The 60948-nt window shown below is 38.5% G+C and overlaps 2 protein-coding genes, 1 long non-coding RNA gene and 1 pseudogene across 6 annotated transcripts; 1 reads left to right on the top strand and 3 right to left on the bottom strand.

The window, feature by feature from the left end:
- Window positions 1–243: 243 nt before the first annotated feature.
- LOC135732730 (serine protease FAM111A-like) lies at window positions 244–13096 on the bottom strand. Its single transcript, XM_065250999.2, has 4 exons — window positions 13026–13096; window positions 12253–12297; window positions 2075–2137; window positions 244–1976 (listed from the first exon to the last, which is right to left on the bottom strand). Exons 1-4 carry the CDS (start codon window positions 13032–13034, stop codon window positions 252–254), a joined length of 1842 nt encoding a protein of 613 aa, XP_065107071.1. The 5' UTR covers window positions 13035–13096; the 3' UTR covers window positions 244–251.
- Window positions 13097–23836: 10740 nt separating this feature from the next.
- On the bottom strand, window positions 23837–29835 carry LOC135732733 (serine protease FAM111A-like; annotated as a pseudogene).
- A 3174-nt stretch (window positions 29836–33009) lies between these two features.
- LOC135732159 (serine protease FAM111A-like) lies at window positions 33010–35780 on the bottom strand. 4 transcript variants are annotated; one of them, XM_065250055.2, is made up of 3 exons: window positions 35685–35780; window positions 35401–35438; window positions 33010–34901 (listed from the first exon to the last, which is right to left on the bottom strand). In XM_065250055.2, the coding sequence occupies exons 2-3, from the start codon at window positions 35422–35424 to the stop codon at window positions 33099–33101; spliced, it is 1827 nt and encodes a 608-aa protein (XP_065106127.1). In that variant the 5' UTR covers window positions 35425–35438; window positions 35685–35780; the 3' UTR covers window positions 33010–33098. The 4 variants fall into 4 exon arrangements, with proteins under 4 accessions (XP_065106127.1, XP_065106126.1, XP_065106124.1 ...); XM_065250054.2 differs by having other exon boundaries at window positions 33010–34904; window positions 35685–35777; XM_065250052.2 differs by lacking the exon at window positions 35685–35780 and having other exon boundaries at window positions 33010–34904; window positions 35401–35591.
- Window positions 35781–47090: 11310 nt separating this feature from the next.
- LOC135732160 (uncharacterized) lies at window positions 47091–47764 on the top strand. The gene is made up of 4 exons (XR_010526718.2): window positions 47091–47144; window positions 47242–47335; window positions 47428–47546; window positions 47630–47764. It is a non-coding gene; the product is annotated as an uncharacterized lncRNA (long non-coding RNA).
- The last annotated feature ends 13184 nt before the right edge of the window (window positions 47765–60948 follow it).

The following is a 60948-nucleotide window of genomic DNA, read 5'->3' as shown; positions in this document are numbered from 1 at the left end:
TACGTCACAATGTTTACCAACTGTAAAAGGGTCTACTCTTATCATCATAAATATCACAGTTCAAACATAAATTATGCAAATAAAAGTTGTGTTCTCTATTCAGTTTTGTCTGGTGCAACCCTGGACCAATAAAGGTACTAAATAATTTATCTCACATAAACAGAGATTTTGCAGTATTTCCTCTCTAGGATTCACATATGAATTGCTTGAATCTTGTATCTCTTGACTGTGAGAATCTGATGTTCTGCCGTCTACATATCGCTTATATCACTACGATCCTCTAAGATTTTTAAGATGTAGTTTCTTTTGCTCTCCTCCATGTTCTCCATGTTCTCCACCTGTATTTTGATGTTTTCCAGGATGGGCTTCAGAGAATAAGCGTATTCTAGCACTCTTTGTTTTTTGCCAAATATATCTTTATGATTAAAACCCCCGGTGTGGATACCAATCAGATAGCAGTGTTCATCAAAAACTGGGGAACCAGAAGATCCATTGAAGAAACAAGTGTGATAAGGAATCTGATTTTCTTCCACTTCCTTTAAACATTGTTGTGTAATGACTTGGAAGAAACCTGTGGGCTCTTTTTCAATGATGAAACAGGGGTCCACTTTCTTCACCCCTTCACCCGGATGGCCCACGATGCAGATCTGACTACCAGCACGAGGAGGGGCAAAGCTGTGACAATCAAGCAATTTAGGAAGGTCAGTAGGTGGATCATTGTTCATTTCAAGAAGGGCATAGTCAAGATGTCTATCCTCACTGTTTTTTCCCAAAGCATAGGCAACAATGTTATTGACTTCCACGTCCAATGGTATTTTTGGGTGGTGTTCTTCAAAATTAAACACAGCTCTTACCTCTTTTCGGAGTCTAAATAGATAAGGTTGATTCTGAGTGCAACTAGCAAAGGGCTCAATCACATGTGCGTTAGTTAGGATAAATCTGCCGAATAGTAAGAATCCAGTTCCTTCAGGATTACTCTCCACTAGAATCTGACATACAGAGTCTGAAAGCTTTGCAAGCCTCTTCACTTGCCTCACTTTCAAGAAATTTTCAACACTTTTAGCAAATTCTTCTTTGAAGAATTTCTGCACCTCAGATTTGTTCTTGAGGTTCTCTCGCTCCTGTAGCTTTTCTAGTAAACCTTTAAACTGATCACGCAGAATTCCCAGAATCTCTTCAGAGTTTGGAATGACTTTAGGCGCAGGCGGTTTGGCTGAAGCTCCTGTGGACTCTCCTTCATTTTTATTTTGTTTTATTTCTTGCTCAGTGTTAACAGGGTTCTGGCTGGTACCAACATCCTCACCCACCTGAGCATCTAACGCTTCATCAGGTACAGTTTTGACTTGAGAAGTCAGATCATCTTGACTATCTGGCTGTATGGCATTACTGAGAACAACTACTTTGAACTTCTTTTGGTTAAGGTGTTTAACAGGGTGTGACATTTCATGCCTGCATTCTGTAATATTCTCAAATAGTCCACAGTGTTTCATGAATATGTCATCAATGAATCTCCCATCACGCTTAAGAGCTTTTTTCAATGTGTCTTCTTTGTGTGCATAAACACAAACACACTCAACTTTGCCTCTCAGAGCTTCGCTTTTAAGTAAGAGATTCACTTTCTCTCCTCCTCTTTTTTCAATGTAGAAAGTGACAAACATGTCAGGGTTACTGCGTGATGGATGTTGCCCTCTTTCCGTAATATTTTGTTGCTCAGAAGCATCTCCATCATTTTTAATAAAGGTTACATTTATAATCTCATTATTTTCAATAAGACAGCAGGGGAAATCTGTTTTCACAGCGGCTTCTAGGTTTTCTTTTGATCTTTTAATAAGTACAGCTTTGTCTCTGTTTTTTACTTTTTCATTCTTAAAGATCTGTATTGTATTCAGAGCATCTAGCACAGTCATGGAATCATCACAAGTCACTACATATTTATTTTTTTTTAAACAAAACTGGAATGTTTTCTCTTCTGCTTCCTGTTAAATGAAAACAATTAAGTGAACACCAATGAAGAAATCTTTGCCATGTATGTAAATGATTCATTATTAATACACAGTAGTGTTGGGTGATCAACCTGCTGCAGATCTTTTGCAGGGCCTTCTTCAACTTCCTTCTTAGGAAATGTATCAGTCCTTTCCTGGAAAAATGTTAGCATTAACGTTAAATTGTAGTTAATATTGCTTCTCTCTTAAATATTGATATTTGAACACATTTCAATTTCAAAAAGATGACACTTACAACAAGTATTATTGCCATTTCTGCTCTTTAGACTAAACCGCAATAACAACTAACAGTATGATATATTTGGCTATTACTATGCATTTGTATTAGAGAATTTGGCAGATGATGCATGGTGCAGTCAGTTTAGATAATTGCGTATGTGTATATTCCAACAAAGGGCAAAATGTATTTGTTGTTGTCTGTAAGAGATAATAATGTTGTATCCGTTTCAAGCTGGAGTGAAAAAGCGGAACCATGGCAGAGACAGGGGAGCAAACCTCTTCGAGAATTATTTCAGCATTTTCACGTGATACTGATATTCTTTGATAATGACATTTTGTGTGTGAGCACGTCGTGTCTCTCCCAATGAGAAATGTTGAGAAATGTTCAACTTCTGCCGCGAGCAATGGCAATGAACCAATGCCGACGGATCCACAATTCATTTCGGCAACGCATGACGTCACCAGTGTTGGGCAAGTTACTTCCAAAGTGTAATACATTATATATTACAAATTACTGTCATTTGAAAGTAATTAGTTACATTACAATATTACTGACTCTGAACTGTAATGAGTTACACTACTTTTGCGTTACTTTTGAGTTACTTTCATCAAAATAACAGAAGTATGACTAGGCATTATAAAATGTTAAAATGCAGTTTATTGATGCTTATAAATCTAGAAGTTATGTGTTGGCCCTCGAGCTTTGAATAGGCACAGTGAAAAAACAGTAACAATGACTGTCAGAGTCATAAACATGGACAAATGATCTGGTAAAAGTCTGGTAAATTATGGTACACATACCAAACACAATAAAGCTAGAGCCCACTATAATGCAACCTATAGACTAATAACATGGCAAGACACGCAACCTCTTTTCATTTCTATTCTTTAATTCACTTTTAATTCAGATTCACAGCACAAACCTGGCATGCATTGGGTTGACACAACTTATCAAAAGTGCTATTGGAGGATCAGGCCTCAAGGAATACAGCTCATTTCAGTACAATATAAGGATTACATGTAGGTTAACATATAATTGCTTAATACAACACAGACAAACAGAGGAACACTGCTTTTTGCCAAACATTCATTGCATATAGGCTCCCATACAAAGGCTGGTAAAAACTTTAAACAGTGATGTTTAAATATACTATTTAAATAACCATGTTTAAGTCTACATTAATGTTATGTTGTAGTTTAGGTTGCTGTTTGTAATAAAACTTTAGATAGCATAGGAATAGCCTAGCAATCTATTATGCATATGGACTGTAACCATAGCAACGTTAGCTTACCTTGTCATTGCTGGTGTGGTGAAATGGATTTTACTGGCAAGATTTTTAAAAGTCTCTTTACTTCTGAGGTTCAAGCAGCACGGGAGACCGATAGAAACTTTCTGTTGCTTTAACTTCGTGCTCTCATTCGCAGAATTTTGCGTGTGCGGCGCTACCGGACCTGATTGCGACCACTTTAGTCAATGCTTATACAGCCGCGGACTTTAAGAAACGCGTCAAATACAAAATTAAAGTAAAAATGAACATGCTGCATACAGCACCTGGAAACAGACATACGCTGCGTCCAAAACCGCCTACTTCCATACTATATAGTAGGCAAAGAGTACGAGAAGTAGGGCTTTTCGCCTACTATATAGTATGGAAGTATGCTGTTTGGGACGCAGCCATTACTATTTTACCCGCAGCTTTTTCCTGTGTGGATGCTGGTCACGCGCATTGGTCAAAAATAAAAAAATTAAAATAACACGTCTATTTTTGAAATGCATTGTTGTAACGCGCTCGTTACTAAGACTGTAACGAGTAAAATATTACCAAAATTTTATTAGTAATGCGTTATATTACTGCGTTACAGCAAAACTAATATATTACTGTAATATATTATATTTTGTAATGCGTTACTCCCAACACTGGACGTCACCCATTAAAAGTGAATGAGAAGCGTCAACGACCGTGTGAATGTACCGTTACGGTGCATTCACACGCGGCGTTAAGGGTTAACGCTTGACGGAAGGCTTGTCTGAAGCGTGTTCAACATCATCACCGTGGCCGCAACATATGATCCGGTCTTCCATAAAGTAATTGGCTGGCTCTGCCTATTTGCATATGGCAATCTGATTGGCTGACGCACACGTTGCCGCTGTTGTGGCAAAAAGTCTTAGCTTGAATCTTCATAAGAAAAATACTCAGGAGACAAAGGTTCCAGGTGCCAAACAAAAATTACTTTATTTGCTCGAGCCAAAGTGATACAATCAACACCCCTCATAGAGGTGCTCAAAGATCATCTGCCCTCCCAACATCTGACTCCATTTTTATACAGTAAGATCAAACACTTCTTATCTGAGATGACGTATACTCTTCTAATTGGTCTCGGTCTGCCACAATTAATTTTATTTGTTTGATGTAGCAAAAGTGCAGCTGAATCCTTCCTCGTATCTAAAATGATATATTCAGCTTATTGGTTCTCATGGCCTTGGCCTAGCTTGCACAGATACCTTATTGTTAACGTAGCGAAGTACAGCTGGACGAATTCTCTAATCTAAAATGACGTACTCTTGTTTATTGGTTGTTCCGACGTTGTTTCTCAAAATAATCGTGGCAAGAACAATCGGGGTATAGTGGCAGGATCGCACCTGGTCTCTTTTAATTAGGAAACTGAGAAAACGAAAGTTAACTAATCTGAAATGACGTCCTCTTGTTTATCGGTCGTTTCGACCTTTTCTCATAAAACAAAAGTTTTACTGGGTGTCTTATAGCCTTGTGTAAAAGCAATAGGCCTTAGGCCTAATATAATATTAATACAGTATATGATCAGTAATATACCCAACAAAAACTACTATACCGCCTAAAACGTTGTTGAAATGTTCAACTTCTGCGGCAAGCAATGGCACTGACACAGTGCTGATGGATCCACAATTCAGTTCGGCAACGCGTGATGTCACCCATTAAAAGTGAATGGGAAGCGTTAACACTTACGGCCCGTGTGAATGTACCGTAAGGGTTGTGCTTGTGCCTATTGATGATAGTATCATGTATCGACGATCGTCGTCAGACATATCGCCAATAGCAGGCTTTCATGATGATAGTTGGCGATGGTTAGTATTATTGTCATCATAGTTTCACATTAACATGCACATTGCGTGTTTTTACCATAGACTGTAAAAAAATATGGATGTAGTGTCCATGAAGTCACCCATTGGTTTGTGAAGATTGTTTTTGAATCTTAAAGCGTCATAAAACACTAACCAACACTTTTTTTAGATGTTAACAAAGTAAGTTGTGTTGCACATTATAGAAGACAATGTTAGTATCTGTTAATTTTAACATTAGGAGAAAAATAGTTAATTTTTAGCTTTTATGTGATATTTTGTCTTTTGGGTTATACTCCATATCGTGTAAACGTCACGGGCTGTGACGTGGCAAATTACTGTAGTGCATCGTAACCGTCAGTGTCTCATTATAATTTATAAGATAGCGTGTTCTTATCCAATCCAAAGTTTTGCTTGTGTGTGTGTGTGTGTGTGTGTGTGTGTGTGTGTGTGTGTGCGCGCGTGAATGTGCAGCCAGGTTAGCTGGGGGAGGGGTGTCTGGGGCTCAGGGTAATCACACATGGATATGGTTCTGAAGTAAATGTGTAAAATATAAAAAATTTTTAAATCAGTGGTTCCCCAGGGGGGCCGCGAGATGGTGCCAGGGGGGCCCCAGTTTTATGACATTTTATAAAGTACATTAATTTATCATAAATTCTGTGTAATTAAACCTAAAAAAAAATAAGGCTACCAACCAACAGCACTACTTTCTATAACTTAATATGTTTTGTTTAATTAAAATGTTAAATTTTAGAACAGTTTTTGCCATAAATTTTCTTTGGCGAAAGAATGCACCGTACACAAGGGGGGCCGCCAGCAGGAAAAGTTTGAGAACCACTGGTTTAAATATTTCTGTAATACTGCTAATCTTAGTAAATCTTAGCTTATATCAGTTGCCCTGCCCACTCAGCGCCATTCTTCTCACAACGTCCACACCCATTTATGTAGCATTTTTCAAAATGACGGTGGTTTCATGACGCTTTAAAGTAGGCTTTGCCTGCCGTCGCCATCTAGGCCACGCGTCACCGCGAATCACTTGTGGAAAATGGGTAAAGAGGCGGGACATGGAGGAAGCTGAGGTGGCTGGTTGCTGAAACCATGCATGTGATTGGTCAATGCACTTCGTGGAACTGTAATCATGTATGTATGCCTGAGGAAAATCTTGTGATTGAAACGTTGCAATAAATATTTTAATCTTTTGCAAGTTAATAGTGTGGGGGATACCCTTTATTTTTATGTAAGTACAAAAATCTAAAAATTCTCAAATCAAGAAGCATTTTCTTGATGAGCAAAATCTCCCAAGAAAAATAAATCTAGCTTTTATACAAAAATATACCATTTAATTTGATTTGTGCTTAAAACAAGCAAAATAGGGTTATAAAATGTTTCTTAATTTTTTTTTATTATTGTTTTGTAAAGTAAACTTATTTCAAGATTTCTTTACTTACCCCATTTTCATAAGTAATTTTGCTCATCAAGAAAAACGCGTGCGCGGCAGGCGGCAAAAAACCGCAAGGCGCTCGGCGCGCATAAACAGCGCGCAAACGCGCCCTGCCCATAGAATATCATTCAAAAAAGGCGCCTGCAACTGCCATAAATGCTTTTGGTGTGACTGGCCCCTTAGTGTTATTACTTTTGATGTTCTGCTTTCATTTGAATAAACTGTTTGCACGGTTACACTTTCTTAATTATGTTGTATTCTAAATACATTGATGTAGCATGCAAATTTAAATTATATTGTGTTGTTAATTTGACATTGTCAGTTTGTCTTTGTGATATAATCTGTCTAAGGTTAGATGTTGTGTACATTAGATAAGATTATGGGGGCATAATTTTAAAATCTGCTCAGGGCCCCCAAAAAGCTAGGGCCGGCCCTGGTGTGATCATTTTATTTGCAGATGTACAGTCCGATCTTTCTGGTCACTTCCACATTCTGTTACTGCATTCACACAAAACACTTCCAATTCACACTCAGTGACTGCATTCACTTAGCGGTCCTTTACTGGCACAACAACGTGCATAACGATTATTTTTACCACAATCACATGTTTTTTTGATACTTTTCATCAGTTACTCTGCCCCTCTCCTTTGGCACTGTCTTTTCTCACAGGTGTCTGATATTTCTTTACAGTACAGCTCTCATTTAACAGTTCTTTAGTTTGTGTCTTTACAGTTTCTGCTTTCTCCAAATCCTGTTCCCTAAGCCAGTGGTTCCCAAACTTTTTCAGCATGTGGCCCCCATTGTGTTCAGTGCATTTTTTCGCGGCCGCCCAAAAGAAAATTTATGACAATTTTTAAATATGTAATATTTTAATTAAACAAAACATATAAAATTATACCTAGTAGTGTTGTTGGTTAGTTGGCTTATTTTTAGGTTTAATTACACAGAATTCATGATAAATGAATGTATTTCAAAAAACGGCCCCCAGTTTGAAAACCACTGCCCTAAGCTATTGTTCTCTCAGTCCGCACACATTTCACTTTTATTAAGGAATTTGTCAATTCTCAAACTCACACATTTTACTTCTGTCTCTCAATTCTGTTACACATTGATCAATGGTCACTCCACTTTTCTGCATGCACGTATCGAATCGATGCCTCTTGTATGTAACATTCCTCTTTGGAATACAAAATGCTTCAAATTGATCCATTATTGACTGCAATCGCAAACTCTTTCCTTCATCAAAAGCAAAGTTATTATATACTTTATTGCTTCCTCGCCAACTACATGAAGAGACAATAGTCCCTTTCACACATAAAGTCTTTACTGGTAATTTACTGGTAAATTGCAGTTAACATGTCATGTGTGAACAGAACCTTTCCGGTAAATCAGTGCTCCCAATTTACCAGTAAGACAGGTTGTAAGATTACCAGTAATTTACCGGTAAGCGCTATGTGTGAACGAAAAATATAGGATTACCGGCATTTAGAAAGGACGACGTCAGACTGCGCTGACAGCTCGGGCCAATCAGAAAGTTTTTTTATACAGATGACGCGTTTACCCCCGCACTGTTTATGTTCGTTTCCACAGACATGCTGCTTAAAATTCGAGCACACCTGAAGTTAACATCCACATGTCTTCACCAAAGTTGTTTAAAACAGCTTACCATCTATTTGCCATATTGCCGACGTCCTTAGCACACCATCTGTGAAGCCTAATGTCCACACGCAGGTTCCGTTTGACGCCGCCTAACGTAATTTGTTTTGTCACGAGCAACTTCGATACCGTTTGCCACAGACGTGAAAACAACAGAATACGGACCGTGGATATTAAGTCATAACCCGCCATTGTTTACAAATACGACACGGACAGAGCTCGCCGGCCGCGCGCCACAGGTAACTTCCGCTTTCTCTCCGAGTTTACCGGTATTTTGATACTGATGTGTGAATGATGTCTTACTGGTAAAAAGACGGAACGTCACTGCATGTGTGAACAGCACATTTTTGTATTTACTGGTAAATTAATTCTGGTAAATTTATGGTAATTTACTAGAACTACTGTGTGAAAGAGGCTATTGACACTTTCATTTTTTCTGCTTTACAATCTCAAATATAAATTACAAAATAAATCTTTGCTGAAATCTTCTACATTTCCAGCAACATTACTGGACAGTTGAAGTTTTGGAGGTGGCTGCAGTCTTTCCACCCTCTGCATTTATAATTCACACGTGCACATGCTTGAATTGAATTGAATTGAAATTTATTTGACAGAATTTCATAAAAATTTATAAAATAACAATTATCCCATACACTTAAAAAAAACTGCAGAGGATATAGACACAAAAAAGCCTAAGGCTTATTTCCATTGTGGTCCTCGCTGTAAATAAAGCATACAGGCAATTAGCATGAATAATGCAAAACCCACAGATGACAGAGACTACAAACGTTTCTCCTAAGTCCACTTTACATCATATACAATAACACTGCAAACATTAACACATTTGTCATACAGTATCTTCCATCAACCACTTTTTCAATACCCTTTTAAAATGCTTCAGCTCTGTTATGTTCTTTATAGATGTAGACAGTTTATTCCATGCCATAGCACTAGTATATAAAAACGAATTTTTCCCTACTAAACTTTTAAATCCACAAGGAGATATGTTAAAATCCCTGCCCCTAGTATTGTATAGATGTTGGGTTCTCACCATATTATAATAATTCACTAAATATTTTGGAACCATATTGTTTAAAATTTTACGCGACATACCCAATTTTAAAAATATCACTCTTTATTTATGTGTGTACGCGGGTGCATTTTTAGGATTGTTCTGACTAATTTGTTTTGAGACTTTTGTAATTTATTTTTCCATCTCTGTGAACAACTACTTTTCTTCTCAACTTTCATAATCCATCTTGTCTTCCACAAGTCTTCCACACATTCCTTTCAAAAATCACTTCTGACTGCATGTTCTGATTTTCTTTATTAAATAAAACAACTTAACATTTGAAAGGCACTCTAAAAAATGCTGGGTTAAAATTAACCCAGAAAATGTTTATATGTGACCCAACAATGGACTAAAACAACCCAGCATTTTGGGTTAAAATAACCCAGCATTTTTAGGGTGCAATGTGGGTTTCTTTATTTACAGCTTTCACTGTGGTGTGCTGCCACCATGCCAAACACTACACCAGCGGTTCTCAAAGTTTGTCCAAATCTGAATTCTCATCATTTTCATAGGTCCGGAAAAACTGGTTATTACAAAAAATGTCACGCATGGTAATAACTTGTAATAACTATGTAAGTAATTTGTTTATATAATAAGTAGTTTGGCATCATCCATCAGATGCATAAACTGTGGCAAAAAAGGTGTGTTTGGTAGATGGAGACACTGACCTAAATTAGGGGTGCACCTATAAATTGGCAGATGATGCTTGCTATGCTTCTCATGAATTACGATAAAAATGCTGCTACATTCAAAAGCCAGAGGGCACTCTCATGCAGAAACTCAATATGCACTGCAGACAAACCAACATACACACGCAGCTATAGACCCTTTTACAACGCACGTGATCAAATAGCCTGCGCGCGCATCTTGGCAATGGAAGTGGTGTTATTCCCCAGTGGTTCTAATGTCTTAGCAACTCAGAAAGTTGATCAAAATGGTTTCCCAGCATCGGAACTAGGGATGCACCGATACCGATACTGGTATCGGCCTCGATACCACATTAAAGTACTCATACTCGTTAAAAGTCCCCTGATACCGGGGATTGATACCACGGTCTGAGAAATGTCTATGTTTGAGCGGTGTGTAAGGGGTTAATGCCTCATGTTGTCCAAAGAGGCAGAGTTTACAACAAACTGGAAAACTAGTCCTTTGTTTTATTGTTAAATTATATGACTAAAGCTGTTACTTGTAAATTTAAATCATGTTTTTTTATTAAGTACTCCGTATCGGCAAGTACTGAAATGCAAGTACTCGTACTCGTATTCCAAAAAAGTGGTATAATGCATCCCTAATCAAAACGTCTGGTTGTTGCGTTTGGTTGCACTATAATATACTAATATACGTATATATGTATCTGACCTGGTAGCTGTGTTGAAAATGTTGATAAAGTCAACTTTTTAAAATAACTTTCTCTGTCTGTATTGCTTCACTGCTTATTATTGCGTTGTCAAGATGTGTGCGCATACGCTGCCACGTCATCATTGTGTACAAACAGTAAAATAGGCCAATGACACGCAGCTCCAGGAAATGTCTTAAGGATGTATTTATATTTTTTGTTCTGCAAACCTTTTCAGTTATTTTCATGATAATAAAGAATGTGTAATGATTATGTTTGACAAGTGTTGCTTTTTTGAATGCATGTTTTAAACCACTCAACAGTGATTTCAGATTGATAAGGACATACTGATTAAAAGCCATAGTACATGAAATAGCTTTGAATAATATCTGGATGTGATGGCTACAGCGTCGCACAGGAAATTTTTAAATAACTTGTTTTATTTTCAGACCAGGAATACTCTTAAAAAGAAAAGATGGAAGAATAGTCAGGATGGCAAAGATTCGGCCTTTCATCACCTCTAGAAAGATCAAAGATGATCTAAGAAAGCCTATTTATCATATACAAGGGAACATGAAGAGATTATGTTGCCATTTGCCAAAGAGGAAATGTCAGTAAAATTGGTGTTTCAACAAGACAACAACCCCAAACACACAAATAAGAGGGCAAAGTCTTGGTTCCAGACAAAAAGGATTGAGGTTATGGAGTGGCCAGCTCAATCTGCTGATCTCCACCCCATTGAAAACTTCTGGGGTGACATAAAAATGCAGTTTCTGATGCAAAACCTAAAGATTGACAGGAACTGTGGATCCTGGGCTGAAATATCTGTTTCTAGGTGCTAGAAGTTGGTTGACTTGATTTGACACAGATGTGCAGCAGTTATCAACAACATTGCTTATGCAACTAAATATTAGTCATTCAATAGTTTAAAGTGAAGTTAAAAAGACATTTAATATTCTTTGCTTCCCTTTAAAAGAACAAGACAGACTTGATAATTTTGTTAACGCTTTAATTTGGAATTGAATGTGTAATGTTTTCAATACATTTGAAATAAGGAAATAAAATCTATTTATAACATTTCTGCACTTTTTCACTTTTATTAGTATATTGCTATTTAAATTTTTAACACAACTGTAGCTTAACACCAAGTCTCGCTATAGTTTTGTATCAAATGACAATTTCTTCTGCTCAGCCTTTATAGAGATCGCCAATCAAACTTCTTAAGGTGTTTATTGGCAGACAAAGACAGGCGCCCGATCAATCAGAGCACCCCTACCTGACATGAGAGAGATCTAGTGAACTGGATCTAAAGTTGGATCTGTAATGTCTAACCATTTTTGACATAGCCGTAGTTGGATCTATCATTAGATAATAAAACTTACTGACATTTATGTCTATTATACTGTAAATAAAATATTGTGACCTTACCTGATTACTGCTACTAGCTTGTGGCACATCTTCAGTTTTAATGTCCTTGAAAATAATGATTTAATACAATTATAATAAAATGTAAAAAAACCCCACAAAACCCCAAAGTTTACATAAGCTTGAACACTTTAAATCAATTTTTTATTTTTCACATAAGCGATGCTTTGGACATGCTTTTGAACATCTATTAAAACATAACACATAACTTAACATAACAAGTAGGCTATTATTAGACAAGCTAAAGTGCATCATTGCATTATCTGATTGTGACAGTGCTGTTACAGCGATGGTATTTATGAAACAGATGTATAACAAAAAAAGACTTGCAAAATATGTTTATGCAACTACAGTAAATCTATTGTTTACCTCTAAAATGTATCAGATCATTTTACCAAAACGTTTATACTGTGTTACTATAATTAAACATGTATGTTTTACTGTATGAAGATAATTAAAAAAGACTACTTTAACATTTAGTATTTCTAAATAATGAGCATTTCATTGTCCTCTTTAGAGAACAGTAGATGTAGCTCAGGTCATGTGCTGAAACTACAAAGTTTAAAAATCTTACATGCCATATAAATCAATCATTTATTTATTACATTATAGAAGAAATTATATTTTCAATAAAACACAGATGATGCACTATTTTAAAAAAAATACATTACATTTAGGCATTTAAAGCCAGACATTTTTAGAGACACAGATAAAAAAATAAGTAGCCTTTGTTAAGCATTTGTTAATATAATGATGAATGAAGGAATGGAAATTACCTTGCTCATGGTAAATTTTGGGTGGTGCAGGAGAACTTCTAAATATGAGGCTGCTTCTACAGTAATTTCAAACTCTCTGGTTTCTGGCCCTATATACTGTAGTACAATAAGTCCACACCCTGTTTATAGAAGTAGCCTACGCCTATTTCAAATTGTTACAAAGAGAATTGTAAAGCTTTTAATCCTAAACCTAACCCCAACTCCAGGCAAGAATAGTTTTAAAAGTGGAAGAAAAACATTTAGAAACCAATACATAAAAGTACACCCAAACCCCAAATGACAATGATTTAAAAAAAGAAAAAAAAAGCGAAAACAATAGGTTAAAAGACGTGAAAAAAAGAGAAAGAAAGTCGTGCCACGGACACGAAACTATTTATAGAAATTCGTGCTGAGTGACACAGAAAAGACATTTGTGCTCAAGGCACAAAAAAGCAGAATTTCTTGCCATGGACAAGAAAAAAACTATAATTTATAACTAGATATTAAAGTTTGAGGACAAACTTTATGTTGGCTTGAAAAAGCGTAGCCTGAACATTTAAAATGGTTTGACAGAAGTTTATTTTAGTAGGCTATCTGGCTGTTAGCATGATTAGCATGAAGTTAGCATGATTAGCATGAAGCTAGCATGAAGCTAACATGATTAACATGAAGCTAACATGATTAGCATGAAGCTAGCATAATGCTAGCATGATTAGCATGAAGCTAGCATGAAGCTAACATGATTAGCATGAAGCTAGAATGAAGCTAACATTTATTCCATTGCTAGGGTACTAAGTTTGGTTGCTAGGGAGAAAATTGGCATCCCATAATGATCAACCTTCAAGCCACAAGTAAAACGGTCCAACCCCGTGTCTCTATGATGTTCTGAAGTGGAGATATAAGGCTTTGTTTATTCCGTTGCTAGGGTACTAAGTTTGGTTGCTAAGGAGAAAATTGGCATCCCATAATGATCAACCTTCAAGCCACAAGTAAAACGGTCCAACCCCCGTGTCTCTTTGATGTTCTGAAGCGGAGATATAAGGCTTTGTTTATTCCGTTGCTAGGGTACTAAGTTTGGTTGCTAGGGAGAAAATTGGCATCCCATAATGATCAACCTTCAAGCCACAAGTAAAACGGTCCAACCCCCGTGTCTCTATGATGTTCTGATGCTGAGATATAAGGCTTTGTTTATTCCGTTGCTAGGGTACTAAGTTTGGTTGCTAGGGAGAAAATTGGCATCCCATAATGATCAACCTTCAAGCCACAAGTAAAACGGTCCAACCCCCGTGTCTCTATGATGTTCTGAAGCGGAGATATAAGGCTTTGTTTATTCCGTTGCTAGGGTACTAAGTTTGGTTGCTAGGGAGAAAATTGGCATCCCATAATGATCAACCTTCAAGCCACAAGTAAAACGGTCCAACCCCCATGTCTCTATGATGTTCTGAAGCGGAGATATAAGGCTTTGTTTATTCCGTTGCTAGGGTACTAAGTTTGGTTGCTAGGGAGAAAATTGGCATCCCATAATGATCAACCTTCAAGCCATAAGTAAAACGGTCCAACCCCCGTGTCTCTATGATGTTCGGAAGCGGAGATATAAGGCTTTGTTTATTCCGTTGCTAGGGTACTAAGTTTGGTTGCTAGGGAGAAAATTGGCATCCCATAATGATCAACCTTCAAGCCACAAGTAAAACGGTCAAACCCCCGTGTCTCTATGATGTTCTGAAGCGGAGATATAAGGCTTTGTTTATTCCGTTGCTAGGGTACTAAGTTTGGTTGCTAGGAAGAAAATTGGCATCCCATAATGATCAACCTTCAAGCCACAAGTAAAACGGTCCAACCCCCGTGTCTCTATGATGTTCTGAAGCGGAGATATAAGGCTTTGTTTATTCCGTTGCTAGGGTACTAAGTTTGGTTGCTAGGGAGAAAATTGGCATCCCATAATGATCAACCTTCAAGCCACAAGTAAAACGGTCAAACCCCCGTGTCTCTATGATGTTCTGAAGCGGAGATATAAGGCTTTGTTTATTCCGTTGCTAGGGTACTAAGTTTGGTTGCTAGGGAGAAAATTGGCATCCCATAATGATCAACCTTCAAGCCACAAGTAAAACGGTCCAACCCCCATGTCTCTATGATGTTCTGAAGCGGAGATATAAGGCTTTGTTTATTCCGTTGCTAGGGTACTAAGTTTGGTTGCTAGGGAGGAAATTGGCATCCCATAATAATCAACCTTCAAGCCACAAGTAAAACGGTCCAACCCCCGTGTCTCTATGATGTTCTGAAGCGGAGATATAAGGCTTTGTTATTCCGTTGCTAGGGTACTAAGTTTGGTTGCTAGGGAGAAAATTGGCATCCCATAATGATCAACCTTCAAGCCATAAGTAAAACGGTCCAACCCCCGTGTCTCTACAATGTTCTGATGCTGAGATATAAGGCTTTGTTTATTCCGTTGCTAGGGTACTAAGTTTGGTTGCTAGGGAGAAAAATGGCATCCCATAATGATCAACCTTCAAGCCACAAGTAAAACGGTCCAACCCCCGTGTCTCTACGACACTCTAAAGTGAAGATATTCCATCTGGGACGCTTTTATTCCTTTATATGGGCATGTTTCCTGCCCCATTATAAGTCAATGGGAAATTTTGGGGGCCTCTTACACCCCAGGGGTACAGCTTACACCCCATTGTGATGTATGTTCTTACACAGCCTGTCAGCCTCCTTAAATGTGGTAAGCCACAAGTTTCTACAAGTTTCTCACTCACAGCTATGACCCGTCAAAATTTGTCTCAATGTTAAGTCAATGGAAATTTTGGGGTGTTCGAGCCCCCCGTTTAGGAATTCGGAAGGTCCCATCAGTTAGAAAAGATATAGCACACTCCGTCAGACCAGTCTGAAGGTCCGTGGAAAATTTGGTGCATGTAGCTTGAAAGCTCTAGGACGAGTTAGTGTTCGTAATTTTGGTCTCAGAAAAAGAATAATAATAACTAGATATTAAAGTTTGAAGACAAACTTTATGTTGGCTTGAAAAAGCGTAGCCTGAATGTTTAAAACGGTTTGACAGAAGTTTAGTTTAGTAGGCTATCTGGCTGTTGGTATGTTTAGGTATGAAGGTAGCATGATTTAGCATGATTTATCATGATGCCAACATGATAAACAAGAAGCTAGGATGATTAGCATGATGCTAGCATGATTAACATGAAGCTAGCATGATGCTAGCATGATTAACATGAAGCTAGCATGATGCTAGCATGATTAGCATGAAGCTAGCATGATGCTAACATGATTAGCATGAAGTTAGCATGATTAGCATGAAGCTAGCATGATGCTAGCATGATTAGCATGAAGCTAGCATGATGCTAACATGATTAGCATGAAGCTAGCATGATTAGCATGATGCTACCATGAAGCTAGCATGAAGCTAGCATGATGCTAGCATGATTAGCATGAAGCTAGCATGATGCTAACATGATTAGCATGAAGTTAGCATGATTAGCATGAAGCTAGCATGATGCTAGCATGATTAGCATGAAGCTAGCATGATGCTAACATGATTAGCATGAAGCTAGCATGATTAGCATGATGCTACCATGAAGCTAGCATGAAGCTAGCATGATGCTAGCATGATTAGCATGAAGCTAGCATGATGCTAACATGATTAGCATGAAGCTAGCATGATGCTAGTATGATTAGCATGAAGCTAGCATGATGCTAGCATGATTAGCATGAAGCTAGCATGATGTTATCATGATTAGCATGAAGCTAGCATGATGCTAGCATGATTAGCATGAAGCTAGCATGATGTTAGCATGATTAGCATGATGCTAGCATGATTAGCATGAAGCTAGCATGAAGTTAGCATGATGGTAGCATTATTAGCATGAAGGTAGCATGTTGCTAGCATGATTAGCATGATGGTAGCATGATTAGCATAAAGCTAGCATGTTGCTAGCATGATTAGCATGAAGTTAGCATGATGCTAGAATGATTAGCATGAAGCTAGCATGATGCTAGCATGATTAACATGAAGCTAGCATGATGCTAGCATTATTAGCATGAAGCTAGCATAATGCTAGCATAAAGCTAGCATGTTGCTAACATGATTAGCATGAAGCTAACATGATGCTAGCATGATTAGCATGAAGCTAGCATGATGCTAGCATGATTAGCATGAAGCTAACATGATTGTAGCATGATTAGCATGAAGCTAGCATAATTAGCATGAAGCTAACATGATGCTAGCATGATTAGCATGAAGCTAGCATGATGCTAACATGATAAGCATAAAGCTAGCATGAAGTTAGCATGATGTTAGCATGATTAGCATGAAGCTAGCATGATGCTAGCATGATTAGCATGAAGCTAGCATGAAGTTAGCATGATGGTACCATGATTAGCATGAAGCTAACATGTTGCTAGCATGATTAGCATGATGATAGCATGATTAGCATAAAGCTAGCATGTTGCTAACATGATTAGCATGAAGCTAGCATGATGCTAGCATGAAACTAGCATGATTCTAGCATGATTACCATGAAGCTAGCATGATTCTAGCATGATTAGCATGAAGCTAACATGATGCTAGCATGATTAGCATGAAGCTAGCATGATGCTAACATGATAAGCATAAAGCTAGCATGAAGTTAGCATGATGTTAGCATGATTAGCATGAAGCTAGCATGATGCTAGCATGATTAGCATGAAGCTAGCATGAAGTTAGCATGATGGTACCATGATTAGCATGAAGCTAACATGTTGCTAGCATGATTAGCATGATGATAGCATGATTAGCATAAAGCTAGCATGTTGCTAGCATGATTAGCATGAAGCTAGCATGATGCTAGCATGAAACTAGCATGATTCTAGCATGATTAGCATGAAGCTACCATGATTCTAGCATGATTAGCATGAAGCTAGCATGATTCTAGCATGATTAGCATGAAGCTAGCATGATGTTAGCATGATTAGCATGAAGGTAGCATGAGGCTAGCATGATTAGCATGAAGTAAGCATGAGGTTAGCATGATTAGCATGAAGCTAGCATAATTTTACGTGAAGCTAACATGATTAGCATGATGTTAACATGATTAGCATAACGCTAACACTATTTAGCGTGCAGCTAACAAGATTTAACATGAAGTTAGCATGATTTAGCATGAAGTTAGCAAGATTTATTATGAAATTAGCATAAAGCTAGCATGAAACTAGCATGAAGCTAGTATGACTTAGCATGGAGCTAGCTTGAAGCTAACATGACCCAAAGACCCAACCCCCATGTCTCTATGATGTTCAGATCCAGAGATATAAGGCTTTGTTTATTATGTTGCTAGGGTGTTCATATTTGGTTGCTAGGGGCGTGGCTTAATGCCTCAATAAGAATCCTATTAAGACTGATTGGATGCCTGAGTAAAATGAGCCCACCCCTATGTCTCTATGACACTCTGGTGCAAAGATATGCATCTGGGCTTTTTACAATGGTAGTCTATGGGAGATGTTGCTAGGGTACCCCAAAATTGTTGCTAGGGGCGTGGCTTAATAGCTCTGTGGTGATCCTAAGAGACTGATTGGTTGCCTGAGTAAAATGAGCCCAACCCCATGTCTCTGCGACACTCTAAAGTGAAGATATTCCATCTGGGACGTTTTTATTCCCTTTTATGGGCATGTTTCCTGCCCCATTATAAGTCAATGGGAAATTTTGGGGGCCTCTTACACCCCAGGGGTACAGCTTACACCCCATTGTGAGGTATGTTCTTACACAGCCTGTCAGCCTCCTTAAATATGATAAGCCACAAGTTTCTACAAGTTTCTCACTCACAGCTATGACCCGTCAAAGTTTGTCTCCATGTTAAGTCAATGGAAATTTTGGGGTGTTCGAGCCCCCCGTTTAGGAATTTGGAAGGTCCCATCAGTTAGAAAAGATATAGCACACTAAGTCAGACCAGTCTGAAGGTCTGTGGAAAATTTGGTGCATGTAGCTTGAAAGCCCTAGGACGAGTTAGTGTTTATAATTTGGGGTAGAATAATAAGATATAAGTTTAATAGCAATAACAATATATTGGCTTTTTCAAAGCCAACATAATAAGTTTAAAAGCAATAACAATATGTTGGCTTTTTCAAGCCAACATAATTATAGACTTGTTGTGAGATCATGTTGCTTTTGGGAACAAATTTGTGTCCAATAAACAAAACCTGAGCAAAACCTCCCTTTGTGGACGTCCTCGTTGTAAAAACGCTATAAAAATATAGAAATTATTTTTATTGTAAAAATTTTAGAATAGAAGTCTAAGAATTACTTATTTAGAGAAATACGTGTATGTTGTGTGTGTGTGTGTGTGTGTGTGTGTGTGTGTGTGTGTGTGTGTGTGTGTGTGCTTGTGTGTGCTTCCCTGACTCGTAAGCACAGCATCAGAGCTACTTTAACCTTAGTGTATGTCCAAACCAAAGTGTACAAAACTGCACAAAAAAAAAAAGATTTTCAATGGCCATTAAAAAAGAAATCATGAAAAGTTAAGGTATGGTATTTCATATTTCAGCTCTTCTCATTCCTCTGGTTTGACAAAGTTATGAGAAAACAGAAAGTTAAGAGGAAATCGAAAGTATGTTTGTTGCTCTTTCTCCTTTGTAAAGTAAAATCTGTGTAACAATAAGAAGTATGTTGATGACTGTTGAACAAGTTTTGTTTGTGCTGTCAGGTTTTCATTGGTTACCCGCAGATATTTTTTTTACTGAGCTCACCAAACAAGTTATGTTCCTCTCAGTTGAGAAACTACTCCAGGATTTCTAGACATCCAGTTTTGTATGCTCTACATGGGTCTTCAACCAAATGCCAAATGATGTTTAATCACAAGCAATTTTTTGCTAAAAACATAAAACATATGTACAAAACGTTACATTTTAGAATCAGTGTGATGTACATGTCTCATCTATATTTCTGAACTTGTACGGCTGTTTCACGCCGTTCAGATTTGAAAATTGCTAAAGCGCTAATTCAACAGGCAAATGACACAACATCGCGTCTGCATTACGGACAAAACTATCACTCCCATTTAAAATTGAATGAAATGCGCGCCGTTTGTGCAAGATTCATAGTCAGGTTGAAATCTGCCTCTCAAAAAGTTCCCCCGATGTGCTCTATTTATAGAAATTCATGCTGAGTGAAACGGAAAAGAAACAAAAAAAGCACAAAAAAGCAGAATTTCGTGCCATGGACACGAAAAAATTTATACATTTTTTTGTGACTATAACACGACTTGCCGTGAGATCATGTTGCTTTTGGGAACAAATTTGTCCAATAATGTAAACAAAACCTGACAAACCTGAGCAAAACCTCCCTTTGTGGACGTCCTCGTTGTAAAAACACTATAAAAATATAGAAATTATTTTTTATTGTAAAAATTTTAGAATAGAATTCTATGAAATGACTTCTTTAGAGAAATACGTGTGTGTGTGTGTGTGTGTGTGTGTGTGTGTGTGTGTGTGTGTGTGTGCGTGCGTGTTTCCCTGACTCGTAAGCACAGCATCAGAGCTTACTTTATCCTTAGTGTATGTCCAAACCAAAGTGTACAAAACTGCACAAAAAAATATTATTTTCAATGGCCATTAAAAAGAAATCATGAAAAGTTAAGGTATGGTATTTCATATTTCAGCTCTTCTCATTCCTCTGGTTTGACAAAGTTCTGAGAAAACAGAAAGTTAAGAGGAAATCGAAAGTATGTTTGTTGCTCTTTCTACGTTGTAAAGTAAAATCTGTGTAACAATAAGAAGTATGTTGATACTGTTGAACAACTAGTTTTGTTTGTGCTGTCAGGTTTTCATTGCCCGCAGATCATTTATTTACTGAGCTCACGAAACAAGTTCCTCTCATTTGAGAAACTACTCCAAGATTTCTAGACATCCAGTTTTGTATGCTCTACATGGGTCTTCAACCAAATGCCAAATGATGTTTAATCACAAGCAATTTTTTGCTAAAAACGTAAAACATATGTACAAAACGTTACATCATTTCCCTTTTAAGTTGCGCACGTGCACGGCCACATAGGCTTGAAGGCACGTGTTCAGTTTAACCAGTGGACCAAAATAAAATATCTGAAAATTATAAAGCAGTAGCGACAGAAAAAGCATCATAAAACAGGTTAATCTTAAAGGCATGTGTGTCTTTCTTTTAGAATGTTATTTTAGAATCAATGCGATCATCTATATTTCTGAACTTGGATGGCTGTGTCACGCCGTTCAGTTTTGTAAATGCTAAATCGCTAATAGGCTTTATGCCCAGCTGCACTACTTCCTGAACTTCAGCCAGCTCCTTGTTTCCTGTCTGCCATTATTGGACAAACAGATTAATCCAGGTGTGCCTGACCTCAGTAGCCACAACAACAATAATCAGACACACCTGGATTAATCAGTTTGTCCAATAATGGCAGACAGGAAACAAGGAGCTGGCTGAAGTTCAGAAAGTAGTGCAGCTGGGCATAAAGCCTATTCAACAGGCAAATGACATCACACCGTGTCTGCATTAAACTGTGACAAAACTATCGCTTGCATTTAAATTAATGAAACGCGCGCTGTGATGGTGCTTTGTGCAAGATTGAAAGTCAGGTTGAAATCCACCTCTCAAAAAGTTGCCCCAAAGAGATGCGCGAGGACTCGTTGCATGTTGTTCTCCTGAATCTGATATTATGATGATGATGATCTGAAGAAAATAAACCTGCTTTACTCAAATTTGTGACAATGATGATCCACGAGAAAGGTAACAGACCTCAGAATTATAAAGTAGCACAACCTCTATCCCCACCAGAATAGACAGTCTTTGTGCGATTCACCATGATCAGTCATCTTTTTAAACTGAAAGCCCAGGTTCAGGTAAATGTGTAATTGTCCATCTCACAGTAAACGTACACAGAAAAGCATACATTCAGATATTACAACAACAACAAAAAATACTACAAATAACAATAACAAGCTCGATTGCACATGCCAACAACCAGAAAGCGATCGACCCAGTTTTCCGGTTTGGTCACGTGACGTTTGACATATACCGTATTTAAGTGAAAAATACTGGATAGTACTGGAAATTATTTTTGAGGGAGAATTGGTGAAACTCTCACTGAAGACCTGCCAAAAGAAAAGAAGAACTTCCTAAAAGTCATCATGATTCAATCGTTACTCTCACGACACATGGCCAATATCATTATGCCAAGAGCTTTAAAATGAGTAATAAGAAAGATTTGACATTATCTGAAATAATTGCTTCTTTTCAGTTACTACTCGGTTTCCTTGAACTGGGCGTGACTGCTGTCAGTCACGCCCAGTTCAAGGAAATCGAAACTGTATAAGCTTTAAAGTGATGGTGACCATTTATCTTAAAGGGACAATTTGTATTTTTTTAAGTGTTTTATTAGTCAAAATATCTGTGTCTGCGAGAACAAGCTGTGTGGGGGCATTCAAATTACGCTTACGGATGAGGGACAAAAAAGGCAACGTCCGTTCGGACCGAGATTTATGATTGGTTGAACATTTTTTTGTCCTACACCTTTCACAGATGATATAAATTTCTACAAATACATTTAAACATCTTAACATAGTAATTGCCATCAGGATGTGAGGCAACTTTTAACCAGCCTAAATAAAAATGTTTCTGGATCAAATGAGATATAATGCCTTTTATACAAAATATTAGTGGAATCGCAGGGTGATGTTTAAACCAACGAAAGCTTTAGATAAGCCTCAGAATAAGGCATGTGTTTGGTTTCTTTAATATAAATTATTTGATATTATTCACTTATCCATATTTAGACGGACAAATGCTCATATGTCAAATAGCTGTCTTGGTGATTTTCATATTAAACATTTGGTTACTGTACGTCTTAAACGAATAAACATTGTATTGCATTCTGTCTTAGCCTAACCTGTTGAAGTCTCTCTGTCATTAAAGTTAATTAAATATCAAAAGAAAAAAGAAAACTTTTGCATCTTCTGTATCTTCGTAAATAAAGATTAATCCAAACATCCTTTGTGTTGAGCTCTGCTATTTGAAGTAAGTTTAAGGTTTATCATGAAGTTTAGATTTCCTGATCTTTTGCTTCATTAAAGGGATAGTTCACAAAATGAAAATTCTGTCATCATTTTTACATCCTTATGTTGTTCTAAACCTGTACAAATTTCTTTTTTCTGATGAACACAAAAGAAGATATTTTGATAAATGATGGTATGCACACAGCTGTTAACCATTGACTTCCATAGTAGGAATAAAAACCACATGATGGAATTCAATGGATATACCAATTGTGTGCTTACCATCATTTATCAAAATATCTTCTTTTGTGTTTATTAAAATAAAATACAGGTTTAGAACAACATAAGGGTGAGTAAATGATGACAGAATTTTATTTTTGGGTGAATCCCTTTAACAGACAGTAAATCAGATGTAAGAAATACAGTAGAAATATTTAAAATTCACCCTTATTATGTTTGCATCTAATGCGATCAAAAGATTAATTTATGCTTTCTTGATACATGGTTACATTTTCTTTTATGGACTATGGACCCCCTAAAGTAGCTTTGGCCACCCCCTGGCCACCCCATTAAAAAAATTCTAGTTCCGCCAGGATGTTCACAAAATTCTGGAGAGCCAGAAAACTGAAGGAGATTTTAAAGGCTAAAAAAAATAATTAAAATGACTTAAAATTTATTGTACACCAACACCAAAATATACTTCCTGCAAAAGACACACTCATTTCTGTCAGGTCCATTAAGTCAAGAACATACAGACAATAAAAATGATGAGAAAATTTTTATTCAATAGATGCAAGCAGATGAAATTTGGCGGTATGGCTCTGTTCAGGGAGTCCTCTGACCTTTCATGAGCACCATGAAATAGCAGAGAGTCAGAGGTCAGCATCAGGGAACGCTCAGGCAGTTTATGACTGTGAAAGTTAAAATCCCCCCCATGAACAGAGCAGGCAACATGACACAACAAATGGCATGTTATACGACAGGAGGTGGTGGGCAGCTTAAGCGGGCAGCAAGCATGTAGACGCCAACTGAATGTGCTTAAATAGGGCGCCGGTTGGCTTCCATTGGTGGCGAGAGAAGTTAACCTGTTAATGCAGCTCAGCTGGAGCAAATCAGCTGACAACAGTGTTGTTACATAATCGCGTTAGCAGCGTCTTTACTACCTCGCCTGCCAGAACTGACGCTGACACTCAATGTAATTTGTAATAAACAATGCATGTGATTTATGTATTCATCTGTGATGTTGTGTGGGTCCATCAAGCACCAACAAAATAAACACTTCACATATACTTTAATAAGTAGGCTAATCCAAGAACTTATTAAATAAAAAAACACATGGTAAACAAGGGCTGCAAGCAAAACTGAACTTAACGAAATGAAGGACAACACACTCAGGTAATATGGATAGTGAAACAGAAATACTAGAAAACAATGATATAACTGAATCTGACAATTAAACATGATCACAATGTTATTTCTGTATTACCAAATATACTTATTATTATAAAATGTCTTTAAAACTTTAAATTCAGCAATAAAAGCCCTTCTTTATTCAGGTTTGTCTGGTGCACAACCCTGGACACACAAAGGCACTAACAAATCTTGTCTTTTGCTCTCCTCCTTGTTCTTCATCTGTATTTTGATGTTTCCCAGGATTGGCTTCAGAGAATAAGCGTATTCTACCATCCTATATGTTTCCTAGCAATCTCTCATCTTTTTGTAAGACCATTGGTGTGGATATCATTTGGATAGCAGTATTCATCAAAAACTGGGGAACCAGAAGATCCATTGAAGAAAAGTGTGATAAGGAATCTGGTTTTATTAAATTTCCATCGAAATGTCTGTTTGATTTGGTTGCTCTTCCTCGCTGGACTCATCGCTTCCTTTGCTGTTACCTTCTAAGATATCTAAGATCTCTTTATTACCTTGCAGTCGTGCTTTTGCTTTGATGTGGTCCAGTATGGGCTGCATGGCATAAGCGTATTCCATAACACTCCTAGTTTTACCTCCTTTTCCTGGGTATACATAGCCACCGGTGTGAATACCGATCAGTTTACAGTCCGCATCAAAAACCGGAGAGCCGGAAGATCCATGAAAGAAACAAGAGTCATAAGTTATCTGGTTCTTATGAGGCTGCCATTTCTCCTTCAATGATTGTTGTGTCATAACATGATAGAATTGAACATTTTCAGATACATGTTTGTGTTCAGCCTCTTGTCGATTTTCTCTCCCAATGACGAAACATGGATCCAGTTTCTTAAGCCCACCATATGGATGACCTACAATGCAGATCTGACTTCTGTTATAAGGCGAGTTATTTCTGTAATGACTGAACAATTCAGGACACCCACAAATTTCATCAACTGATTTCAATTCAAGAAGAGCATAGTCAAGATGGTTACCCTTCTCGTCATTGTCATGAAAATAAGATATGAGTTGTTTGATCGGTACACGCTTGATTTCATTCTGATCCAGATCTTCATAACCAAATACAGCTGTGAATTCTGCAGGATTGAACACTTTACAGCTACTGATCCCAATCACATGTGCATTAGTGAGGATGAATCTGTTGAAGAGCAAGAATCCGGTTCCTCTGGCAGAACCCTCCATTCGAATCTGACATACGGAGTTAGACAGATTCATGAGCACTTTCATTTTCTTCACCTCTAAGAAATTCTCAACACTTTTATCAAATTCTTCTCTGTAGAAGTTCTGCACCTGAGATTTACTCTTGAGGTTCTCTCGCTCCTTTAGCTTTTCTAGTAAACCTTTAAACTGATCACGCAGAAGTTTTTAAATCTCTTTAGAGTCTGGAATGACTTTAGGTGCAGGCCGTTTAGCTGAAGATCCTGTGGACTTTCCTTGGTTATTGTCTTGGTTTGTTTTGTGCTTATTGTTAACAGGGTTCTGGTTGATGCCAACATCATCTGCCACCTCAGCATCTGACACTATATCAAGTTCAGGGTCCACTTGAGAAGTACATTCTTCTAGACTTTCTGGCTGTATGGCGTCACTGAGAACAACTACTTTGAACACCTTTTGGTTGAGGTGTTTAACAGGGTGTGACATTTCATGCTTGCTCTCGGTGCCCATCTCGGAGAGTGCGCAGTGTTTATTGAATATGATTTTCTTGAATCTTCCATCACGCTTAAGAGCTTTTTTCAATGTCTCTTCTTTGTGTGCATAAACACAAACATACTCAACTCTGACTCTTAAAGCTTCGCTCTTAAGTAAGACATTCACTTTCTCTCCTCCTTTTTTTGCAACGCAGAAAGTAACAAACATGTCAGGGTTACTGCGTGATGGATGTTGCCTTTTTTCAGTAATATTTCGTTGCATAAAAACACCTCCATCATTTTTAATGAAGGTTACTTCTATGGTCTCATCATCCTCAATAAGACAGCAGGGGAAATCTGTTTTCACAGCGGCTCTTGGCATGATCTTTGATCTTTGAATAAGTACAGCTTTGTCTCTGTTTGTACATTTTTCTTTTTCCTTCTTGAAGATCTGACTTTTATTAAGAGCATCTAGTACAGTCATGGATGCATCACAAGCCACTGAATATGTGTCAGAGTTTAATCGAAACTTAAAAGTTTTGTCTTCTGCTTTCTGTTATATGAAAACAAAGAATTGATTATATACAAACACACATTTAAATGAACACCATAGAAAAACATTTGTAATGTAATTGATTCATTATAAGTATTAGTTAAGATATCGACCTGCCGCTGATCTTTTGCAGGTCTCTCTTCAACTTCTTCTTTTGGCACTTTATTCATTCTTTGCTGGAAAATTGTTGACATTAATGTTGTAGTTAATACCTGATTTTCTCTCTACTTTACTAAAAGATTGATAAGTTAACATATGCAACCCAGTCTGTGAAATACCCAGCTGTTATTCTCCAAATCTCATCATTACTAATTAGGCCCTGTTTACACAAGAACGCTCGGGGGTGAAAACGTAAAAATATTTTATCGGATGTGCCTTTCGTATACACAGCGACAGCGTTTTTGTGGCTTAAAAAACGCAAAAAAGTGAAACCACCCTCCAGAAAGGAAATCTTAAAAACGCTCTACCATTGCGTTCCCGTCTAAGGGTAAAAGCGCAAAAGGCAGCTCACACTGGCTCTCGTCGCATACACGTTTATGTCACAGGCATGCGTCAGTTCAGGAAAATAACAACAAACATGTCGGATTATTTTCATACGTCGAACCTTCAAGTTGCCATAGCCGCTGTGATAAATATACAAGAGTCTTTCCTGCAGTTGTACGAAATATTCACAGCTAGTATTACTGATCAGAGAAGGTGAATTAATTACATCTATCAAATTTTTTGATGCGCCAATTCGTCGGAGGCAAACCAGACGGCTTTGGACGAGACCTGCGAAAACAAGAAGGTTGTATGCAGGCGCGTGGACTTGGTGTTGTTGTGTCAGTGCTTCACATTGCCACCTAGCCGCCTGTAGTGCATACTACATTGAATATAACACACTTTTGCGTCACCATATGCATGCAGATTTACCCCCCAAAACGCTCATATAAACGCAGAATAAAATAAAAAGTGATAATGCAACGCCACTTTTGCGTTTTCTCTTCAGATCGTTTCCGTGTAAACGTAGCCTTAGATTATAAGACTTTTTGTCTGGATTTCACAGACAGGGTCACATCTTTACTGTAAACTGTATATTCATTACTATGCATTTACACTCATGCATTTGACAGATGCTTTTTTCCAAAGTGACTTGCAGTGCATTCAAGCTATGTGTTGTAAACTTTGTTTAAAAGTTGTCAAACTGTTTTTAAAAAGTTTTTAAGATTTTAGGTTTGTGTCTTAAATAATTAATTTTAACCGAAGGCAGGTGGATGCTACTCTGTTAATTGTGATGGCTGTGAAAAGAAATGTGATAAAGGGAAGAAGACATTTATATTTACGGATCTCGAAGACACTTTTATCCAATCCAACTTACAGTGCATTACAAGGTATACAGTGAATTTCTTATCAGTATGTGTGTTCCCTGGATTCTATGCGCGAGTCTGCGAAGCTACAGTAAATTGAGAGAGACAGGAAATATGAAGATAACACTGTTACCCACACAACTTAATGAAGTCCTTATGTCTGTCTGCTTCATTTTCTTAGGGAGTGGAGCTTCAGACATGTTTTACCTGCTCAGTGTTTCTATTAAGAGTAAAGATGAACAGAAACAACAAGATTTATAACAACACAGTTGTCTTTATTTAAACGCTTGCTGTATATAATATTCTGAGGTGGGTATTAAAATAAGTCATGTGTCATAAAACAAACACTATGGGGCATAGCAGCAATGATTATGCTTCTGTCCCCTGCACTTTTTTAACCCAGGGCCAAAATTCCAATTATTTTTACTTTCTACATAAAAGTAAATTTTCAATTATTCGTATTTTATTAGTGTTTTTCTTTGGAAAACATACATTCCAAAACATATTATCATAATTTTTACTCCACTACATTTCATCATTTAAAGTTTTTGGTTTATATTAAATATTTAAGTACATTAAACATCTAGTAATTTTTTGTACTTTTACTAAAGTAAAAATTATTTTCGTACTTTTACTCAAGAAAGTAAAAGTACACAATTTTCATGTAATTAGGCATTAAATTAATTTTAATATGCAATATGAATACACAGTATGATTCTAGGCTTTAGAATGTAGTGAACATTTTTTAGTAAAGAAAAGTAATTTTTTTCTCAAGACAAACACTCTGATAAAGCACAGATGCTTGGAAAATGTAATGTAAGTATTATACACCTCTGAATTTGTTATTTAGCTTTAAGTGAACTTAAATCAAGGCAAGCCAATCACAAGTAGGTGTCATGTGACGAATTATTCCTGTCTCGTGCGCGTCAAGCCTGAGGTTTGATAAATAGAAATGTAAGTGATTTATTTAATTATTATTATGGTAGCTAGAAGTATTTTCCTTTCCATTCTCCTAGGTATTTACACTCCATCCCAGTAGGTGGCGGAAATGCAGCAAAAAACTGGTTTGCCAACCGCCATTTAACACAAGGAAGAAGAGGAAGCCTGAGGTTTAATATTTTGGCGGGTTTTATTTGCACTACGACGAGTCCAGAAAAAAAACAACAACTGCGCACTCCTTTCAAACAAGTAATACATAATGTCGCGATCAATTTATGATTTGACCAACATCGGTAAGTATCGTTCCCCAGTAAAGCAGAGTTGAAGCAAAGTTGTATTCTTATCATACTAGATTTTAGTACTTTAATAGCATACTTATTTAACGTCATCCTCTCACAACCCGTGAAAACGTAAATGCCCACTACAGAAGTTCCTGAATCGCCTGAACTTAGGGGTATCTTCTGACCTTTTAATTTAAATTACGCCACAAAAACATAGTTGCTTGTAATTTATGTAAGATTATTTTGGCAACAGCACAGCTGCTGTGTTTCCCTCGCTTTTAAAATGGCTGCAGACAGACAGCTGTACACGTAGCGGTTTAGTATAATCTCAATCCATCCACAACTAATAATGGTAAACCGAAAGTACATTATGCTACTTATTTGGTGAAACTGTAGACCAATACAGACGAACTCACATTTATTCTCATACATGACTTTAAAAGTATAGAAATACGCTTTTAACTGCATTGTCTGAAATAAGGAAAACATTGATAATAAAATAATGTAAATTTTACCTCTGCTAATTTGAATGGGGGTCTGGACTGGAGAGCCAAAATGAGTGGTCGCATGAAACCTTCTCGACAAGTCACTGTTGTAGCTAGAAGGGATACAGATACGGCCAAAATCTCGAGAAATCTCGTCGGATCAGGTTTGTTTTATAACTCACCCCAAACCATTAGGTGTTCGACTTCATGCGGCCCAATAAGAACCGACAGGCGGATGACATCAAAATTCCGCGAGAGTGATTCGTAGTCTCCGAACCCTTTGTTGATCACGCCCATTTTTATAAAAACGAAAGTATGATTACATTTCCCCTTAAGATCTGAATTTAAGTGATGAACCAACATTTACAAATATAAAAATTCAGTAAAAAGTACAATAAATATTACTTGCAAGGTGACATTCAAACTATTGAAAGCTTTAGATAAGCTTTATAATAGACCCTTTTACTGTTTGTACACAATGATGACGTGGCAGCGTATGCGCGCGCATTTAGGCAACGGAAGTATCGTAAGAATCAACAGTGAAGCAACACAAACAGTAAGTTATTTAAAAAAAATTGACTTTATCAACATTTTCAACACAGCTACCAGATCCGTGTACTATAGTGGAGTGGATAAAAGACGTTAGCAGATGGCCAAAAATAAAGTTGCCAGATACATATATAATAATAATAATAATAATAAGTTTATTTTATATAGCGCCTTTCTCAAACCCAAGGTCGCTTTACATTGAAATAGAAACACACAGTCAGATAAACATTACACATGTAACAAAGAAATTGAATACAACTAACAAAACAACAAACATTTAGTTAACAGACTATGAAATGTGTGAAGAGAAGTGTTCGTTAAACAGAAATGTCTTGAGATGGGTTTTAAAGAAAGGAAGAGAAGTACTGTCACGTAGAGGTTGTGGGAGGGAGTTCCAGAGTTTTGGTGCCTGGGCGCTGAAAGACCTACCACCAACGGTGGAAAGTCTAGTGCGGGGAATGAGAAGGAGGTTTTGGTCAGATGATCTGAGCAAGCGGGGGGGGGGAGTGTAAGAAGTTAAGAGGTTGCAAATGTATGGAGGAGCAAGGTTATGGAGGGCTTTGAAGGTGAGTAGTAGTACTTTGTATGTGATCGTATTTACAAATTTCTCACGAGACGAGTGTTTGACAAATTATTTGGCAAACTACTTCCTCTCATTGCTGCTTTTTGATGGTTTTGAGAACAATTACTCACGAGTCGCCCTCTGTCATTTACAGAATTATACAACGGAGAGCATGTCAAGCATAAAAGTCTTGTAGGTTTACTGAGGAGCCCGCAGGTTCAGCAGGTTCACACCGTAGAGTAGAGCCATGCAAATTGCAAGTGTAAACAAGGCTTCAACTGCACAAAGCTAAAAAGAAATCAGCAACTGTGTGTTGATTCCACCACTTGCCGCGTCATGTGTTAAAGGGCCTTTATAGTAAAACACCACAGTTTTTCAATATTTTACTATGTTCTTACCTCAACTTCTTAGATGAATGAATACATACCCATCTTTTTTCAATATGTGGACTTCATCTTTGCACAGCGTGTCATGAATGTGTTAGCATTTAGCCTAGCCCCATTTATTCCTTAGGATCTAAACAGGGAAGAATTTAGAAGCCACCAAACACTTACATGTCTTCCCTATTTAAAGACTGTTACATGAGTAGTTACACGAGTAAGTATGGTGGCACAAAATAAAACGTGGTGATTTTTAAGTGGATAAAAATGAGAACTATATTGTATGGCGGAAGAGCACTTGGTTTGCAGCACTTCGACCTCTGGCGCAGTAACATCATCAGTCCTGTGAAGATGTTACTGCGCGCTGAGGTTGAAATGCTGCAAACTAAGTGCTCTTCCTCCATGCATTGAAAAAAGATAGTTACAGTATGTATTGATTTGACTAAGTTGAGGTAAGAGCATAGTAAAATATTGAAAAATTGTGGTTTTCCTTTAAGTCAAAAGTGTAGGCCTATTTGTCAGCGTTTCACACTCTCTCAGTCGTGCATTAAACTGCATGCCAACGTGCAAGTGTGAATCTGAATTTCCTTTCGCAACAGTTATAATAACACAAATCACATCACACCCAATAACGCAATCGCCCTTCCTTTTTTCCCACTCCAACATTTCAATTATTGCCCACTAAAAGCTGCACAGATATAGCTATTTGCTTACCTGAACTCTGGTGTCTGGTCTGAACTAGTTGATGCAACAGCACCCTGACTGGTTGACTGGCTCAAAGTATTTTGAGTATTTTAAAAATACAAAAATACTCATCTTAAATGTATTTAAATACAAATTACATTTCATTTTTTTCAAAGGCTTTAAAATACAAAATACTATTTTTTGAAATACTGCCCATCCCTGCTCATTTACTTATTTTTGGATAAACTATTATTTTAAAGCTGCTATAGCCATTTATCTTTAGTGAAGGTTTTCATTTTGTAAATTATCTCTTTCTTTATTGTTCCACAACTTTTAATGTTATCTTTATCTACAATTATATATTTTTAGGTGTCCTCTAAATGTAAACGATTTCAATCATCCCATTAATCCAATCTTTCAGTTCTGGGGTTTTAGGGCATTTCAATTTCCAATTGCATCAAATCATCCTTGTGGCTGTAACACACCCAATCTTAATGGTAAATGCATTTTTGTGGTATCACTAACTTATACATACACAAATATAGTGCAGCTGATACCGTTTATGTCTGATTCATTACAGCAAACACTGCTCATATTTTAATAACAGAACCCAGTAACACCGTATTAAAAAATTTTTATGCCCTTTAAGACATTTTAAAATAGAAGGTTTTAGAAAGAGGTTTTGAAATATTGATTAATTGATGACAAACTGTATTTGTGCTGTTTTAAGAAAAAGTAAAATCATCGAATTTCAATTTAAATAAAAACGAGAGGGCACTTATGAAGTTTATTTTCTTTAATTGGTCACATTCCCAAACATTGTGGTTATGAGAACAAATCTAACAATCAACCAAAGGGGTATGTGATGTTTTGGAAGCACCTTATCTTAGATACACCCGTTGTAGGACATATGAAACAATATATTTAAAATATAAAAAATTTTCACAAGGCAAAATAAGATTAAAATCCGTAAACATGTAAAGAAAATAATGAGTATATGTCTGTGGTTCTCAATCCTGGTCCTGGAGGCCCACTGCTCTGCATATTTTGTATGTCTCCCTTATTTAACACAGCTGATTCAAATCATCAGCTCATTAGCAGAGATCTTATTGAATTGAACAGTCTGTCAGATAAAAGAGACATACAAAATGTGCAGAGCAGTGGGCCTCCAGGACCAGGGTTGAGAACCACTGGTCTACATCTATGAAAATCTAAAAATAACCCTCTATAATAGTGACACAATGTTTTAATCAGGACTTAAGACTCCTTTGATTCATCTGATTCCATATTCACGTCTTCCTGCTGTGGTTCTTGCTTTACACCAATGTTTGCTTTTCTCCTTTCAAATTCTTGGAGTGCTTCTTTAACATAAGGTTTCGCTGTCTCGCGGATATTTTCCAGTATGGACTGCATGGAATAGCAGTATTCTATAACACTTCTTGTTTCACCATTGTTGTCTTTGTAGGCATAGCCCCCGGTGTGCATACCAATCAGAGAGCAGTTTCCATCAAACACTGGGGAACCAGAAGATCCATGAAAGAAACAAGAGTTATAAGTTATCTTGTTTTCATGAAGATCTGGCCAACATTGCCATGACACATATGGACAGAAAGGATTTTCAGATATGTGTTGATGTATAGCCTGTAGTTGATTCTCAGTCTCAATGGTGAAGCAGAAGTCAATTTTCTTGCTCTCACAGTTTGGATGTCCCACAATGTAGATCCCACCACTGTTTGGAGGGGGGATGTCATTATAACAATTGAGCATTTGAAGATATTTGCTTTGAGGAGTTTGGTTAATGTCCAGTTCAAGAAGAGCATAGTCATGGTGTTTTCCCTTGTCATCCTTTTCAAGACGGAACGCAGCAAGGTCTGCCTTAATTGGTACACATTCAGTCTTTTCTTTTAAAAACTGATGTTCAAAATTGAAGGCAGCAAAAAATGGGAATAAAGGCATCCTTTGCGGTGAGAGATTTTCCTGAACAACATGTGCATTAGTAAGAATAAATTTGTCAAACAGTAAGAAACCAGTTCCAATGCCTTTCTTGTCAGCTACAATCACACATACGGAGTCAGAAAACTTCATGAGCTCCTTCATTGTGCTCACCTCACAGAAATTCTTAATGCTTTTCCCATATTCTTCCTCAAACAGCTTTTTTACCTGAGAGTTCTCCCGTTCGTTTAGCTTCTCCAATAAACGTTTAATCTGAGCTTGCAGGATTTCTTCAGTGAAGGGAAGAAAGCTTGATTTTTTTTCACTGAATATTCCTGGACTCCAGGAAATGTTAGCTTTATACACTTTAGTTAAAGAACTTGTGGCTTTTTCAGTTTTTCTAATTCTCTTTTTTGGCAGTTTTGGAATCTCATTGATGGGTTGTTCACCTGTGGCAGCTGTGGGAGGATCAGCTGGAACTTCCTTACTTTCATTGACAGCACTTGGTGATGTATTTAATGCTGGTGCCTTTTGAGATTTAACGTGTAACTCAAACTGATGTTCAGAAAGACTGTCTACAGGCAAGGACAATTCATAGCTTGCATCTTTAAAAATGTCCATAAGTTCACAGGGACTGCTGAATATTTCGTCACTGAATCTCCCATCACGCTGAAGAGCAGTTTCAAGTGTCTCTCCTTTAAGTGCATATACACACACATAGTCAACTGTCAGCATCATTTGGTTGTTCTTCATAATTTTTTTCTTTATCTTCCCTCTCGTTCTGATGTAAAAAGCTTTATATTGACTGAGAGGTGAAAGGTCTACAGAAGGCTCTACAACTTCTTGGTTTGCAGAAATGTTTCCTTCATTGCTGATGAAGTTTATATCCAAGATTTCATCATTTTCGAGCAGACAGCAGGGGAAATCTGTCTTCACGGCAGCTCCAGGGACTTTACCTTTGGATGATCTCTGGATGATTATTTCTTTGTTTAGGTGTTTTTTTAGGTGACTTTCAAATGCACCATTTTTTGTAAGTGCATCAAGTACAGTCTGGGATGTAGTACATGCCACTTTATATTTCTTGTATCCTATACGGAACTGAAAAACATGTATTTCCCCTTCTGAATACTGCTAAATTTAGAGAAAAAAAAAACATTTATTATTATACCACTTACAACAGTAACTCAAAACATCTCCGTGACAAACTATACTTGATAAGCTGTAGAATATCAGATGTCTTAAAATAACCAACAGCGTTTTTAGCAATGTTTGTGCTAACCATGGTGTGGAATAATTGACTCCAGTCCTTTGAATTATTTGAAAATAATGCACATCCGCAGTGTAATGACAGTACGCTTCGCGTCGTGCCGCATTTCCACATTGGGTGTGCATTCTTTTCAAATAATTTAACGGTCCGTTGTCATTTTTCCTTACATATTAATTAGCTACAAGTGCGTCAGGATCAATACGGAAGCTGCTGCATCGATGCGCATTGAACACGTCACCAACTTATGACGATGTATTGCCGTATCGATATTTCGAACACTGTAGCTACCTTAATACAAATGTTTCACACATTTAATAAGTGATATTTATTTCCTGATGATTAATAAATTGGAATACAAACCTGCAGCTGAATTGAATGATCCATTTTTCCCTGGAACACTATACAGAATAAATAACAATTGATATTATCATCTTTAGTGGTGGTGGTAAAACTGTCACTCAAGTCCAAAAAGAAACAGAGACGAACACAGATTAAGGTCATAATAAAATATAACCCTTTACTCTCACAACACATGCCCAATATTCCTTACATTATAATAACAACAACTATTAGAGTAAGAAGCATTTCACAGTATTATCTGAAATAATTATACATTTTTTGCCTAATAAATAAGGGTAACTTACCTGGTCTAAGTTGAACGTGTATCTGGAGAGATACGTGGCTTGTTCTCAGCTCTTATTCAGTCCACTTTCGGTTTCAGCACCTGCCAGTCACGCCCAGTTTAAAGAAAACAAAAGTTAAAGGACAAGTTCGGTATTTTACACTTAACCCTTTATAGGGCACTCATTGAAATCTTTGGAAATTCTAATTTTTAACCTCAGAAAGCTAATGGGGGATGTTACAGGCCATTCTTTAAAAAAAATGTAACAATATTTTTCACCTTTGCATTGCAAATCAAGGTCAACGAAGTTACCATATATGAGCACTTGCCTGTCTAGGGTAAAATAAATTACAGAGAGTGAATCTTTAAAATTTGATAAAAAACACACACAAACTGCAAGGGACATTTATTTATTATAGGCACAAACTGCAAGGAACATTTATTTAGAGACATGGTCTTGCGGTACTGATTCTGGCTTGACTGGGTTTACAGGAACAACAATGGTACCCCTCATCTCAGCTGCCGAGCAGACAGCTGCAAAAGAAATATGCTAAATATTAAACCAACTCTCATTTATTTTTTAAGGAAAACAGTAAAAGTGTAATGTAGATCTACTGGAAAAAAGAGTATTGACATAGAAAATATAAAAACATAATAAAAACAGAAAATTCATTCATAACTACTGTTAGTACCACTTATATTTGCTCATAATTGTGTTTTATCATAAACCAATATTTAGTAATTTAAATCAATTCACACAGTAGTAGGCCTCACACAAACAATAAGTACCTGTGTATGCCATTTAACTATAATTAAAAACATACATTTATAAGGCATATGTCTAAAAATGGACATTTGTGCCACTTAGGTGAACGGGGCATATGATCAAATATGGTGCGTTTAGTTTTCAGTCAAACATTAAGCAAATTTTTAAAAATGCTATGCAAATAACAACAATCTCAATCTTTAACACAACTATTCAACCAAATAATTTGTGAGTTACATCAACTTACCATGTTTAGTTATGATGTTATAACTATTGCTGTGGGAGAAGCCAGGTTCAAAAAAGTAATATTTTAGATTTCTGGAAGATGGCTGTGTATGAGGTGCTCCAGGCCACTGCTGATTGGTCAGATGCCTTGATGTTACACTGCATGAAAAGTGGAATTTTCGTCAGAATGTGGCACTGTAGATTGTTGTGAAACTCCAAGTAGACGACTGCGCATGACAATTTGCAGCCAACACCGAAAACTGCCGTAAGTTGTCAGAAGTTGACGTGGGTCTTGCTCTGAAGTTGTCCCCCCTTCCCCTAATTCTAGGGGAGGCTTTAACATGTAAATGAACATGCTGTGAGCTATACAAATGCAAATCAGGGTAGCAGCTGGGGGAGTTTTACTCAGGTGACATTCTGAGAGGTTTTAAACTTTGATTTTAATAAAATCTCTGGTATCAGTATAGCCAAATTACAAACTCTTAAATTGTAGCTTGAATTGATTTATTTTCAAAGTATGCCACACTGTTAACCCAGATATTGTCTTAATGATGTAAACATTACTTAATATTTTGAGTTTTGGACAGATACTTAATAATATATTATACCCATAATCCATTGTCCTTGAATATTATGATTATTTAAGCTTTTTTACAGATTTAAGAATTAATAAGAACTTTAACTACTTAAATATTTGTTAAAATGTCATAGAGGTTTATGCTCTAATATTATTCATGTTGTTTAGTTTTAAATGATAAATTACCATTTTTTGTTTATGAAAGTCACCGTTCAGGTGATCTATCAAAATATTTTCTTCATCATTTATCACAATACTTTCAAAATATTTTTCCAATTTTTTTTTAAACTATCTCTTTAAGTAGATTCAGTTTGTCCAGGCTAACAGTATATATGAATATCTCTGTATGTCATTAGCAATAACCAATGTTAGGTAAAAAAAAAAGATACACAAAACAATTTATTTCAACAATTTTAATTGTTTTAACAGAGTTTTAATCAGGCTCAATTTGTGCATTCTATGCAAACAACATCAAACAACATGTCAAACAACAAAATGTCTGTCTGGAAGGGAATGAAGCAAGGAAACTTGTGCAATTACATCACAGCTCAAATACTGTGCATAGCGGCATGACTACAGTTATTGAATTCACATACTGGTAATCCTGCCATACTTGTCCATCATATACATCTCCTAACACACCCTTTGGCATTTCCCGCTTTGGCCTTTCATCTAATTTCTCTTCAAATCCAAGTCTTTTAACAAGTCCTCCCAGAGACTGCACAACACTCTTGTATCAGTAAGAATGCATTGGATGGACATACTCTTCACTGCTCAAATATGTAGCCTTGCTTAGCAAGGCAGAGCCACATTTCTTCCTTAATGCAGACCTCTGCTGTGGGTGATTATAGAATGGGATGTGACCACAAGTCCTGCAAACCTTTAACCTTTTATTTTATTTTTTTATTTTTTTTTATTTGTACCATCCCGTCTGAGCTCATAGGTTTAAGTAAGCATGTACACTGTTTGTAATACATTTTGGACAAACCACATACTGTAAGAAGTCGTCACGGAGGATACCAGTCAATTTCATCATGGCCAAAAGGTTCATGGCCTGATCACTTCCATGCTCCTCCCCATCTTGTATGTGAGGATAGGCTTCACTCTGCTCCTCAGCAAGGATTTCCCCCTCGTCATCCACATAGTCATCCTATGAAAATGTAATGGACATATTTAAAACACATGCAATGCACATACTCAGCACCACCATTAGACCATTAGAGATTGAAAAGTCCATCATGAATATGGCCATTTGAGATTGAAAAGCCCATCGTTAATATGGTCATTTGAGATTTAAAAAGGTCATAATTAACATGTTCATTTCTCATCAATATGGCCATTTGAGTATGAAAAGATTTGAAAACTGTAGTTGAAAAAGATCATGTGCATCTCAAACAGCTAGCTTTAGTGCAATGAACCAGTTAAGTACTTTGTGGGAACTTCATCCACTTCAACTTCATTTTAGGATTTAATACTTTATAAAGTGTGTTTATACTTTAGTTGCTTTCAGGCACGTGCACAGATAGGGCTCAACCTGTGCAGAACACATGCCCTTTTTGTCCTTACACTCCGAAGTGCCCTTTTTTGGAGGTGTTTTATTATTATTATTTTATATATATAAATTAATGCTATTGTTAAACATTTACCTCTGTATGTGTGTTTTACAAATATATTTATCAAATAAAATTATTAAAAAACTAAATATTTTTGGATCCGCTCAAACTGTCTGTCAAACATCTTAACTCCGCCCCCTGAGTGCAGCGAGCTGAAGTTCCACAGCAGTCAGAGGCAGCTGAACGTCTTGCAACGGTAAATAAATATCTTGTTGTTTGAGTACAATGCTGTAGAAACACTAGTATGTATATAACGGAGCCGAATTATCCATAGACGGGATTGGTCGAGTGGGCAATCAGGGGGCACTAAGGGCTCCAAACTGCGACCAAATTGAGTTTTTGACAAAGCGCGAGCAGTTTTTAAACAAGTGTTCACCCATATGAAGGGCACCCGTGACAACAATACGGAATGCACGGTCGGGTTTTTACCGCTTTTTTTGCATGACGCGTCTCAATCGTTAATCTAAAGTCAACACATCTCACGCGAGAAGACGCGCCCGCGCGGGTAAATGTCTGGCCTACATAAACACCAAAAACATATCAGATTAGAAAGGTCTTAGACATCAGATGCCCAGTTGGGAAAACTGGATAGAGACGAAAAACGTGTAAAGGATACAAGTATGTACATTATATTGCCCTGTCACTCATTACAGTATGCAATCTGGATATAATTTATTGTATATGCATGTTTCTTATGCATTGAATTAGTCAAGGGAGTTGTATGATTATTTGGTTCATAACTTTTTATTCTGAAATCAACTGCATAGAGTTCAGTCTACTTAGTATTTAGTATATTTTTTAGTAATGCAGTTATTTGCACCTTCAAAAGACCAAGGTTCCTGGTCCTCAGCACAGTTTTTGTCAGGTAGGCAGAGATACATGTTGAATATGCTAATGGTATGGCTATAGTATAGTATAATCTCCTATTTTGATCTTTAATCTCCTATTTCCCCTCTTCTCAATCACATATCAATCACACAAACATGTTAACCAAATAATAAAAATTAGCTTATAAAACAAACAGAATACCTTTTTTTCTTCAAACATATTTTAATGTAACTTTATGTAAGCAGAGGAAAAAATTAAAATTAATATATTCTACAATTAAATAAGAGCGAGTTCACAAGAGCACTTCACAAACACATGACTACAAATAGGCCTAATACAGACAAACACCCAGGATGTAAATTGTTAAAGCCAACTTAAAAGGGCAGATATCCTTTGCACTGTATAATGCCAAGCTATCATAAAATGTCATTTTTCATTCATTAATAGTGATTTTTTTTTCAATCATTAATAGCGAATAAATATAAAGCTATTAAGATGATTATTAAGTGATATTTATTTGGAGGGGGTGCCCTTTTTCAGTTTCAGCACATGCCCCTCAAAAGTTCTGTGCACGGCCCTGGTTGCTTTCATTAGTTAACTAACAGAAATTTAAGAGTGGAAAACAATCATGTGGGTGAAAATTGTTAGGTTTTCCCATTTCAGCTCTGGATTAGCATGTATTGAACTTTATACTAGTATATCTGTGATGTATCAGTTTGAGAAAACACACGAGAGGCCGTCAATCTCATTGCTCAGCTCACTTTTTACTAACAGCTTGAACCAAAACACTCGTACAACGTACACTGACCACGCCCTCCCTTTAGCTACGGGAAGATACTGAGTCAAAATGCAAAACTTGAAACATTCAATACATCACATTTACCCTCCCTTTAAAACAAAGGTACACTCGGCTTCATCAGAAACTGCACATAGCAAACCCCAACACAATTATTATTGTTTCAACTAAACAACAATAATAACAATCTTTTTTTTTTATAACAGTAAAATGCCAAACTACATTAAAGACACTGACAGTCCTATACTGTAGCTATTGCAAAAGTGTCAGTTTCATGTATTACAAGTCCAAACGTTTTGGTTGTTTTCTAATTCTGGAAGAACGACGTGGACTCTGAGAAACCCCCGTAACCCCCCCCCCCACAGTCCTTTTGAGGAAACTCAGAAACTGCTTGTTTCTCTTCTTCTGATGCACAGGGTTGAACAGAAGTGTCCACCTCAGAGTCATCAGTCTCTTTAACAAGTTCATCCTCTACAAACCTGGGTCTCAACTGATCACTATGTCTCCTGAAAGTGACATCAGTGTCTCGTCCCTGAACCTGGTAAGACACTGGACCAGTTTGCTTTACTATCACACCTGGAACCCATTTGTTCCCTCCTCCTGTGGTGTTACGAAGATAAACCGCCTCTTTTTCAGAAAAAGACCTCTCCACTGCACGTTGGTCAGGATAGAACTTCTGTAAATACTGCTTCCTACGAACAGTGACAGTGACATCTGGATGAACAAAATCCAGACGAGTGCGTACATGGCGGTTCAGGAAAAAATCTGCTGGTGATTGACCAGTAGTACAGTTTGGGGTCGTGCGGTACTGCATCAGGAAAAGCGAGATCTTATCTTCCAAGTCCATTGTCAAATGTGCAAGTTTCTTCATTCCATTTTTAAAAGTCTGCACATACCTTTCTGCCAGACCATTGGTAGCAGGATGACCCGGAGCACTCGTTGAATGGAGAATACCATTTAGCTGCATAAAGTTTTTGAAATCCACAGATGTAAATTGGGTTCCATTGTCTGTCACAATGTGCTCCGGCAGTCCGTATGCTGCAAACAACCTCCTTAGTCTTGTGATGGTCGCTTGTGAGGTAAGGCTAGGCATTTTAAACACCTCCAACCACTTCGAATAAGCATCAACAAGTATCATGAATGTGTGTCCCTGGAACGGACCAGCAAAGTCTATGTGTAGTCTTTTCCAGCTTTGACCCGGAAATTCCCATGGGTGTAATGGAACTTGACGGGGAGTTTTTTGTTCCATCTGGCACGCCTCGCATACTTTACTGACTTGTTCCAGATCTGCATCTACTTTAGGCCACCACACATATTTGCGAGTGAGAGCTTTCATCCTAACGATCCCTGGGTGACCCACATGTATTTCTTTAAGCACAATTTTTCTCAGTTTATCTGGAATTATCACTCTGGTGCCCCAGAGCACACATCCTCTTTCTGTAGACAATTCATCCCTGCGTGAGTGATAAGCTTTCAAACTCTCGTCCACACTCATCGGCCAACCATCCATTACATACTTCAGGACTTTGGATAACACCTTGTCTCTACGTGTGACGCGTGCCACCTGATCAGCATTCAGAGGAGCTTGTTCAAAATGTTCGGCCATTAAAGCATGAACATTCTCTGACAAAGCCGCTGTGCCGACATCTGTCGTGTCAGGTAAGGGAACCCGTGAAAGTCCATCCGCATTACTGTGTTTCTCAGAAGGACAGTATTCAATATGATAATCATACGCTGAAAGAATGATCGCCCACCTCTGAATCCTGGCTGCTGCCATGGTGGGTAGACTTTTATGTTCTCCGAACAAAGTCAACAGAGGTTTATGGTCAGTTACCATCTTGAACTTCCTTCCCCACAGATACTGGTGAAACTTTTTAACTCCAAAAATGAGCGCCAGTCCCTCTTTCTCAATTTGGGAGTACTTTTTCTCAGCTGGCGCAAGTGTTCGTGAGGCATAAGCCACAGGACGTTCCTCCCCAGTGGGCATGGTGTGTTGTAAAACTGCTCCAATACCATATGCTGACGAATCGCAGGCCATAGTGAGTGGAAGACTGGGATCGTAATGCACTAGAACGCTTTCGTCCGTCAGCAGATCTTTGCATTTTTCAAACGCACTTTGTTCTGACTGTTTCCATTCCCAGGTTACATTATCTCTCAACAGCCTGTAGAGAGGAGCTGCCATGGTACTTTGGTTAGGCAAAAAACGTCCATAGTAATTTACCAAACCCAGAAATGCTCTTAGCTGCTTTACACAGGTAGGTGCAGGAGCGTCCTTGATCGCTGTAACCTTGTCTGGTGATGGATGAAGCCCCTTACTGTCTAACACAAATCCCAGATACTCAATTTGTTTTTTCCAAACTCACATTTTGACTTCTTCACTCTCAAACCATTCTCCTGAAGTCTTTTCAACACTGCTTGTAGCCTCAGCAGATGTTCCTGTTCTGTCCTTCCAGTAACCAGTAAGTCATCAAGATATACGACAACATCCAGATCTTTCATTATGTTCTCCATGATTCTTTGAAAAATCGAGGGAGCTGAACTGACACCAAATGGTAATCTATTGTAGACAAATAATCCTCTGTGTGTGTTAATGGTCAACAGCAGTTTGCACTCATCCTCAACAAGAACCTGCTGGTACGCTGATGCTAGGTCTATTTTAGAAAACACCGTTCCTCCACTGAGCGTAGCCATCAACTCTTCAACCCGGGGTAATGGGTATGTTTCTGTGATAGCTGCTTGATTCACTGTCAATTTATAGTCTCCACACAGTCTTATGGTTTTGTCTTTTTTTATTACCGGTACAATAGGTGCCGCCCATTCACTGTGTTTTACAGGTGAGATTATTCCAGCTTTCTCCAGTCTGTCCAATTCTGCATCAACCTGGGCCTTCATGGCAAAAGGCAGTGGGCGAGCTTTACAAAAACGTGGGGGGACTTCAGGATTTACCAGTATCTTTGCCTTAAGCCCACTGAGTGTGCCTAGTTCATCTTTGAACACATCTGGACACGAATCTAACACCTCTTGAAGTGTCTTTGGTTGATGCACTTGACTGACATGTTTAATTTTTTCCAATTCAAGGTAAGCTTTTGTAGCCAATTTCTGCCACACAGAGCTGGCCCCTCCCCTTTTACTACAATTAAGGGTAGCTGTTCATTTTGTCCCTCATAGCTCACTTGTGCTTTAAACTGTCCCAATACAGGCATAATCTCTCCTGTATAAGTCTTAAGTTTGACTCCTGCGACCTCTAGTGGCTCAGTTGCGAATGCTGCTTGGAACATTTCCTCCGATATGATACTCACGGCTGCTCCAGTATCAATTTCCATCATTATTTCTTTGCCATTTACCTTAAATGTCTCTGTGAATGACTTTTTTTCCTTCTCATCACTTAACAGCGAAAACATGGGCAACTCAGCTTCCTCTGCCTCTACATACTTAGTGTTTTTGTCAGCAAACCGATTACTTTTTCCCCTTTTTCCTCTGCATGCTCTTTTAATGTGACCAATTTTCCCACAATTATGGCACTGTGCACTTTTGAAACGACACACCTGCGGGCTATGATCTTTGCCATGACATCTGTAACACGTCTTTCCTCTGTGATCGGGATGTCGTGCTGCACGCGCCTCCACTTTATGCACTTCCCCTGGGCGCGAGTCATACCCTCTCATCTGCTGCGTGTCTTTTTCTGCCGTCTCCATGCTCAATGCGATTTCAAACGCACGTGCAAACGTCAGATTCGATTCTGACAACAGTCGTCTCTGACAGGCTTCGTTGCGGATTCCACTTACAAAACGGTCACGCAATGACTCTTCCAATGTTGCACCGAACTCACAGCTCACAGCACATTGTTTCAGCTCCGCTGCATATTCCGTCACAGATTCATCAGCTCTTTGGTTGCAGTGATTGAAACGAAATCTTTCCGCAATCAGCAACGGTTTCGGCTCGAAATGGCTCTTTAAAATGTCCACAATGTCCTTGTTAGAGTTGTGACGTTCGCGAACGAACCGATTCTTTTGAACGGCTCATTAACATGAACGATGGGAGCCGAGTCGCGGCTGGAGGGGAGCCGTTCTTTCTGTCGTTCTTTTTTCCTATGCGTGTTTCACACAGATGCACACAAATTAGCTCCTCCGCGAGACAGAACAGTTATAGGGGGAGGGGTGCACATGATGATAGTTGTGCACGCATCGTTCACGTGAGAACTCCAGTGGAAAAAAAACGGTGTGCCCCAGATGTCCTATTTGCAAAGTTTACCGTAATAATAGTATTAATAGTGGACTGTATGTAGACATTTATTTCCATTTTATTTATTCTAATTTGTGGAAGAGTTTGTAGTAAAAGCTGTTTTGCACAGAAATTCATTGCAGCCGGATTTTTTTTAATGTTCATTTGTGAGTAGGTATTGTATGAATAACATAAGTCAACGTAGCTTTACACATACACACATTTTGTACTAAAGGTTAATCCAAAACAGTGATGTCACTGTCTAAGCAGAGGGATTTTGTGCAACCCTATGGAATATAGTCCACACATGACAAATGAGGTTAAAATCAATATTTCAGAATAATTTAAACTCAGATATTGGTGTGTGATATCTGAACTTAATTATTAGACTACAAATCTCACCTCATCATTCCTCCTAGTGATTATTTCCAGGATAAACTGAGATGCCCCTAAGCTGGCTTCTTAAAACTGATTAAATATTTTAAAGAGCCAAAAGAGCCGTTCTTTTGAACGGCTCTTTGAAAGGAACGGATCACCAAGATCCGGATCCCCTCAAAGAGCCATAAATCCCATCACTAGTCCTTGTACGACTTATCTTTTGGCTTTTCAGGTTGTACCAAGTTTCTCAGTAAACCGTAGGTGGATGCTCCCATCACACTCAGCAGGGTCGCAACCTGTTTCTCCTGGCTTATATCGTTTGCCACGAAGAACTGCTCTAGCCGTTCGATATACGCCGACCAAGACTCCACTTTCGGGACAAACTCTCCTAAGTTTCCAACCAGCGCCATTATTTAAACTTTATCCTCGTCGCCAATTTTTACTGTGATGTATCAGTTTGAGAAAACACACGAGAGGCCGTCAATCTCATTGCTCAGCTCACTTTTTACTAACAACTTGAACCAAAACACTCGTACAACGTACACTGACCACGCCTCCCTTTAGCTACGGGAAGATACTGAGTCAAAATGCAAAACTTGAAACATTCAATACATCACAATATCCAAATGTAATTTCATGCTTACCACACAACAGGCGATGTCCAGGAAAAGATGAATGCTTTGGTTATCTGCTGTTTCGTCTGAAAAACAACAAACAGAAGATACCGTTATGCATTATAACGCGATATTCCTATCCAATTATAATTTACTATTAAAATAACAACAACAGTGATAATCAACCACATTTAACTCCAACCTTTTTGTGAGCAAGGGCTGCCACAATGGATAAAACATGCATGCTGGAGGGCTACTTTTTGATATAGTATAGATGGTTTCATCGTACGCACGCGATACACGTCTGGATCCGAACCTTACTTCCGGTTTCGTTTTTTTAATGGTCTGACTAGTTGCTAAACTGATCTCTTGAACAAATGCCTCGTCGAAAATAACAAATGTTTTGGTTTCCTAGGTAATCTATGTGTTGTTTTGTTTGCTTGTTATATAAATAAACTATGTTTAAAGAATTTGTTGTTATTTATTATTAGCGGAGTTTACCGGAAGTTACGTGCGGACCGCGACAGCGGCTTGTTTATGTTGTTACCGCTGAAACGGTCTATACTCAAAAGTTTTTGTTTAACTTGTTGTTTTTATTTTACTTTACTTGTTGATATGTTTTAGTATTGTTTAAAATGTTAACATTCGTAAAGCAAGCCAAGCTTATATAAAAAATATGTAATTATGCTCACCGTTGTCTAAACTGCAATTCGCTGGGTGCATTTCTTCAAATTCTTCAATCACTTCTTTTTCTGGGTCCTCGGAGTCCATTTCACTTTCACCAATCTCTCTAACTCCAGTAAAGTTATCCTCCGGGTCTTTACACATGACGGGACATCACTCACAAGAGGTTAATGACTGGATAGCAGCAGGCTCTGTACGTTATCTGACGTAGCCCTTTTGGATTTTTTTCTCCCAAACTCCATTTTTGAAATAGCGCTTTCTGTGGTCAAAATACTGTGTATGACACACTTCAGTGTTGCAATGTTTACAGAAGCGCCGAGGTCGTTTCTTCAGTCTTGGGACTTCCATCTTTCAACTGACAGCACACTGTGTTGATATCACACAGAGCTTCCGGCACATCGCGTTTGTTGTTTATATCATACGCATGCGCGCACGTCTCACAAGATTTTCCTTATATCAATAACCTCGCATGTGATTGGAGGAGCCCGACAGGCTTCTCGCCTTCGTCCAATCACGTGCAAGGTCATGGCCACGGCTCACACACACAGCAGTGTCGACGAGCGTAACAGACGTTTGGTTTGGTGTTTGTAACTCTCCAAGAAGAGAAGACGGGTTCACAATCCCAAGATTGCGGTAAGAATAATTTTATGTACAAGCATATTTTTTGAAGTAGCCCAAGCTGTGTGTTTTATAACTAAGAGGTGTTTTTTGTCTTGTAATTTTTAAGAGGCTGTACGGCGTCTCTGAGGCACACTGCAGGCGCTATGAACCAGAGCAAAGGTAACGTTACGATTTAAAGAGTATGTTTTTATTCTTGTATAAGGAAATAGATACGTTAATAGATCCGAGCTTAAAACCGCACATTTTGTTTTCACAGACTAACGTCGCCTCATAACAAAGCCGTGACCTCCGATTTGCTTGGGGCTATTTCAGCAAGTCCAGATTTACTGCTGAGAATGACGACATTGTTTGTAAGTATAACTTCTAATGTTTTTCCTCATTTCTTGTTTAATTGTACCGTGACTCTTTTTATTGATACCAGTCTCATTTAATTGTTTTCCAGCTGCTCGTAAGACGTATTATGAGTCGGTACGCCGGAGTTTCAGATACAAACAACCTGAACTCGCATCGCAGGCGGAAAATGCGAAAAGTTTAGCTCGGAGTCGATCCAGAAGAAAAAGGGTAAGATTTATTATATTAGATCAGTTTTTTGTTAATGTGAGTATTTTTCAGGTCATTTATTGTCTTTATTGATTGTATTACAGTTGCTGGAAGCGAGACGAAGTGTGCTGGCTGAGGATGAGATGGACATTTGGAAGTGCGCCACCATAGATCTCATATCTGATGAGGAAGACGGCATTGTTGGCGGGGTGTCTGGATGGATTGTGCGGCCACCGCCCTCTCTCGCGGCCTGGAACTCTCCGAGCTCTGTGCCACGCTGAAATCCAGATTAGAGGCGATACCAAAGTACAGGGCAACTCACCATATACGCCTGAAAAAGTGACTTTTTTACAACGTTTTTGAGGTTTTTTTTTCAACACTTTGATCACTTTGAAAAAGATTTTTAGGGATCTTTCCCGAACGTACTTTTTGACGTGTTTGGAGGACAATATAAGAGACATTATGCCGCTTTGTACATAGTTGTGTGTTTATAAATAAAGCTCTTTCTTTGAATAAACAGCTGTGTGTTTATAAATAAACCTCTTTGTTTTCTCTTATATTCCTTGATGTTGTGAATAATGTAGTACATAGCACAATGACACACAACATGTTGTGAATATATAAAAAATGATTATAAAATAAATTATTTATTATTATTATTATTATTGGGGTTTACATTTATAATGAGCCAGGGTGCCCAATAACCCCCCTCTTTAGAGTAACGGCCCGACTTGAATTTACTCACTCGGTATTGGCTGAAGCCACTACTTTTAAACAAGAAAAATCCCTTGTGATTGGCTTGAAGTGATCTGCCAACCATTCACAGGGGATTTTACTTGTTTAAAAGTTGTGGCTTCAGCCAATACTGAGTGATTACATTCAAGTGGGCCGTTACTCTAGTTTTGCTGCTATTCACATGCTAATTAGGCCAGTGACGCTCTAACTGGCCGGAAGAGGTTTCGCTGCTATTCATATGCTAATTATAGGCATCGCACCCGCGCGGGGCTCTCCACCTACGTCATGGTTCGTTTATGACAATATGTGACACAGACAAAGCGAAGCTCGCTGCCTGTAAATTGAGGAAAGCTGCCGAAAATTAGGGAGATTTTCGGGAGCCTACAGGCGCTTACGGGGACGAAAATCCCACTTTTCATGCAGTGTTAATATCCGTGAGATAGCTTGATCTCCCCTGATTGGCTGAGAGAACACTACATGACTCTACTTCTCCAAATGAAGGCAGGGGGAGGGCACTTTGAATGTGTGCGGAAGTGACTAAATATGGGTACTTGCCCCATAAAGGGTTAAAGCCCTGTTTTCAGATTGTTTATGATGAAATAGAAGGTTTTGACAGAAATTTCAAAATATGTGGCTGCCCTGAGTATTTTCGGGTGTTTGTGTTTCGCCTCACACCTCTACAATGGCTGCATAGGTGCACTGGAACAATCCTTCCTAAAATGCATTAAACTTTCGTTTACAAAGACGTGAAACTCACCGAGTGGTCAGGGGTGTTCACTGATATGCTCACACAAAAATCGTTGCAAAAGATGCTTTCCAACAGCTGTTTTAGCATTCGTTGTTAACTTGTGGACCTTTTTTCCAAACGCCTCACACCCGTATATTCTTCCGCTTAGAGCTTGAATAATAGACACTCCAGCCCAGGTGGTGGCGCTAATCCGCCTTTGCCAATTGCAAGAATAGAAACAAAGTTCCCGGCGCGGAGTAATACCGTACCTCACAGCACATCTAATACAAGTCAATGGAATTGGCAAAAACTACAATAAAACCTGTTGGAATGCGTATTTTGCAGCGGTTTTTGTGTGAGCATATCAGTGAACACCCCTGACCACTCTGTGAGTTTCACGTCTTTGCAGTGGTGTCAAAAGTATTCATATTCATTACTCAAGTAGAAGTATAGATACTAAGGTTTAAAAAGACTTTTGTAGAAGTTTTTAATACAATGCAAACAAATTCCTAATAGCAGTGGTTCTCAAACTGGGGGCTGCGAGATGGTGCCAGAGGCCCCAGTTTTATAATATTTTATGAAATACATTACTTTATTATAAATTCTGTGTAATTAAACCTCAGAAAAATAATGCTACTAAACAAAAGCAATACATTGTATAATTTAATATGTTTTGTTTAATTCAAATTGTAAGTTTAAGAATGTTTATGTCATATATTTTCTTTGGGGGGTCGTGAAGGAATCCACTGTACACAAGGGAGGCGAAAAAGGTTGATAACCACTGCATTAAAGAACCAAATATGTGTACTACTGAGCATTAACATGTGTTCCATAGAGAGGAAGATATGATGACTTGTTGCCTATAAATATTGTAATGGTGCAAAAAGTCAAACTTCAGAGCAGGGCCGCTGCTGGCCAAACTTTTACAGCGGTGCCCTCTTTAGTTAAAAAAATAACAAAATCACACACAACTATAGTATGTGTGAGAATAGAAATATGCTATTGTTATCATTTATAATTGTATTTTGACAGCAACACAAACTACAATTATACAAATATGCAATTATATATTATAGCCTATATTCCTGTATCTGTACTTGTGTAGCTAATGGACTTTAGTATACTTTACTTTAGTCAGTATAAATCCAAGCAGTTTTGGAGAATTACTAAATGTCTTTCTTGTAAGTAAATTAAGGAAACAGCTGATGTCTATTAACAAAAGCAAAAGTTGGTATGTATGGTTATGTGTTTGATTGATTTAACACTCAAGCATTCAGCTAAGTAAGGTTTTGTTAATGCAAGTAAAATTTAGGGTATTATTAGCAACTACAAAACAACAATGTCTTTAGCATAGATATCTTTGCCATGCTTCAAAACGCAACGCAGCATGAAGTTACATGATATAAATTGGTATTGTTACACTATTTAAATCACACAGATGAGTTGGTGTCAGCAGCCAGCTATACATTTACACAGGCTTGTGAACTGACCTAAAAGTGATGCGCGAGTTTTATTTCGTACTTTTCCATTTGAAGACAGAATGCCGCGTTCTGTTACTGTACAAACGTATGGCGGATGATATCAAAGCATCGCAAGAGCAAACTGCTCCGCATGCTTTCTAATCGCTCTCGCGGTTCTTTTATGTTTCTCTGTGCAGCAGCATCGAACAAACTTTTGATCATCTGCGGTCAGCTGGGGGGGCGGGGATTGCGTACAAACCAATAGGGTGTCGGAATGGTGTATGTTTATACTTCTCATCCAATCACAATCGCATTCATCTGGATGATGCAATTTATCAAGATAGGTTTTTTTTAACAATGACAAGGCGAAAAAAAAACGATGACAAGCCGGAATGTAAAAAAAGAAAACAAGCCGAAATAATAGAAGTAACGAGGGGATTTTTAAAATGTAAGGAGTAGAAAGTACAGATAATTGCGTGAAAATGTAAGGAGTAGAAGTAAAAAGTCGTCTGAAAAATAATTACTTAAGTAAAGTATAGATACCCAAAATATCTACTTAAGTAAGGTAACGAAGTGTACTTCGTTACTTGACACCTCTGCGTCTTTGTAAACGAAAGTTTAATGCATTTTAGGAAGGATTGTTCCAGTGCACCATTAAACCCATTGTAGAGGTGGGAGGTGAAACACAAACACCCAAAAATTCTCGGGGCAGCCGCAAATGTCCAAATTTCAGTCAAAACCATTCTATTTCATCATAAACAATCTGAAAACAGGGCTTTAAGTGTAAAATACCGAACTTGTCCTTTAAATGATGAGAATGTCTCTGAAGATCTAAAACAAAATGTTATGTATGAGCTAAAGCTACTGGCCCAAGTCATAACCCACCCAAAAGTTAAATAGTTTAATAAGATGCACTATGCGAACTTTTGACCTTAACCAACAAAAAACAAGAAAACATCTAACACATTAAGAGTAAAACCAACAAAAAGTAAGAAAACATGAAACACATACACATCTAGGAATTAATCACCTGAAAACTTAAAAGCCATAAGTATATGAGCTTTTAACAAGCATTTAAAACTAGAAATGTCTGTACGAATATAATATATCAGCCCTCAGGGGCTGTTTACCTTTGGTATTACTTAGTACATTTTTACACTTGGTATTAAGATGTGTTTTCGTTGATCGGATCACAAGTGGATGAGAGAGACACATCACGTTTACACCTGGTATTTAAATCCGTCTCTTTTGTCCACTTTCTGCCCTGATTAGCCTACTGCCCAGCTAACAATTTTTGGTTCCCAAAAACGTTTTCTTAACGTTAGTTTTTGTTTCTCATAACGTTATTATTGAGTAGCCAGGAAAGTTTTCTTTACCGAAATAGGGTGTTATTTTTTAGCTTAGTTTAACGTTCCCCTAACGTTAGAATAACGTTCTGATAACGTTAGAATAACACGGTCCCCTAACGTTAGAATAACAATCTCATAATGTGAGAGAAACGTTATATTTGGGTTAGTTTAACGTTACCCTAAAGTTCCCCTATTCTAAAGTTAAGGGAAATTAACTAACCTAAAAAGTAACGTTCTATTTCTGTAAAGAAAACTTTTCTGGCTATAGCCTACAAACCTTGGAAAATATTATTCTGGAAACCAAAAACTAAGATTAGGAGTTATTCTAACGTTAGGGGAATGTTAAACTAACGTTAAATTAAATAAATAAACATCTAATTTACTTTAGGTTAAAAGATATTACCACAGAAGTTAGCCGACTCTCCATTATTAAGTTAAAAAAAATCTATCAACATCATCTCTTCATATAGACAGGAATTACTAAATATATTTTAGTTCTCACATAGCCTATAGCCAGTGGCGGTCCTGGCTAGATTTACGCCCTGGGCGAACCATCCCTTCGCCGCCCCCAGAAAAATTTTTTGCCCCCAAATCCCGCCACCAACATGTATTATTTTATTATATATAATCTTAAATACAAAAAGGTAACAAGAACAGAGAAAAACAAGATAAATAAATGTAATACAGTACACACACACACACACACACACACACACACACACACACACACACAAACACACATGTCTGTTGGCCATGGCTGCTGTGGAAGTATCTGACTCCTCATTTTTGCCAGTGGGTGCTCTAACTCCAAAATATTTCAGAAGTGCCCCTGAATTTACAATTAATATACAATATGTAAGTTAGATACACTTACATCACGCATCAGTTACCCAATTAAAATGACCATAACACATATTTTATTAGTTTATAGGATGTTAACAAATGCTAAGCATACACTACAAATTATTTAAAATGCTATCACTGTGTAGCTTACAAAATGGCATGTCAATTTATATTAGAAGTTATTTAAGTTCACATATAGCGTATATAGCAATAAAAAAGGACACAGTCAGGAGGTCTGTGTGAGTTTGCACTCACAAACTAGACTGTGTGTTGCCTATGGGTGAATTTAGTTGCATGACATGGTGCCTCAATTCTAATAGTTGCTAGTTCAGCAAAACTAAAACCAAAAAAAACAGTCGTGTTCTGTGGCTAATAGCAACATATTAGCAAGAGGGCGAGCCGGCGAGGCTAATATAAATAACGTTAGCCTATTTCCTACTTTCACTCACGTCGTCACTCATAAATCGGCATACCTTTATCTTTATAAGTTTTCCTCATCTTCTTTTCTTCTTTTTCTGATCTGGGCAACTTATGGCTTCTTTGGTCTTTTAATTCGATCCATGGAATGATGATGATGAAGACTCGACATCATTAACTTTGCATTACATTTTGCCAACAACATCCGTTCGCCCCTTTCTCCCGTGCCTCTTCTGACACGCACACTCTCAGCACTAACTTGACATGGAAATGAGTCTAAAAAACCGCTTTGATGTTTTTTTTTTTTTTTTTTGAATGCGCTCGTGCGCCCTCACGTAGATTGCGCCCTGGGCGTTCGCCCACATTGCCCATAGCAAAAACCGGCCCTGCCTATAGCTAAGTTACTAAATGAAGAAAGAAAATAGAAATCACTGGAATAAATGTTACTGAGGTAAAACCTATTGACAAATAAATAAACATTTAATTTACTTTAGGTTAACAGATCAGTTTAACGTTAGCCGAATAGCTCTCAGCTTTTACAACAATCAAAAGCTTGTAACATATATTCTCTTTATTGAAATCATTAAAATATATTTTCGGTTTTTTACATAATAAAGTAATGAAGAAAGAATAAAGAAATCGCTAAAATGATGTTAGACTCTGAAGTAAAAACGAAATGACAAATAAAAAAACATTTCATTAGGTAAAAAGATCTTACCACAGTGCGGCTACCGTTTTAACAACAATAAAAAGTTTCTAACATCATATTCGGTAACACTTTACAATAAGGGTGCACTAATAAGCATGAATTCATGCTTAACTAATGCACAGATAATACTAAATTAATTTATTACTAATGATTATCTAAGCTATTCATTAGCTATTCATTAATGATAGCAACAAATTAAGAGTCTTTCTGGTTAATATATTAGTTCATATATGTAGCCCGGGAAATGGATTAGTGATAACACCGGACACAGGATATAAAATTTAAACGGGGATCTTTTATTTCAGACTGCACGTTAGGCGGTGCAGCGTTAATTTTGCAAACTTTGGAGTTGCAGAGATGGAAAGGTAAAGCTTGTAAATAAAGTTTGTGGAAATAAAATAAAAAAAATAAAGTTTTCTTCTCTTATCACAATGTGTATGTCCTTTTTCCCATTCACATTAGTAAAAGACAGAATTCTCTTTGTTTAACTAGCTAACATAGACAACGGTAGCAGCCCTTTTTTAGAAAACAAACAGACACATGAATATAACACCTGAATGCACAGAAGACTAAATAAGGCTGCTTGAGTAACATGAGAATACATGAAAACACAGTCATTCATAACATGTTACATCTTTTTGTGTGATTAATACAGCTCAAACATTAAAAGTATCATTACACAACATAACACTTTCTCTTACACTTAAACATGAGTGTTACATCACAGTAAATAACTTCAAAATAAGCTGATAGAGAAAATGAAATAAAATACAATGTCTCAAACTTACTTTTTATCACCCCTCTGACACATGCACACACTATCACAGCATATGACAGACTCGTTCTTTCTCTGCATGTATAAAAGAAACAGAATACAGAACTTTCCTTTTACATTTGGAACACATGACATGAAAGCAACACTATAATTGCACTCATTTCAATAAAACATGCATGTACATGACACATGAACCCCTTTTGTGAAATTATTTAAGGTAAACAACACTTACTCTGATGCTTCACACTCCCAGGAAACACACAGAAGGCTTACGAAGCACTTTCTCCCCTCTTAATTAAACAGAATAACTATGTTTCAATATCACTGGTCCACATAACATTATACACAAAATTCAATACTCATATACTCAAAACTCTTCGTATACTGATTATATATAAACACTTACGCTTCTTTGAGAACCAATTCCGTGCTATTTACACACCACACGAGATGTATCTCAAAAGAAATCGCTGTCAATCAGCAAAATACACAGCCATCCAAATAACATAAAACACTCAAAAGCTTTTAGCTTCACTATATCTCACTATAGTATTCTCATTTTGTTGTTTTTTGTGTTGGATGGCTATATTCCCCACTGCACGTGCACTCTCTAAACTGCGTTGTGAACCGCGCTGTACACAGGAAGTAAACAAATCTTCCCGGTAGCATTACAGTCCGGTTTCTTAAAGGGCCAGCGTAACATTTCAGCAACACATTAAAAAAGGCATTTATACACATTTTATGCACAGGACACTTAACACAGGGCTTAAATAAGATAAATCACATATTCTTTTATGATTTACATGTTCTCTTTTTGACCTGGTTACACTCTCCCCTGCTGTTAGTCAACGTCCTCGATGACTACAGACACTAATCATTTACCCCCCTTTGCAACTTTCCTGATGTATAAAGAACCATGCCAGCTAACACTTGGGACAGCACATCAGGACTTAAGGTAACTGCATTGCAAGCTGATCTAGGTAATCTGTTAGGGTTACTGTGTTGCCCTGCCGTTTCTCTGTGAGTTTTTCGAGGTGCAGGGCAAGGCACTTCTAACTTAACACCTTTCTCCCTTTTCTTTCTAGGAGTTGGCACAGGACTCGCCACCGGACTTTCAACAGGTAAGTAGTCACTTTCAGTCTCTGGCTCGAGCGATATTGGATTGGCCGTCAAGGAATCATCAGATACCTCACAACCTTCTGAAAAGACATTATTCTCTTCAAGCCCCTCATTACTGAAACAGGCTTCAGGCTCAGGAACTGGCAGTTCTGGACCCTCAGATACTTGAGTCACTGTCTGTACTTCCCCGGGACCATGGATTTCCTCCACCAAGACACATTCTGCATCTAATGATGGCACTTCGGACTCAGAGACTGAAGCAGATACCTCTCTTATAGGGGGTTTCCGACTCCTGGGCATGGGCACTGGGACTGGACTTTCACAAGGTCTGAGATTACATCGGTGCACTCTTTTAACTGGGCCCCCTCCAACAGGCTCTACTGTGTACGTGGTTCCCTGAATCTCTACCACTGTGTACACGGTGGATGACCATGCATCCTGAATCTTATTTCTGCCAGGTGGTCGATGTCGCAAATACACACACTGTCCAATCTCTACAGCAGGGCAGTATACTTTCTCATCTTGGTGCATTGCTCTCTCCACAGCCTTTCTCTCTGCATATTCCTTAGCTCGAGTATGTGCTTCTCTGAGACGCTCCTGGTGCACTATTAACCAATCTGGTCCATTGTTTGTTTCAGGTTCTTGACCCAGAAGAGCATCAATCGGCAAATGAGGATGGATCCCGAACAGCAGATAGTACGGTGAGTAGCCTGTAGATGAGTGTGGGGTCACATTATATGCATATACAAGCTCAGATAAATGTTCAGGCTATCTGCGCTTCTTTTCGGGTGGCAGAGACTTTAGGAGGTCATGAATGGTCCGATTAAACCTCTCACATTGAGGGTTTCCTTGGGGGTGGTGCGGTGTCGTGCGAGTCTTTTTAACTCCATACAGTCTGCAGAGCTCAGAAATCACAGCGCTTTCAAAGTTTCTGCCTTGATCAGAGTGCAGCCGTTGTGGGACTCCATATTTCAAGAACCACTCTCGTAAAAGGATCTTGGCAGTGGTCTCTGCCTTCTGGTCACGAGTGGGAAAGGCTTGACTGAACTTAGTGAACACATCAGTTACTACGAGAACATTTTCTCGCCCATCCGTGGCTGGTTCAAGTGTTGTGAAGTCTACCGCTACAACTTCCAGCGGTCGAGAGGCCACAAACGGTGTCCAGGGTGCTCTGATTTTGGGCTGCGGCATCTTTGACAGTACACATCGCTGACATTTCTTCACCCACTGTTCTACATCTTCATACATACCTCCCCAGAAACATCTCTGCCTCAACAGCCCTAGGGTCCTCTCAATACCCTGATGTCCCATCTGATTGTGAACATTGTTTAGAACTTGATCAGTTAAACAGGTAGGTAACAACAACTGGTGACATTCCCCAACATGCACATCATCAATTACACGGTACAAAAGGCCATCTTTCTCTCTGATCTTTTGCCACTGTTTAAGCAGGGAACGCACGTTTTTGGACAACCCTACTCTCTCTTTGCGGGTAGGCTTCTTTTTCCGATTCCAGAACTTTTTAAATTCACTGAGTGTGGGATCAGATTCCTGAAATTGTTGTAGTTCGGCTTTTGAATATCCTGGTAAGGTGGGGGTATTTTCACACCCGACATCATCATCATCCATGGCCAAGGAAGCCTGTTGTTGTCTGACTGCACCTTGCTCTACTCCTACTGCCAGCAAGTCTAGTCCCAGGGCTGTTCCTTTCTTAAGCGAGTTACAGATTGCCACACAGCCATCATACTCCGCATCCTCACTTTCAGGTTCTAGTCCATCCACTCCTGGCCTCCTTGATAGGGCATCAGCTGCAGTATTGCACCGTCCTGGGCGGTACTTGACATTGAAATCAAAAACTGCCAGTTGAGCCGCCCATCTTTGTTCAACAGCACCTAATTTGGCAGTAGTGAGGTGACAAAGGGGATTATTGTCGGTTATGATAGTGAACTTAGACCCAAGTAGGTAGCTTCGAAACTTTTCAGTAACTGCCCACTTAAGTGCTAACAACTCCAACTTCATACTGCTGTAGTTTTGATCATTTTTCTCAGCCCCTCTCAACCTCTTACTGGCAGAAGCTATAACGGTTTGTTTACCATTTTGGTTCTGGTGCAAAACTGCCCCCAACCCAAGGTTGCTGGCATCTGTTTCTACAACAAAAGGGAGTGTAAAGTCAGCATACCCAAGGGTTGGTGCACTGGTAAGCTTGTCTTTGAGCTGTTTAAAAGCGTTTTGACACTGGGAGGTCCATGAGCTTTTATAAACCTGAGTTACCTTGACTGAGCTTTTCTCCTTTAGGCACACATTTACTACGTCATGTAATGGGCCGGCTACCTGAGAGAACCCCTTAATGAATCTCCTGTAATAGCTACAAAAGCCCAAAAATGATCTGAGCTCCTTGAGAGTACTGGGAACTGGCCACTCACGAACTGCACTTATTTTGTCAGGATCCGTACTCACGCCTTGTGCTGAGACTTGATGACCCAGGAACCTGACTTCGGACTGCAGGAAATGACACTTCTCCACTTTTATTTTCAGCCCTGTCTCTTTCAGCCTCTTAAACACTGTTTCCAATCTTGCTAGATGATCATGAAAGGTGGATGAATACACCAACAAGTCATCCAAGTATATAAGTACAATCTGGAAAACTAAGTCACTCATGGTGGCCTGCATGAGGCGCTGAAATGTGGCGGGCGCATTGCAAAGCCCGAAGGGCATCCGGCGGTATTGATACAGGCCAAACGGGGTGATGAATGCCGTCTTGTGACGGTCCTTCTCATGGACTGCAACTTGATGGTATCCGCTTGCAAGGTCTATTGTTGAGAAAATCTGCGCCCCACTTAACGCATCCAGGCTCTCATCAATGCGAGGCAATGGGAAGGCATCGCGTTTGGTCTTAGCATTTAGTCTCCTATAATCCACGCACAGCCTCAGACTTCCATCGGCCTTACGCACCAACACCACCGGTGAAGCATAGGGACTGGAGCTTTCTTGTATGACACCCTTTTTAAGTAACCCAGAGATGTGCTCTCTGACCTCTTCAAACTGAGTAGGTGGTATGCGGCGGTATGGCTGAGAGATAGGAGTATCATCTGTCAATGGGATCTCATGTTTAACTCGATCTGAGTATCCTAGGTCTTCATCACAGGCTGCAAACACATCTGCATATTTCATGAGTAATGCACCTAGCTTTTCCTGCTGTTCTGGAGTGCCTCCTACATGAAGTCTATGTAGCAGATCCTTTAGGTCAGTGTCAGACTCTGGCTTAGGTTCCTGCTCCATTGTCACCTCTTCCTGGTCAACAGTGATGCGGTGAAACCTCACCTCACACGGGTTACTCTCAACACACTGACAGGGGTGAAGCATTCCAAGATGAGCTTTTGAGGGCAGCCATACATCCTCTACAGAAAAGTTTACCACTTGAACTGGAAACACCCGATCACCTGATGACACTAACGTAGGCAAGGGAATCAATCCACCAGGTAGTGGCATGTTCCCCGGTTCCAGCAGCAGCCAGGATTTTGGACCATTAATTCTCTTATTTACTCTGGCATAGATTGTGGCTACAGAAGATGCGGGCACATATGTCTTGTTCGGGCCACTTACTCTCGCTGTTGACAGTGGTTTGACTACTTCAACTTCCTGTACACGATGAAAGGCATCTCGCCACACAGAGTCAAGCTTTCCTCCCAGGGTGGTGTCAAACTCTGTAAGTACAAGCTGTCTGCACCTCTGAGCGATATTCATGCCTATGATGCCCAAAGGAGAGGAGTCTGGATCTGCAGCATCCCCGTCGCGAATAATCAGGAACCCACACTCAGGTACAGTTAAACCCATCACTTCAATGTCTAATTCAACATATCCCAAATATGGCAAGGGTAGCTTATTGGCTGCAGTTATCTTTAGCCACTTAGCGGTGCAGTGAAGGTCTTTGTCTTCCCCATGTAGGTGTTCTCGGAAGAAGCTTTCCGTCAAGGTACTCACATTACTTCCTGTGTCTAGCAGGCATCTAACTGGAACACCACCAATGTGGATGTTAACTTCAGGACACCTCCCAACTGCACGCTCCAAGAAACGTTCTTTAGTTAATGGGCTGCCTACTGAGCCTTCAGGCTTTCCTCGCATTGCTCGGCTCACCGCAATGGAGGGACCCCGTTTCCCTGCACTGTAGAACCTGTGGTGGCGGAGTGGTCTTTGGAATTACGTGGTAGGGTGCACTGTCTAGCTATGTGACCGACCCCATCACATCTTAGGCAGATTGGTTGGCCGTCCTCTGTGTACTTGGGCTTAAATTTTGGCTTCCCACTTTGGCTACTATATGAACTGGCTTTTTGTATGGTAAGTTCACGTACTGCATTAGTAAGTTCACCAATAGCTTTACCCTGCTGACTGATTATTTTTACTACCTCTTGTAAGGCTACTGCCATGTCACTCTGTGCAGTGCTGACTGGGTTTGACTGTTCTGACATTTCCCTAGAACCTGTATTGGCCATGCTTCGAGCCCTTGCTACATTGGGACCACGGGGTCGGTCTTCCACAACCCACATCATAGCCTCTTCACGAACATCGAACAGAGAGGACTGAGGCTTATCTCTAACAAGCTTACGCAGCTCTCTACGCAGGGTTGCATCTCTTACCCCCTCTATGAACTGGTCTCTTAAAGTGAGCTGTGGGTCAGAAACAACGTTCGTCGACTGCTGAAGAGCAGAATTGAGAAGCTGGGAAAGAGCATGAGAGTAGTCACGGAAATCTTCTCCCTCTAATTGTCTGCGTGCATAAAAAGCATGCAATAACTGTGGTGTGGTACGTTTCTCTCTAAAGGCACCCCTCAAATATGAAAAAAGGTCTTGAGGTTGTTTTGCTTCTCCCCCCATACACAGCTTAACTTCATCTAAGGCAGAGCCCCTTAAATGAGAAAGGATAAAGTCTACTTGATCATCAGTGTTTAAACCCCTCACTCTGATTACACGTTCAACCTCATCAATAAACTCATCTACAGTCTGACCATCTTTAGAAAAATCACCACTAAATGGTACAATTTGACGTTCTCTTGGAATGTACACATAGGATCTGGTTGACACATTACTCATATTAGCAAGGGTAGACATTACTTGGTCGTGTCTTCGACCTAGTTCCAAAATTTGTGACTGAAGTTGTGTCACTGGATTACCTTCATCACCATGGCCTACAGCCGCAACATTGTCCTCATCATGGCTGGCTCCAGCCTGAGCAGCCAACACATCGTCGTCCTGATCCATGTTCTTATGATGCTTTTACCTTAGTTAGTCAGTA

This window comes from Paramisgurnus dabryanus, chromosome 5 (assembly GCF_030506205.2).
Source record: "Paramisgurnus dabryanus chromosome 5, PD_genome_1.1, whole genome shotgun sequence".
NCBI classification, from domain to species: domain Eukaryota; kingdom Metazoa; phylum Chordata; class Actinopteri; order Cypriniformes; family Cobitidae; genus Paramisgurnus; species Paramisgurnus dabryanus.
This window is presented reverse-complemented; position numbering and strand designations above follow the sequence as displayed.

Coding starts and splice junctions, on each gene's coding strand:
- LOC135732730 (XM_065250999.2), bottom strand. Junction 2,138..12,252: donor AAGCTAGTAGCAGTAATCAG/GTAAGGTCACAA, acceptor ACATTTTTCCAG/GAAAGGACTGATACATTTCC. Junction 1,977..2,074: donor CTGCAAAAGATCTGCAGCAG/GTTGATCACCCA, acceptor TTCATTTAACAG/GAAGCAGAAGAGAAAACATT.
- LOC135732159 (XM_065250052.2), bottom strand. CDS start 35,574: ATGTGTTGTGAGAGTAAAGGGTTATATTTTATTATGACCTTAATCTGT. Junction 34,905..35,400: donor ATCATTCAATTCAGCTGCAG/GTTTGTATTCCA, acceptor CTCTAAATTTAG/CAGTATTCAGAAGGGGAAAT.